At 46.1% G+C, this 63,408-nt stretch overlaps 1 protein-coding gene across 2 annotated transcripts; it reads left to right on the top strand.

Moving 5' to 3' along the window:
* The first annotated feature begins 3,909 nt into the window (after positions 1–3,909).
* IL11RA (interleukin 11 receptor subunit alpha) lies at positions 3,910–43,713 on the top strand. 2 transcript variants are annotated; one of them, XM_053448729.1, is made up of 12 exons: positions 3,910–3,989; positions 27,715–27,805; positions 29,265–29,325; positions 30,831–30,997; positions 31,808–31,922; positions 37,578–37,741; positions 39,912–40,075; positions 40,277–40,433; positions 40,751–40,819; positions 41,068–41,167; positions 41,602–41,678; positions 42,951–43,713. In XM_053448729.1, exons 2-12 carry the CDS (start codon positions 27,715–27,717, stop codon positions 42,965–42,967), a joined length of 1,182 nt encoding a protein of 393 aa, XP_053304704.1. In that variant the 5' UTR covers positions 3,910–3,989; the 3' UTR covers positions 42,968–43,713. The 2 variants fall into 2 exon arrangements, with proteins under 2 accessions (XP_053304704.1, XP_053304713.1); XM_053448738.1 differs by lacking the exon at positions 3,910–3,989 and adding an exon at positions 25,843–25,948.
* Positions 43,714–63,408: the final 19,695 nt, after the last annotated feature.

Below are 63,408 nucleotides of genomic sequence, written 5' to 3'. Positions count from 1 at the left end.
TCACGGCGCGTTTGGACGCAGGGTTCAGGTGTTTGTCTTGCGCCGCGCTGCTCCCCGCAGGAAGCGAGAGAGGGGCTCCCGCCGGGAACAACGGAGGGTCTGTGTACCGGCGGCGAAAACAGAGCCCAACGCGGAGCGGCTCGAGGGGGTCTGCGGCCAAAAACCCTTCGCCCTCTCAAAGGGGCTTTTGTGAGGCCGCGGGAGATTAAGACGGAGCTGACGGCAGACGGTCCGTACGACATGTTTCACCAACACCTTCAGCATGCCTCCGGCACAGATGGGGTTAAAAACTGCACTAACCTCCCCCCCGGCGGGGCGAAAGGGATTTCTATGATTTTAATGAATGCTGAAACCTCTTGGGTTCTTAAAGAGGAAGCTCCATAGACTTTCATTAGTCAGAGAGTCCGACTGGGTGATTAAGACTGAGCCATTCTATTGTTCCCACAGGCAGTATGATAAGGAGTCAGGGTGTTTAGTAGATCGGGGGTCAGATAACAGAGCGAGAATCATACAAACAGCTGATATGCAGCCGCCTGAAAACAGAATATTATGGGGCAAAAACTATAACTGGGATTAAAAAGGAAACTGAGGAATATTTATTGAAAAATCAAAGCTAAACTCACGCATTTATTACTGATTTCCCGTAACAGCTCATAACTCACGTTAACACTCAGACACACTCTCACACTCACACACACACTCAGACACACCCTCACACTCACTCACACACTCACACTCTGCACTTTGGGGGTAGTTTGTATCCGTTCGCCGGGGGCCGTCGGTTACCCAGCAGCTTTACTCACCGAACCTCTAGCTTCAGATTGTAAGCTCCTCACCCCTTGTTTCTGTAAGTCGAATTATTATGTTATATACTGCTGTCAGGGCCTGTTTGCCGTTGTACAGCGCTACGGCATACGATGGCGCTACACAAAACAATAAATAATAATAGTTGGAGAGACTTGTTTTGCTCCACATCTTTTTTTTATTGCCCCCATGGCTGCCCCGTGTGTTTATTTGCACCTGGCTTACCAAGAGAGTCCATGTATATTCTCCTAGAGTTTGGAGTTACCTATTAACTGCCGGCAGATCGGCCCCATCCGGCCCCCGTCTAGTCGCCCGTTTCTCCTGCTGTAAAGACTCAAACCTTAATCAGTCGTTGGTCTCGTCTTAGATTCAGGAGCCGGATGTCTATCCCATGCATGTTTAATCCCCTCACTGTATTACCCTCTACCACCTCTGCTGGGAGGCTGCTCCACTTATCTACCACCCCCTCAGTAAAGTAAAACTCCCTCCCATTCCATCTCAGTCTCTGACGCTGTAGTGTTAGATTCCGCTCTGGTTTTCTAGTAACATTGTGTGCAGTTTGGCCCTTAATATTCTGCTGAGATCCGTTGATTCTTTTAATTAGATTTATATAATTATTAATTACACAGATTTTGGGGAGGAATCATTAAAAGGGAAGACTTTGAAGTCACCAAAATATGTTGTTCTACATAGAAGTGAGACCCTTTAGCGGACGTCACGTAGTTACCCGGGTCGGGGGGGTCACGACCTCAATGCGTAACGAAAGGGATGCAGATTCCCGGGACCCCCAATGGTTCCCAATATATGGGTAGAGTTATGACATCATGGAGCACTCAGTCACACAAAGCCCCCCAATCTCCTAATCACTGACATACCTGCCGTGGCTGCTGGGATACGTGCCGGGGGCCGGGGATTGGGGTAATATCAGGGGCCGGGGGTAATATTAGGAGCCGGGGACATGCGGTTATATCAGGGGCCGGGGGTAATCTCAGGGGCCGTGGATTGGGGTTATATCAGGGGCCGGGGGTAATATCAGGGGCCGAGGATTGGGGTTATATCAGGGGCCGGGGGTAATATCAGGGGCCGGGGATTGGGGTAATATCAGGGGCCTGGGGTAATATCAGGGGCCGAGGGTAATCTCAGGGGCCGGGGATTGCACCCTGTATAATGTAATATATATATATATAATATAAGGCGTTGGGGGGCCGCGGATCGTTCTGACCGTTATATTACGTTTCGTTTCCTCTCCATTCACATTCCTGTCTCTCTTTATCGCGATCCTCTGCTCTGAAATGACTATAATTTGGGGAGGAAAAAGCCCTTAAGGTGCTTCCCTGTCAGACCGTCTCTGGAATTATCTGGCGCCTCCAGCATCGGAGACCGGCAGGGATCTCACAGCCGACTTACCGGCCCCCAAAATACTAAACTCTCATCAACAAGACTTTCGCTCTCTTTATTCCTTCTTTGTCCCAAACGATGATGAATTCCACCCAACCATTTCTATAAACATTCAGATTCCTGTAATACAGCTGCACGCGTCACGCGGAAACGACTGTCAGCTCTTCTACCAAGGGCCTAGATTTGTGGTCACATAATACTGCGCGGTCCCAGTGTCTGTGTATTAGGAGGGGTGAGAGTCCCGGTGTCTGTGTATTAGGAGGGGGTCCCAGTGTCTGTGTATTAGGAGGGGGTGCGTGTCCCGGTGTCTGTGTATTAGGAGAGGGTGCGTGTCCCGGTGTCTTTGTATTAGGAGGGGGTCCCAGTGTCTGTGTATTAGGAGGGGTGCGTGTCCCGGTGTCTGTGTATTAGGAGGGATGAGGGTCCCGGTGTCTGTGTATTAGGGGGGGCGCGTGTCCCGGTGTCTGTGTATTAGGAGGGGGTGTGTGTCCCGGTGTCTGTGTATTAGGAGGGGTGCGTGTCCCGATGTCTGTGTATTAGGAGGGGGTGCAGGTCCCTGTGTCTGTGTATTGGGAGGGGTGAGGATCCCGGTGTCTGTGTATTAGGAGGGGTGCGTGTCCCGATGTCTGTGTATTAGGAGGGGTGCGTGTCCCGGTGTCTGTGTATTAGGAGGGGTGAGTGTCCCAGTGTCTGTGTATTAGGAGGGGTGCGTGTTCCGGTGTCTGTGTATTAGGAGGGGTGCGTGTCCCAGTGTCTGTGTATTAGGAGGGGTGCGTGTTCCGGTGTCTGTGTATTAGGAGGGGGCAGGGTGTCCCGGTGTCTGTGTATTAGGAGGGGGTGTGTGTCCCGCTGTCTGTGTATTAGGAGGGGGTCACGGTGTCTGTGTATTAGGAGGGTTGAGAGGCGTCTGTGTATTAGGAGGGGGTCCCGGTGTCTGTGTATTAGGAGGGATGAGAGGCGCATGTCCCGGTGTCTGTATTAGAAGGGGGTCCATGCCCCGGTGTCTGTGTATTAGGAGGGGTGCGTGTCCCGGTGTCTGTGTATTAGGAGGGGTGCGTGTCCCGGTGTCTGTGTATTAGGAGGGGTGAGGGTCCCGATGTCTGTGTATTGGGGGGGGGCGCGTGTCCCGGTGTCTGTGTATTAGGAGGGGTGCGTGTCCCGATGTCTGTGTATTAGGAGGGGGTGCAGGTCCCTGTGTCTGTGTATTGGGAGGGGCGCGTGTCCCGGTGTCTGTGTATTAGGAGGGGTGCGTGTCCCGGTGTCTGTGTATTAGGAGGGGTGCGTGTCCCGGTGTATTCTGCACGCGTGTTCCGTGTTGTGTGTGAGGAATGCGGGTCGGTGACTCAGCTCGGAGGGTAGGGGTCACTTAGTACAAAGTGTTTGCTGCCCCCCTGCCCCCCCCCCCTCACTCACAGGAAGATCTGCCCCGGCCCCGCAGACAGGCAGTCAGACTCTCCAATGGGACGGGGCGCCGGCCTCCACCCCCTCCCCACTCAGCACGGGGGTCTACGCGAGGGGGCTGCCTGGACAGAGAGGGAGAGAGAGGAGGGGAGAGAGAGAGGAGGGGAGAAGAAGGAAGAGAAGGAGAAGAGGAGGGGAGAGAGAAAGAGAGGAAAAGAGAAGGAGAGAGAAGTCAGGAGGAGTTCAGACAGAGAGACAAACAGCTGGGGGAGAAAAGGAAGACAGGGGGAGAGAGACAGAGGGGAGAGAGACAGTCTGCTGAGAGAGGAGGACAGAGCGAGACCGACTCACAGCATGGAGTCCATTGCTGGATAACAGCCTGTAAGGTAAGACTGATAGCATTTATCACAGGAGCGGGAGTAGTACTTACCCAGCTCTGCTTGCCTGGGTTGGAAGCTTAACCCATGAGCTGTCAGATGTCTCTGTGATGCCCCATAACGTGTAGCGGATGGCGTGTTATGTGAGGAGTTGTGTGCGCGACGCAGTATGTTATGTGAGTAGTTGTGTGTGTGCGGCGCAGTGTGTTATGTGAGTAGTTGTGTGCGCGGCGCAGTATGTTATGGGAGTAGTAGTGTGTGTGCGCGCTGCAGTATGTTATGTGAGTAGTTGTGTGCGCGGCGCAGTATGTTATGGGAGTAGTAGTGTGTGCGCTGCACAGTATGTTTTGTGAGTAGTAGTGTGTGTGCTGCGCAGTGTGTTATGTGAGTAGTAGTGTGTGTGCGCGGCGCAGTATGTTATGTGAGTAGTAGTGTGTGTGTGTGGTGCAGTATGTTATGTGAGTAGTTGTGTATGCGCGGCGCAGGATGTTATGTGAGTAGTTGTGTGTGTGTGGCGCAGTATGTTATGTGAGTAGTTGTGTGTGCGCGGCTCAGTATGTTATGTGAGTAGTAGTGTGTGTGCTGCGCAGTGTGTTATGTGAGTAGTAGAGTGTGTGTGTGGCGCAGTATGTTATGTGAGTAGTTGTGTGTGCGCGGCTCAGTATGTTATGTGAGTAGTAGTGTGTGTGCTGCGCAGTGTGTTATGTGAGTAGTAGAGTGTGTGTGTGGTGCAGTATGTTATGTGAGTAGTTGTGTGTGCGTGACGCAGTGTGTTATGTGAGTAGTAGTGTGTGTGCTGCGCAGTGTGTTATGTGAGTAGTAGAGTGTGTGTGTGGCGCAGTATGTTATGTGAGTAGTTGTGTGTGCGCGGCTCAGTATGTTATGTGAGTAGTAGTGTGTGTGCTGCGCAGTATGTTATGTGAGTAGTAGTGTGTGCGCGGCTCAGTATGTTATGTGAGTAGTTGTGTGTGCGTGACGCAGTGTGTTATGTGAGTAGTAGAGTGTGTGTGTGGTGCAGTATGTTATGTGAGTAGTTGTGTGTGCGTGACGCAGTGTGTTATGTGAGTAGTAGTGTGTGTGCTGCGCAGTATGTTATGTGAGTAGTAGTGTGTGTGTGGTGCAGTATATTATGTGAGTAGTAGTGTGTGCGCGGCTCAGTATGTTATGTGAGTAGTTGTGTGTGCGTGACGCAGTGTGTTATGTGAGTAGTAGAGTGTGTGTGTGGTGCAGTATGTTATGTGAGTAGTTGTGTGTGCGTGACGCAGTGTGTTATGTGAGTAGTAGTGTGTGTGCTGCGCAGTATGTTATGTGAGTAGTAGTGTGTGTGCGGTGCAGTGCATTATGTGAGTAGTAGTGTGTGTGTGGTGCAGTATGTTATGTGAGTAGTTGTGTGCGCGGTGCAGTATATGGGTGAGAAATTTGTGCAAAGCCTCCAAGTAAAAAATGGGGGTTTTATACGAAAGGGAAAATGTTGAAACAGAAGAAAATTACCCAAAAATGTTGTTGATTTGTTGCGTGAAGGTATTTTCAGATTGTTTGTGAATTTTGTAATTCTGAGGAAAAATAAAATGTGTAGAAAAACGTGAAATATAACAGCGCCTCTAATATATGAGAGCGGCCCCAAAATCTACGAGCTTCATGTATACGTTCTAACAAAAAAAACAACAAAAAGTGATTAAAAAAATGATAATTTATAATAATAATAAATAATAATTCATAATAAAAATAATAATTTATAATAATAATAATTTATAATTTATAATAATAAATAATAATTAATAATAAAATAATTTATAATAATTTATAAAAATAATAAATTATAATAAAAGTATTCTAATAATTTATAATAATTTATAAAAATAATAAATTATAATAAAAGTATTCTAATAATTTATAATAATATACTGTTTTTTCTCAGATATCCAACATATAACGACAAAAACATAAAAAAGAAAATACATGTTTTTTTGTGTGTAATATTGCTAAAATATCGAACACTCCAGCACACTCTTATCACGTTTGATCCCAGATCTGTCCAGCACGTTGAGGGTTAAAAAAGATTCTGCGACTTAAAACCAGTAGTTTTTGTCGATAATAAATCTTAGGTTTGCACGGGATGAAAAATTACAGAAATAACCAAATAACAACAAAATAAAATAATAAAAAATCACAACTTCCTTAACGCGCCGCGTTTCGCTCTTTGATACGACTTCCGCCAGGCGCAGTTTTTATGCAAATGCATTAAATAATTGTTTAAAAATATACGTTTTTGTCATTTTGCGTGTAGAAGATTTTTGGGTTGATGCCCCGTTTGCAGACCCCGGGGGGGGGGCAGGTAGGGCTTTAGTTACCACCAGATGTTTCTGTATCTCACTGCCCGTTGGGGAGCGCTGCCACCGGCCACGAGATTTACCCCAATGCCCTGCTGTACGCGCTGCATGCGCTCAGACGTTTAAACTGCCTGGGTTATTCTGGATCGGTTCGGACAGCCCGGGTTATTCTGGATCGGTTTGGACAGCGGGGGTTATTCTGGATCGGATTTGGGTGGATTCGGATGTATTCGGTCGGATCTGGGTGGATTCGGTCGGATTTGGGTGGATTCGGTCGGATCTGGGTGGATTCGGTCGGATTTGGGTGGATTCGGGCGGATTTGGGTGGATTCTGGCGGATTCGGTCGGAGTTGTCAGTGAGATCCGGTTTTGGGGGATCGGAGGAAACACGCAAACATCCCCCGCAACAAACCCAACAATTTAAGGTGTAAAGAGGTGCAGTCGCCATAACAACAGAACCTCATTAACCGGTTCCGGGTTTTTATTCTTTCAGAGGCTTTGCTGAAGTTTATTAGAGGGGCGATTAATGTCTTCTGCGGGTGGAACGACGTGTCATTGGCATTACCCAGAATCCTTTACTCCTTCATTGTCTCTCTTATGAGATGCTCTGTGTTCAGTATCAGTATTAGATTGTAAGCTCACAAGCCCGGTCCTCCCTACCTAATGGATCGGTTTGTCCTAGTCTGTGAATGTCTTTTTGCACCTGGAAAAGAGAAGACAGACGGGGGGGGGGCATTTAAATACATAAAGGGGTTAATAAAGTACAGGAGGGAAATTTATTTCAAAGGAGGAGAAAAGTTACAACAAGAGACCGGAATCCAACACTAGAGAGTCAGAGACTGAGATGGAAGGAAGTTTTACTTTACTGAGAGGGTAGTAGATAAGTGGAACAGCCTCCCAGCAGAGGTGGTAGAGGGTAATACAGTGGATGGAATTGGGGGAGGGAGCTGCACAGGGGCACGGAATGGATTTGTTTGCTTGTTTGGGTGCCGGGATTTAAACGAATTGGAGAGCGAGTTGAGACTGGCAGGAATCCCGCTGGAGGGGATCGGGTGGAAATGAAAATCCCCGAGACTTTGATGTAAAGAGCCGGCTCCCCGCAGCCACGGTATTCTCGGTATTCTCGGTATTCTCGCGCGGCTTTTGAAGCTTTGGAATCATTACTGTGATCCCCCTAGCGCTGCAGCTTCTACTTCAGCTAAGTGACTTTTATTTGTTTCCTGCAGGTCCTTTAATGATCATTTTTCATGCTGAGGCTGTAGGGAACGCGCTGTTATTATCATTTATTTATATAGCGCATACAATTTACCCAGGATTCCGCTGGCTGGCGTGCTGGTGGCCAGATCCCGGGAGGGTTAAATCCTGAGGATCCACTGGGATCCTGTGCATGCGCAGGGAGCAGATCCAACACCTTCTAACGGAAACACCTGCCTTAAAGAATGATAAATCCGCCGTTATTTTGCCGATAAATGATAAATATATAGAGGGCTCCGGGGGGGCTACTAGCCGGCTGCCCGCCGCTCTCTGCCCGGTAACCGGTTACTGGATCGGGTTGTAAATGAGATTTTTTGTTTAATGGAAACTGGAGCTTCTGGCCGCCATCTGGAGTTATTCCTCAGATTCCATCATCCTTCCCATCCTTCTGCTTTAAGCTTTAGCCCAATCCCGGTCTTTTTTAAGGACCGTGCTCAGCCAATCACAAATCGGTTCATGTACAATGTGACACAGAACGGCCAATCCCACGGAATCCTGATTTACCTTTAAATCGCATAAATTCATCTGTTCACCAAAAATCTCTTTATTTATATTAATTATTCCATTTTTCTCTTTGCTACGAAATATAATCCAGAAACGCCTTTGACGTCTCGATCCCGACAGCCGGCGGATTCCGCATCTTTACCGCCCTTACTGTAGAAATCGTTTTTTGGTTTTTTTATGTACCGTCGCCCCATCTGGTGTCGCGGCTGCAGGAAAGGGGTTGTTGGTTTAAAAAAATAAATCAAATCCCGGGCGTTTCAGGCGCGACTGTCCCTTTAAAAGGAAATTGTTGCCCGGAGGAAGTGACATCATGATCCCAAAGCGGTAACGAGGATGCTTCACGCCTCCTAATTGACTGTAATAGCCGCAATTTGCCAATAATTGGTTCCCTGCGGCAGCAGAAGGAGCACAGATGTGCCGAGGATGGGGTCATCGAGGTATGCGGCACATTTTCATACATGAAGAACCGCCGGCAGCCAGGACTTATAAATCACAGCCCCAACTGCCGGAACCTGTATATGTAATAAGGTGCCCGTTGGGCTTGTGTTACATGGTGACACTGCTTGCTTTGTTCCCGTTGATGCCGGGCGCACGGTGCCATTGAGGAACCGGAGTTGCAGACCAAACACCGGAGCTCTTCAGACCAGAATTGCTCCGGTTCACCAACCCTGCTGACCGGGTTACCTGCCGGCAGCCGTGGTTAGAGTCGAGGAGGTGATAGCCTCAGCAGTCCCTGGGTCAGCCGGGTTGCAGACGGGTACCTGGGTGCTCCCAATAACCTGAGAAAATGCGGGTAGCTATGGCCACAACATCCGGGTACCACTCATCACCCGGCGAGGTACAGAGGCGCTTGCTAGTCAGGGCTATTCCACTGCCGCCTGCCCTGACCATCGTGCCGCTTGTGCGTCATGCTGCCCCGTTTGGATTCTCTTCTGGGCTCCATCGTAAATGTGGCGAATCCTCTCTGTTGTCGCACAGTTTTACGCCCTCACACCCTACACAGATCCTCAGTGTGAGACCAGCCGAAAGAAAGGTGGAACCGACAAAGAGAGCGAGATATTGAGAAGGAATGTGACCAATCAAAACCTTCCGCCACCATGAGCGGCGCCTCATCGGTTATTCAAGGGTCGAGTAGCCCCCCTAGCGCTCCGTTGAGTTTCCGTTAAGTTCTCGATTGCTGTTGAGTTGGCAGCAGGAAAGATCCCGCGGGACGGCGGTCAGGTCGCCGGTGACTCGGTCGTCAAGATTTCTCTTGTTGAAGTTAACGGCGTTCTCCTAATGTCCAGGTTGGCTTTGGAACGTCTTCGCCGTTTTAAGTCAAATTACTTTTGATGAAGTTGATCCGTGGTCATTCTGACCTTGGTGATCACTTCAGGGGAGTGTTATGGCAACTAAGGTGAGTTGGCCTGAGGAACTCAACTCATCTATGAACTCGAACCTTTGTGAATAGCCCCCAGAGGGAGCCGGTAGAAGAGGAGGCATTTAGGTAACGCTTGGGTGAAAGCATGCGAGGGCCGTCGCACACGCTTACTCCGGGCCAGGCTTCACTCGCAGCTACAAACAAATCTAACATTTCCCGATAACCTAAACGCCTTCCTGAGACGACGAGCCTCCAATGGAAGTAAGGAAACGTCACTCACCCCCCCCCGTCTCCTGCTCGCCCCCCCCTCGCCCCCCCTCGCCGGGTGAAATTATGAAATGAATGGTTTCCCAGTTCAATCTCCTTATTTGAATTTAATTTTTTTGCGTCTAATAATTATAACCCCCTGGTAGGTGTTTGTTTTTTTTTTTCTAATCCAAATAACCCCGGATTGGCCGGACGCCCCTCCTAACCGAGCGCTTTCATTTCCGTTATTTATTTTGTTGTCCGACGTTGAACTCTTTCTGGCTCAATAACGCCTTTGATGAAATCCTGCCGTGTTGTCCCACGTGCAAAAGGTGCGCATGGAGGCCAGCGCGGGCCTTCTTCCAGGACACAGCCGGGGCTTCCAGGAGCAGCCTGGCATTGGGCACACGATCAGCACGGATGAAAGGCTTTACTCCAGCTTCCTGATACTGAGCACATCGAGTCCTTTATCGCAGCTCTTTGGCACTGTGCACGCCGTATGCTTTACTTCCTCTGTCAGCGATTGGCTGCTTCAGGCAGCCAATGTTTGTGTGAAAGTAGCCCAAAGGAGGAGGCAGCGTGCTGCAGCTCTGAAGCTGCAGCTTCTTCTGATAAATCTGTTTAAGGAAAGCCCAGTAAGGAAGGCATTGCTATATTCTGCTAAATATAATCATTTTTATTGCTTATTTATTTTTATGTTTGTGCCAAAGATCGTTTTCTGTGGAAATTCCCCTTTAAGAATATCCGTATAACAGTCTATTGTACAGCGCTGTGGACTATGATGGCGCCATATAAACCAATGAATAATATTAATCATGCACGGGGCGGTGGATTCTCTCTCTCCGGCCTCATAGTAGGAAGAGGATATTTGGGTCACAGCTTGAAACGCTTCCCAGATCCCCGGGGGGCAGTTAGCCGGGTGATTAATAGCCCCCGGGGGTAAGAGCAGCAGTCAGTCCATGTGGCGGGGGCCCTGCCGAGTTATTTCCAGGGACCCTCCTACATTTTTCAGAACTTTCAGCTGAAGCAGAGAGACGGACGGAAAAAGCTGTCAGCCGCCGTCTGCTTTTACCTTTTAATAGTTCCCGGGAATGCGAAGGAACAGAACACGGCGTTCCCGAGCTGCCCCGCCGCGCAGGACCAACACCGCTGGGTCACAGAGCTCAGCTGCCAAACACCATACCCATGAGAGGGCTGCCCCGCCGCCCAGGACCAACACCGCTGGGTCACAGCGCTCAGCTGGCAACCACCATACCCATGAGAGGGCTGCCCCGCCGCCCAGGACCAACACCGCTGGGTCACGGCGCTCAGCTGGCAAACACCATGAGAGGTCTCTTTAGATAGGGGAACCTGAGAATTGGTGCGCCCCCCCCCATTATGTATTCTGTAACCTTTTGCCCAGTGGGTGACAGCAAGAAAAAATGATGTCATATGAATGGGCTTTATTCACTAAACCATGAACAGCATACGGGTCGCCCTTACAAAAAAATTACTGCAGTTTTTCTGAAGTAATACTGCTATTTTTTGGACATGAAAAAACTGCAATACTGCACTTTTACCGCAGTTTTACTGCATTTGTACTTCACTGTACTGCAGTTTTACTGCAGTTATTTTTGTACGGAAGTACAAATGCAATAAAGCTGCAGGACATTGAATTACAACTGTAGGTTTGCAATATAAAAAAAAAGTGCGGCAGTTTTTTCATGTCCAAAAAATAGCAGTATTACTTCAGAAAAACTGCAGTAATTTTTCTTAGGCGCACCTTCAGATAAATAATTCCCTCTCTCCGACTTTATTCATTATGATGGCCAACCCGGGCTTCTCCCGCAGGAAGGGCAGAGCGGGCCCTGTATAATGTATAGATAAATCAGTGGCCGGCCCCCTGTATAATGTATAGAGAAATCAGTGACCGGCCCCTGTATAATGTATAGATAAATCAGCGAGCCGGCCCCCTGTATAATGTATATATAAATCAGTGAGCCAGCCCCTGTATAATGTATAGATAAATCAGTGAGCCAGCCCCCTGTATAATGTTTAGATTAAATTCATGTTTTAGTAATTTTTGAATATATATATATAAGGCAAATGACTTTAGCCAGATCTCTCTGCAGCGCGGTGACCTCATCTAACGGCAGAATTGTGACTTCGCTCTTACATTCCACATATCAGAAAAGTAAATAAACGCGGCCTCTTTTTCCATAAGATCTGGACAAATTTCCACGATTCACAGGGATCAACATCCAACCCAGGTGTTTTATAAGCTGTTTGGGGGGGGGGGCTGCAGAATAATATGCGGTCCGGGGTTATATTACTGTATACAGCGCTGGGGGTTATATTACTGTATACAGCGCCGGGGGGTTATATTACTGTATACAGCGCTGGGGGTTATATTACCGTATACAGCGCCGGGGGGTTATATTACTGTATACAGCGCCGGGGGGTTATATTACTGTATACAGCGCCGGGGGGTTATATTACTGTATACAGCGCTGGGGGTTATATTACTGTATACAGCGCCGGGGGGTTATATTACTGTATACAGCGCTGGGGGTTATATTACTGTATACAGCGCCGGGGGGTTATATTACTGTATACAGCGCTGGGGGTTATATTACTGTATACAGCGCCGGGGGGTTATATTACTGTATACAGCGCTGGGGGTTATATTACTGTATACAGCGCCGGGGGGTTATATTACTGTATACAGCGCTGGGGGTTATATTACTGTATACAGCGCCGGGGGGTTATATTACTGTATACAGCGCTGGGGGTTATATTACTGTATACAGCGCCGGGGGGTTATATTACTGTATACAGCGCTGGGGGTTATATTACTGTATACAGCGCCGGGGGGTTATATTACTGTATACAGCGCTGGGGGTTATATTACTGTATACAGCGCCGGGGGGTTATATTACTGTATACAGCGCTGGGGGTTATATTACTGTATACAGCGCCGGGGGGTTATATTACTGTATACAGCGCTGGGGGTTATATTACTGTATACAGCGCCGGGGGGTTATATTACTGTATACAGCGCTGGGGGTTATATTACTGTATACAGCGCCGGGGGGTTATATTACTGTATACAGCGCTGGGGGTTATATTACTGTATACAGCGCCGGGGGGTTATATTACTGTATACAGCGCTGGGGGTTATATTACTGTATACAGCGCCGGGGGGTTATATTACTGTATACAGCGCTGGGGTTATATTACTGTATACAGCGCTGGGGGTTATATTACTGTATACAGCGCTGGGGGTTATATTACTGCATACAGCGCTGGGGGTTATATTACTGTATACAGCGCTGGGGGTTATATTACTGCATACAGCGCTGGGGGTTATATTACTATACATCGCTGGGGGTTATATTACTGTATACAGCGCTGGGGGTTATATTACTGTATACAGCGCTGGGGGTTATATTACTGTATACAGCGCTGGGTGTTATATTACTGTATACAGCGCTGGGGGTTATATTACTGTATACAGCGCTGGGGGTTATATTACTGTATACAGCGCTGGGGGTTATATTACTGTATACAGCGCTGGGGGTTATATTACTGTATACAGCTCTGGGGGTTATATTACTGTATACAGCGCTGGGGGTTATATTACTGTATACAGTGCTGGGGGGTTATATTACTGTATACAGCGCTGGGGGTTATATTACTGTATACAGCGCTGGGGGGTATATTACTGTATACAGCGCTGGGGGGTTATATTACTGTATACAGCGCTGGGGGTTATATTACTGTATACAGCGCTGGGGGTTATATTACTGTATACAGTGCTGGGGGGTTATATTACTGTATACAGCGCTGGGGGTTATATTACTGTATACAGCGCTGGGGGTTATATTACTGTATACAGTGCTGGGGAGTTATATTACTGTATACAGTGCTGGGGGGGTTATATTACTGTATACAGCGCTGGGGGGGTTATATTACTGTATACAGCGCTGGGGGGTTATATTACTGTATACAGCGCTAGGGGTTATATTACTGTATACAGCGCTGGGGGTTATATTACTGTATACAGTGCTGGGGTTATATTACTGTATACAGTGCTGGGGGTTATATTACTGTATACAGTGCGGGGGGGTATATTACTGTATACAGTGCTGGGGGGGTTATATTACTGTATACAGTGCTGGGGGGGTTATATTACTGTATACAGCGCTGGGGGGTTATATTACTGTATACAGCGCTGGGGGTTATATTACTGTATACAGTGCGGGGGGGTATATTACTGTATACAGCGCTGGGGGGTTATATTACTGTATACAGCGCTGGGGGTATATTACTGTATACAGCACTGGGGGGTTATATTACTGTATACAGCGCTGGGGGTTATATTACTGTATACAACGCTGGGGGGTTATATTACTGTATACAGTGCTGGGGAGTTATATTACTGTATACAGCGCTGGGGGTTATATTACTGTATACAGTGCTGGGGTTATATTACTGTATACAGTGCGGGGGGTATATTACTGTATACAGCGCTGGGGGTTATATTACTGTATACAGCACTGGGGGTTATATTACTGTATACAGCACTGGGGGTTATATTACTGTATACAGTGCTGGGGGTTATATTACTGTATACCGTGCTGGGGGTTATATTACTGTATACAGCGCTGGGGGGTTATATTACTGTATACAGTGCTGGGGGTTATATTACTGTATACAGTGCTGGGGGTTATATTACTGTATACAGCGCTGGGGGGTTATATTACTGAATACAGCACTGGGGTTATATTACTGTATACAGCGCTGGGGGTTATATTACTGTATACAGCGCTGGGGGGTTATATTACTGTATACAGCGCTGGGGGGGTTATATTACTGTATACAGCGCTGGGGGGGTTATATTACTGTATACAGCGCTGGGGGTTATATTACTGTATACAGTGCTGGGGGTTATATTACTGTATATAGCGCTGGGGGGTTATATTACTGTATACAGCGCTGGGGGTTATATTACTGTATACAGCGCTGGGGGTTATATTACTGTATACAGCGCTGGGGGTTATATTACTGTATACAGCGCTGGGGGTTATATTACTGTATACAGCGCTGGGGGTTATATTACTGTATACAGCGCTGGGGGGTTATATTACTGTATACAGCGCTGGGGGTTATATTACTGTATACAGCGCTGGGGGTTATATTACTGTATACAGCGCTGGGGGTTATATTACTGTATACAGCGCTGGGGGTTATATTACTGTATACAGTGCTGGGGGTTATATTACTGTATACAGTGCTGGGGGGTTATATTACTGTATACAGTGCTGGGGGTTATATTACTGTATACAGCGCTGGGGGTTATATTACTGTATACAGCGCTGGGGGTTATATTACTGTATACAGTGCTGGAGGTTATATTACTGTATACAGTGCTGGGGGTTATATTACTGTATACAGCGCTGGGGGTTATGCTGTATACAGCGCTGGGGGTTATATTACTGTATACAGCGCTGGGGGGGTATATTACTGTATACAGTGCTGGGGGTTATATTACTGTATACAGCGCTGGGGGGTTATATTACTGTATACATCTCTGGGGGTTATATTACTGTATACAGCGCTGGGGGTTATATTACTGTATACAGCGCTGGGGGGTTATATTACTGTATACAGTGCTGGGGGGTTATATTACTGTATACAGTGCGGGGGGGTATATTACTGTATACAGCACTGGGGGTTATATTACTGTATACAGCGCTGGGGGGTTATATTACTGTATACAGCGCTGGGGGTTATGCTGTATACAGTGCTGGGGGTTATATTACTGTATACAGTGCTGGGGGGTTATATTACTGTATACAGTGCTGGGGGGTTATATTACTGTATACAGTGCGGGGGGGTATATTACTGTATACAGCGCTGGGGGTTATATTACTGTATACAGTGCTGGGGGGTTATATTACTGTATACAGTGCGGGGGGGTATATTACTGTATACAGCGCTGGGGGTTATATTACTGTATACAGCGCTGGGGGTTATATTACTGTGTACAGCGCTGGGGGTTGTTTATTCTTAAATATAAAGTCACAGAGTATTTGGGGATTGAATAAATTAACCCATTGGTGACCCGAAGGCTTTGCAGTGAGTCACCTGATCGCATGTATACCCGCTTTGTCCGCAGTGAAAGGCGCACATAATGGGACCTTTGATGTATGCGGCTGGTGACTGATCGGGGGGGTGCGGGGGGTGTCATTGAACAGCCTGCGATCCGTCACAAGCAGCGGGAGTGGGAATGACTGAGCGGCGGGGTGGAGGACGGCGACCTCTGGGCTGAGAGGAAAGCGACATCGAGCGAGCGGATGATTGTCCTGTTAGGGTCGTGAATCAGCCCTAATCCTAAGGGGATTTCTGATGACTTTGTGACGCGTGGCGGATAAATTCCGTGCCACTTAAACCATTTCACGTAAAATTCTCCAGACTCCCTGACTCCGTAGCGTGCTGCATGCGTTAAGCAATGGAACGGCTCGGTTTTACTCACCCAGCCGGACTCTATGATTAATGAAAGTTGATGGAGGAACGGACTTCGGTTGCTTTCTAATAGAATTTACCTTTAGTTTTCGGAGGGATATTTCTGGGAACAGGAACCTCAAGGAAGGGACTGTCCTCTAACATCAGGGACATCTTATCCTCCTGACTTAATACGTTGGCCACCGAAGCAGAGTGTGAGCTCCGAGCGGAGTGTGAGCGATGATTTATGGTGATCAAAGAGTTTATTTATTAACAGTTGGGCTGCTTGGAATAAAATTATTTCTAGAAGTACATACTGTTAGAATCGGATCCTTGTTACCCACATAAAAAAACAACACAGAAACTTTTAAGAAGCTTTTTTTCTGTTTCTTTGGCATCTGAGTCACATGACAATTACGTGTTCCCGGAATAATTATGGAAGGGACCCCATTTTGCGTGGTTCGGTGCGACACGGTGCATTTAAATGCGGTGTCGCTTCTGATGATAGTGGCGTTCGGGCGGCTGTAACGTACCCCTCCGCCTTGGTAACCGAAACACACATCCCATAATAACACCCCCCGCCCCGCCCCTTCCTGCCGCGGCCCTGTCCTTATGCGGAGTGCGGAACGGGCTGACATTTTTGCCTTTAAAAGGAACTGGAGTCCTTCCCGTACACGGGATTTATCATTATAAACAGCGGAGCGATCCCTCTCTGGGGGGAGGTGGTATTTGTAATATTTCCACTGTGCTACCTGCTGCAGTTTATATATACACCCGGCCAACGCGGGGTTATTAATGGCTTAACCCCTGCTGTGCCATGCAGCGCCCAGCTGAGAGGGTTAAAGCGAGGCATTGACTGCCCACACAGAGGATAGAATTATTCATCGGGTTTTATAGCGCCTCCATATTCTTTAGCGCCGTACAACAGGTAAACAGACATAACTAGTAGCGCCTGGCGAGGGGGGCCGGCGCACAGGAGCTGACAATCTATTCGAGGCAGGTTATGGAGTAGTACGGATGTATACATTTATGTTCTCAGTGCTTTACGAAGTGCGTTCGGATATTAAGTGATCTGAATAAGGGACCGCCGAGGTTTCTGTGACCGGGAAATTGTATGAAATAACATCACAGAATATCCAGAATGTGTTAAACTTATTACCCCCCCCCCCGGCGGTATTTCCTCCCCATTCCCTCCACGCACGTTGAGCATGGATTCTAGGAACCCGCGGGCAGCAGCTGTCAGACTGACCCGCAGAGCTTACAGTTCAGACTGGCTGGGGGGGATACTTTCTTAATGAGTTGCCCCCGAGACACTTGAAGTATTAACCCTTTAATAGCCCATCAGAAAGAATCTATGCAGTGACTGCCCAAACGTGTTCCCCAAATGGCTGTAATACCGGCCCTCGTGGACACCTTGATTTGTCATTATTTAAAGATACACTTAATGGAGCCACCTGCATTCAAGCAGGGAGATCAACCATAACATACTGGGAGCAAAAGTACCAACTGGGAGTCTTATATATGATCCCAGCGGGGAGGAATAAGAAGGAGTCAGACTGCGTGACCCCCCAGAATCTGCCCCAAGACCCTGAGACTCCGGGGGGAACCATGACAGTTCCCAGATATGTTTATAGAGGGGCTTTTTTGTGTTTGTTTAGTTTTTTTTACAAAAGGTGCAAAGATTAGAAAGTTCTCTCGTCACCATAACAACCGGTGGAATGTTTCTGATGATTGGACCGTTTTATTTGGTTACTATGGTGATAGAAGTTTGGAATTTTGTAAGCTGAATAATTTTTACGCTTTATGTAAAAGATAATTGTTCAGCATTTAATAATAATAATAATAATAATAATAATACCGGTAATAATAATAATAATACCGGTAATAATAATAATAATAATAATACCGGTAATAATAATAATAATAATAATAATAATAATACCGGTAATAATAATAATAATAATACCGGTAATAATAATAATGTGAGAAATAATAATACCAGTAATAATAATAATAATAATAATACCGGTAATAATAATAATAATAATAATGTGAATAATAATAATAATGTGAGAAATAATAATAATAATACCGGTAATAATAATAATACCGGTAATAATAATAGTAATAATAATAATAATACCGGTAATAATAATAATAATAATAGTAATAATAATAATGTGAATAATAATAATTCAGATACCGTGACTATCTCTGCACATGTGGCTGTCCCCTATGGTCGTGGCCCTGCCCCCCCCCCCCCCCCCGTGGCCCCCGTGGCCCCCGTGGCCCCCGTGGCCCTCTCCGTGGTCGGATGAAGCCGTTTTTATGAAGCTATAAATCTGTCGTTGCTGGAATTCTCCGGATCTCCTTCCTCCTCGCAGGGAATCTCCATGGCACGCATTCCATACATTCAGTGACCGTGGAAACATGGTGCCCGCACACGGGAAGAGGGACACGTCAAGGACACGGATGTCTTTCCTGCTTCAAGGGCATTGACACTACTATGAGTGTGCTGGCTGAGAGTTGTGAGAGTTGTGTTAATGATGTGTGTTACTTGCATCCCTTAAGTAAATTAATAGAAGCAGGCAGGGTTAGCCTGTGAAGTCCTATCATTCTCAGCCATCATACTTATGATACGGATCACCGTATGATATCAGCCGGCGGCCTCTGTCCCCGGACCCCGCGCAGGTACGGTGCCCCCCCCAGGAGGCAATGGAATAATAAATGTATCACAGGGACGTTTTAAGGAGAGCATCGCAGGCTCCTTAACGCTGACAGCAGAGACGTGACTTTAGGACTTTAGGACTTCAGGACTTTAAGACTTCGAGACCTTCCCAGCCTTAACATTTGAAGCAGGAGATTCTCAATGTGCTGCCACGGGGTGCAAAAACTTCCCTGGGGAGACCCCAACTCCCATCTTCACCAAACAACATGTCCCACAGTACCAGCTTTACCCCCAAACAGCTTGTGAGCGCCATCTTAGCCCCCAAACGGCTCATCAGTGCCATCTTAGCCCCCAAACAGCTCATCAGTGCCATCTTAGCCCCCAAACAGCTCATCAGTGCCATCTTAGCCCCCAAACGGCTTATCAGTGCCATCTTAGCCCCCCAAACAGCTCATCAGTGCCATCTTAGCCCCCCAAACAGCTCATCAGTGCCATCTTAGCCCCCCAAACAGCTCATCAGTGCCATCTTAGCCCCATGCTGGATGTAACACTTTTGTAAATGTATCATTAGAAGCAATATTTCTAGTTTTACGTTATCATTCCCGTGTCTGTCGGGGATGCTTAGATGTCACATGACTTCTCTCCGTTGTTTTTTTTATGTAATTAATCAGCGGAGGTTTATTTGTAATTAATGTTTGGTTCGCGTGGCCGCCATTATTAAGGGGTGACAGGACTGCCGCGCAGTAACCGCGGTGCGGGGTGCTCTCTCTCTCTGGGGACCCCGATCCGGCACCTAAGGAGGCCGGCGATAGCAGGACCAGGGTTATGAATTATAGGTGATTCATTCTAACAAGCCGATGGGATGTTCCCTGTAATGACTACTCCGTTCAGCAGCTGGAGGCTCTAGAGGTTATTTTTGGAATTGGCAAATATTCCGGTTTACGGATTTCTCACATTTGGAGTTTCTTAGAGGCTTTTTTTTTAAGGAATTCCCAGACTTTCCACAATAAAGGTCCAAGTCCCGGGTGAGGGGGGCTCTCGGCCCCCCCGGCCCCATATATCATACCGCCAGGCCGACAGCTCATTGTTCCCCAGTCCTGATACGGTATCTCCTAGAGAAGGCTTTACACGCGTGTGATTAGTGCTGCGTTGGCAGGAAATCTGGTGCCGGGCTGCCGGCGCTCGTTACCAGCACGTTGGGCGCGTTTCGTTCTTTTTTATTTTAGTTTTCCGATGCTTTTTATAAACTTTGCGCTCCGCCTTATAAAGCTGCTTATGTAAGAGGCTGTTGCATAGCTGCCAACACTCCTGGATTCGCTGGTACAGTCCTGATGACCTGATTTATATCTCAGCGGTTCATTGCGACGGAATGGGAGCTTCGTGATACAAATGTCACAACGGCGCTCATACTGTGACCAGACCTGCGCATGACCAACAGGACTCCATGTAAACAGAAGATGCTGCCTGATTGGCTGGGGCGCTACTGCTGGTTTTTTTTAATCCCAGTCGATGTTTCTCAATAATAATCCTGTATGGTCCTTTTCACTGCACCGGCCCTTTAAATAGTTAAACAGACACACAGATTATTAACATCATACTAAAAACATACAGTTTAAGGGGTTAAACAAAAAAAAAAAAAATTCAGACCAACTTCAAAAATAATTTATTCTCCATCTGAACAAAAATAAAAATTGCATTCAAAAAAACACTCTTTTTTTTATTCAGATATTTAAAATAATACTAATAATAAAAATAATAATAATATTTTTTTTTTCCTTCAGGACAAGCGGGGCTTTCTTTGATCGCATCAATTAATTTCCCATTAAAAAAAAAAAAAAATCTGGTGAAAAAAAATAAAAATACTTTTTTTCTGAGTTTTATATGAAAAGATAAATCTTTTACTCGTCTACAAAAGCTAACGGAAAAACCTGCTTCACGGATTCTAATATCTGTCCCAATGTTTGTATGGTTTTATGTCTTTTTATGTCTTTTTACTTTTTTTGTACGTTATAGTAGCGTATTACTATTTCAAAAAAGAAATGTTTCATTTTTTTTTCCAAATTCGCAATTCCGCACACATTATTTGTCTGTGACATCATTGGTTGTTAAGGGGTTAAAATAAGCAATTTTTATGTATTAACCCCCCACCCCCCCATGTGTATCCCATGGTAGCCGCCATCTTCACTTCCTGTTCCCGGGATCTCTAACCTGTTGTTAAGTTGCTGGTTGTTGCTGATTGGTTCAGGCAGCCTTTTTGAGTGCGGGTCGAGAGGAAGGGAGGGGACGTCAGGACAGGAAATCGCTCGGATAATGCTGGCTCTGCCACAGGCTGCCACTCGTCACTCGGATAAATATGTTGATGCCGTAGTGAGTGAATGTGTCTCGGATTAACTCGGTGAAGGAGACGGATCGCCTTTACTTCCCGGCGAGAGGCAGCTGGTCGGTGTCCGTGACGCCTGTGAACGGGGCGATATTTCGGGGAAACGTTCGTCAAACTGATCCGGGCAAATACAGATAAGGATTTGGCTTCAGATCATTCACTTTTTCCACCCCGTCTGGGCGGCGAGGCTTTGTCTGGAACACAATTAGCTGCGATAAACACCTGTCGCCTTCTCACAGGGTAATCGGGACGCGGAGCGGCTTATTATTTTTCATTTATTATTGTTTGCCATATGGATGCCCTCATTCAGCTCAACAGATTAAAGGCAAATTATACCCCAGACAGAGGCTTAGATGGAAGATAGGTGGAACAGCCTCCCAGCAGAGGTGTTAGAGGGTAATACAGTGAGGGGATTAAACATGCATGGGATAGACATACGGCTCCTGAATCTAAGACGAGACCAACGACTGATTAAGGTTTGAGTCTTTACAGGTAGATGGGCCGGAGGGGCCGGTCTGTCGTGCTCATCAGATCAGTGCGTTTAGTTGGATGTTTTGTTAAATGGTTTCTCAGCATGTGTATAACACCGTTTCACGCGGCGGACCCGACTCGCCCGCTCCCACCGGCGGCTCCCTGCGATCAGCCGCCCAGCAGCCGCGTCTCCTGGTCCCAGCGAGGCGGGGAGGACGCTCTGCGAGAACCTCGTGGACGTTCCTTCCACGTTGGCTTCCATTTGGGTTCTTCTAAGGTTACTTTTTGTGGATGAATCCAAACGTCGCGCTCAGGGATTTCGGTGGAATAAGGACTGATCTGAAATCTCAATTTCCCCAGATTTCTGCAAAATAAAAATGAAATTCATAAAAATAATAATAATGATAAAAATAATAATAATGATAATAATAATAATGATAATAATGATTTATTTCTTTGCCGGGTGCAGAGCTGGTATCCAGAATAATGCGATGAACAATCCTTTCTTGACTTTTTCCTCCTCTTGAGCCATGAGAATGACCCCCTTTACTCCTCTTGAGCCCCCTTTTCCTCTGCTGATATCCACCTTGCCTCCACTATGCCCCCTTTTCTCCCTTGTTGCCCCTTTTCCTACCCTGATACCCCTCTTTCCTCCCTCAATGTCCCCTTTTTTATTACCCCTATCGCCGGGTGGGTGGCATCCCCGTCATCTTATTGCACCAAACAAACCTCGGTCCCCTGAGTGGAGGAGGCCGACACCGCGCCGTCTGTCACCCGTCCAAAAAGAAGCACATTTATAAGATCTCCGGCCAGGGCGGGAAACGGGTGAATAAATATACAATGTGACAAACACGAGAGAAGCCGCCGGGCAGCGGTCACTGGGCACGGCGTCCCTAACTGGCACAGGGGCAAACCACAGCAATACGGGGGGTAAAACTAATCCCCTCCTTATAACCCGTTATATCCTGTATATTCCTCATATTATATATTATATACTCTCTGGCCGTATAATAATCCCGTCCTTATAACCCGTTATATCCTGTATATTCCTCATATGATATATTATATACTCTCCCCCCGTATAACTAATCCCGTCCTTATAACCCGTTATATCCTGTATATTCCTCATATTATATATTATATACTCTCCGGCCGTATAACTAATCCCGTCCTTATAACCCGTTATATCCTGTATATTCCTCATATTATATATTATATACTCTCCGGCCGTATAACTAACCCCGTCCTTATAACCCGTTATATCCTGTATATTCCTCATATTATATATTATATACTCTCCCCCGTATAACTAATCCCGTCCTTATAACCCGTTATATCCTGTATATTCCTCATATTATATATTATATACTCTCCCCCCGTATAACTAATCCCGTCCTTATAACCCGTTATATCCCTGTATATTCCTCATATTATATATTATATACTCTCCCCCGTATAACTAATCCCGTCCTTATAACCCGTTATATCCTGTATATTCCTCATATTATATATTATATACTCTCCGGCCGTATAACTAATCCCGTCCTTATAACCCGTTATATCCTGTATATTCCTCATATTATATATTATATACTCTCCGGCCGTATAACTAATCCCGTCCTTATAACCCGTTATATCCTGTATATTCCTCATATTATATATTATATACTCTCCGGCCGTATAACTAATCCTGTCCTTATAACCCGTTATATCCTGTATATTCCTCATATTATATATTATATACTCTCCGGCCGTATAACTAATCCCGTCCTTATAACCCGTTATATCCTGTATATATATCTCATATTATATATTATATACTCTACCCCCGTATAACTAATCCCGTCCTTATAACCCGTTATATCCCTGTATATTCCTCATATTATATATTATATACTCTCCTCCCGTATAACTAATCCCGTCCTTATAACCCGTTATATCCCTGTATATTCCTCATATTATATATTATATACTCTCCCCCCGTATAACTAATCCCGTCCTTATAACCCGTTATATCCTGTATATTCCTCATATTATATATTATATACTCTCCGGCTGTATAACTAATCCCGTCCTTATAACCCGTTATATCCCTGTATATTCCTCATATTATATATTATATACTCTCCCCCCGTATAACTAATCCCGTCCTTATAACCCGTTATATCCCTGTATATTCCTCATATTATATATTATATACTCTCCCCCCGTATAACTAATCCCATCCTTATAACCCGTTATATCCTGTATATTCCTCATATTATATATTATATACTCTCCAGCCGTATAACTAATCCCGTCCTTATAACCCGTTATATCCTGTATATTCCTCATATTATATATTATATACTCTCCCCCGTATAACTAATCCCGTCCTTATAACCCGTTATATCCTGTCTATTCCCCTTTTTCACCTGTATTAAAGCATGCACCTGCCCCTTTCAAACTTCACAGAAATAATTATTTAATCTTTTTCAGGGACTGCCCTTAAAGCTTCTCCAAGTAGGACGGCAGCTTTAATAATGGTCATTCTATAATACATTAATTCTGATTAAAATATTCAGGTTCCTCCGGTGTCCCCGACGTGGCGCCCGGCGCCCAGTATTATTAATAATCCTCTTTAATCCAGGAACGTTCCGGATCTGTCATTTTTAAGGGAACAGAAAGTGAAAGTGTCCATTTTTTTCATTGATTGAAAAGCGTGTAGCCGGCGAGCGGGTCGGGGCCGTCGGGGGCCGTCAGGTGAGAGACATAGAGGGAAGATGACTCATTTACAAAGGGCCGGGACCCTCCAGTATGACGGCGGCGATCTTAACTCTTTCAGCTCCGGATTCTGGAGTAACTGGCCGTTCCGTCTGGAACCCTGGCTACAGAACTCAATAATCCCTCGTTATATGGAAACGCAGAGATCACTGGGGTGGATCCAGTACCGGAGGTAAATGTATAACGGGTAATGTCAATCCGTACATAGATTATAGTGGAAAAATGAGATAAAAAACTGGGATTTTCATTACCCGAGGGACAAAGTGTCACGGATTTCTCTCGTTATTCCCTCGCAGCGTACGGGAGGGAGAATACTCAATAACTTGTGATCATTCTATCAGGGGGCTCAGCCAGTACCGCAGAACGGGGCCCCTTATTGGTTTTTGTGGCCCCTTTCCAGAGATTGGGGACTGGTGCCCCCTTTTCTAGACCCCTTTTTTGACTTTGATACCTGGTGGGCTAATTGCGGTAGGAGGACCATGGGGGGCCTGCGGGGGCCGCAGTATATTCCGAAATCCATTTGAATTTTTAACCCTTGTGTTTCGCTTTATTTGGCGCTCCCGGCACACAAATGGTTAGGACTCCTTTTTTTGGCGTTCCCAGTCTTTCCAGGACGGTCGGCAGCTCATTCCTTTGTTTTATTCCGGGAACCGGTTTATGGAAATTTGGATTTTTGGCCCAATCTGCAAATATTTTGAAATGATCGGTTCGAGTGTCTGGGAGAGCCGGCCAAACCTCTGAGTGATAGGAGTGGTGCTGGCAGCTTCAGCCTATAATGATACTGAGTGCCTCTCTAATACGTTCCAGACTCCACCAACACTCAACTCAGCTGAAAAGAAGCTTACGCTAAACCCCCACGTTCCAAGAGACCCTCGTGCTCTCCCTGTGAAGATTTTATTTAACAGAGAGGCTGGTAGATAAGTGGAACAGCCTCCCAGCAGAAGTGGTAGAGGGTAATACACTGAGGGTATTAAACATGCGCAGGATAGACATACGGCTCCTGAATCTAAGACGAGACCAACGACTGATTAAGGTTTGAGTCGTTACAGCGGGAGAAACGGGCGACTAGACGGGGGCCGGATGGGGCCGATCTGCTGGCAGGTTCCGTGTTAGAGTGATGCGTTATGTTGTTGTTGTGTTATATTCTGAGTTTTGTTACTCTGTTGTTGTTGTTGTTGTGTTACATTGTTGCTGTGTTTGACACCGTTGTGTTGTTTCAGTTGTTCTGTTCTCCCGGTCCTGGCGGGGTTACAGATATCGCCGTGTGGCTGTAGCCGCGTTGCCCCCATGTGTTGCCCCCGTGTGGATGTGTAGGGGGCGGGGCGGCTCTTGGCACTGGCCCCCCGGCTCCGGTTACAGAGCTCTCGTGGGGGGGTTGGGTCTGAGCTGCACCGGCTCATGTTACCGGCCGCAGGGCTCGCGAGCGGTTAGGAAGGCGCAGGATGTTGCCCTGAATCTTCGCCCCGTTACAATGCGCAGGAACCGGGGGCCAGCGGGGAGCTGAAGGTGAGATCTGCGGGGGGTGTAACGCTGGGGGCCACAGATCCGGTATCAGCACTCGCTGTCCTTCCAGTTACTAGGAGAACAAAGAGACCGGAATCTAACACTAGAGGGTGAGAGGCTGAGATGGGATAGAAGGAGGTTTTACTTTACTGAGAGGGTAGTAGATAAGTGGAACAGCCTCCCAGCAGAGGTGTTAGAGGGTAATTCAGTGAGGGTATTAAACCTGCATGGGATAGACATACGGCTCCTGAATCTAAGACGAGACCAACGACTGATTAAGGTTTGAGTCGTTACAGCAGGAGAAACGACGACTAGACGGGGGCCGGATGGGGCCGATCTGCCGGCAGGTTCTCGTTTCTCTCCCAAATCACTGAATTTGCAGATTTCCCTTTTTTTATTTATTTATAAGAGACCGTCTTGCGCTTTTCGATGCCGACCCTGTAAGAGTTTCATTTATCGGCCGTCAGGCTGTTCTGTATTTTTCCCCCAGGATTTTCTGGGATTTTATTACTTTTACTTTTTTCCCCCGCTATAATAGATCTATTTATTAAACACAGGAGTCGTGAGAGCCGTCGGATTCTGGAGCGCTTCAGGTTTCAGATATCAGCAGACGTTATTATTTCTTTTTATATTTATATATCGCCGTCATACTCCGCAGCGCTGTACAATGTGTGTTATTATTATTATTTATATATCGCCGTCATACTCCGCAGCGCTGTACAATGTGTGTTATTATTATTTATATATCGCTGTCATACTCCGCAGCGCTGTACAATGTGTTATTATTTATATATCGCCGTCATACTCCGCAGCGCTGTACAATGTGTGTTATTATTATTTATATATCACTGTCATACTCCGCAGCGCTGTACAATGTGTTATTATTATTATTTATATATCGCCGTCATACTCCGCAGCGCTGTACAATGTGTGGTATTATTATTTATATATCGCCGTCATACTCCGCAGCGCTGTACAATGTGTTATTATTATTTATATATCGCCGTCATACTCCGCAGCGCTGTACAATGTGTAGATACATCAGGTCACCTCCTTTTTTCTTAATTGATCATTAATAGTAATATTCACATTTATCAGATCTGCACAAATAACATTATTTAATATATGATTTATAGAAAGAGTTCTAAGCTGTCAGGAGCCTTGGTGGTCTCTTCTTTACCTGGAATGCTGTTGGTGGGGGGGGGGTAAAAGGGACCCAATAGATCTTTTATATGGATAAGTTCCTGCATCACGTTCTCAGCTCTTGAGCCTCAGGTAGGGGCCCCTACAATTGGTTCGGGCCCTAAATAACTGCCGGTATGGCGGAGGCTCCTGTGCCCAGGGGGGAGGGGCGGTGTTCAGCTCTCCCCATGTTGATGTTTGAGGACGTCCCACCGATATTTCCTCCCCATTATACCTCATCACCTCTCCTTCTCCTATATGTTGTCCTTTTTGAGCTTCCTCCACTTTCTCCCTCTGTGATACCGCCCACCTTCTACACCGGCAAATCTGCATGCTTGGGAGGCGGAGCTTGGCAGGTAGAGTGTCACTCAAACTTTGTGTGCAGTATACGTTCTCCAGGGCCCCACACACCGGACGTGGGAATGAGGTAGAGCTCAGCGGGGCAGAGTGGAGAAATCCAGACTGTCCCCTGTAAAGCAGGACAGTTGGCAGGCATGCTAGGGCACTCTCAGTAGTGTTCCTTTACCCTCTTTTTTTCATTGGGGAGGAAAAACGTCACATCTGACGCTCTGTATGTCTTTTCTCAGATGCGCAGCTTGGCGTCATGTCTTAGCCGGGTGATGGTGACTCTCGCGCTCATCGCTGTGACGTCCACGTCAACTAAATGGGTAGAAGACGGTAAGAAAAACAGTAAAGCGCCTGCATGAGAGAGAGACGGGGGAGAGAGGGAGAGACGGGGGAGAGAGAGAGAGACGGGGGAGAGAGAGAGACGGGGAGAGAGAGAGGGAGAGACGGGGAGAGAGAGAGGGAGAGACGGGGGGAGAGAGAGAGGGAGAGACGGGGGGAGAGAGAGAGGGAGAGACGGGGGGAGAGAGAGAGGGAGAGACGGGAGGAGAGAGAGAGAGAGACGGGGGGAGAGAGAGAGAGAGACGGGGGGAGAGAGAGAGAGAGACGGGGGGAGAGGGAGAGAGAGACGGGGGAGGAGAGAGAAGGAGGAGGAGAGAGAAGGAGAGACGGGGGAGGAGAGAGAAGGAGAGACGGGGGGAGAGAGAAGGAGAGACGGGGAGAGAGAGAAGGAGAGACGGGGAGAGAGAGAAGGAGAGACGGGGGAGGAGAGAGAAGGAGAGACGGGGGAGGAGAGAGAAGGAGAGACGGGGGAGAGAGAGAAGGAGAGACGGGGAGAGAGAGAGGGAGAGACGGGGAGGAGAGAGAAGGAGAGACGGGGGAGAGAGAGAAGGAGAGACGGGGAGAGAGAGAGGGAGAGACGGGGAGAGACGGGGAGAGAGAGGGAGAGACGGGGGAGAGAGAGAGGGAGAGACGGGGAGAGAGAGAGAGACGGGGGAGAGAGAGAGGGGGAGAGAGAGAGAGGGAGAGACGGGGAGAGGGAGAGAGAGACGGGGAGAGAGAGGGAGAGACGGGGAGAGAGAGGGAGAGACGGGGGAGAGAGAGAGGGAGAGAGAGAAAGATGGGGAGAGAGAAAGATGGGGGGAGAGAGAGAAAGACGGGGGTGAGAGAGAGAAAGACGGGGGGAGAGAGAGAGACGGGGGGAGAGAAAGACACGGGGAGAGAGAGAGAGAGAGAGACGGGGGAGAGAGACGGGGGAGAGAGAGAGACGGGGGAGAGAGAGAGAGATGGGGAGAGAGAGGGAGAAACGGGGGAGAGAGAGACGTTCGGGGGAGAAGGGGGGGAAGGAGGGAGAGACATGGAAGGGTTTAACAAAGGACAGAAGGGGACGTTTATTGAAGAGGCCAGAATCTAACACTAGAGGGTCAGAGGTGGAGAAGGAATGGAATTGAATGTAAGGAAGTTTTACATTACTGAGAGAGTGTTAGATAAGTGGAACAGCCTCCCAGCAGAAGTGGTAGAGGGTAATACAGTGAGGAGATTAAACATGCGCAGGATAGACATACGGCTCCTGAATCTAAGACGAGACCAGCGACTGATTAAGGTTTGAGTCGTTACAGCAGGAGAAACGGGCGACTAGACGGGGGCCAGATGGGGCCGATCTGCAGTTGCAGCGAGTGTAATAGCCGGTCACATGCTCTGCTATGTTCAGATATAAGGGACGGTAATACTCGGCACCCTGTAATGTGCTTTCTGCTGATGGAGATAAAAATTATAAATAATTCTGTTCTAGGAGTCGAATACGGAAGGATAGGAGGCAGCATCACCTTACTGTGCGGCCACAAACATGACAGGTAACGGGGCGGAAATACTACATTATCTGTTACATTAATACCCCCAGCGCTGTATACAGTAATATAACCCCCAGCGCTGTATACAGTAATATAACCCCCAGCGCTGTATACAGTAATATAACCCCCAGTGCTGTATACAGTAATATAACCCCCCAGCGCTGGATACAGTAATATAACCCCCAGCGCTGTATACAGTAATATAACCCCCCAGCGCTGTATATAGTAATATAACCACCCCAGCGCTGTATACAGTAATATAACCCCCAGCGCTGTATACAGTAATAACCCCCAGCGCTATATACAGTAATATAACCCCAGCGCTATATACAGTAATATAACCCCCAGCACTGTATACAGTAATATAACCCCCCAGCGCTGTATACAGTAATATAACCCCAGCGCTATATACAGTAATATAACCCCAGCACTGTATACAGTAATATAACCCCCAGCGCTGTATACAGTAATATAACCCCCCAGTGCTGTATACAGTAATATAACCCCCCAGCACTGTATACAGTAATATAACCCCAGCGCTGTATACAGTAATATAACCCCCAGCGCTGTATACAGTAATATAACCCCCAGCACTGTATACAGTAATATAACCCCCAGCGCTGTATACAGTAATATAACCCCCAGCACTGTATACAGTAATATAACCCCCAGCGCTGTATACAGTAATATAACCCCCCAGCGCTGTATACAGTAATATAACCCCCAGCGCTGTATACAGTAATATAACCCCCAGCGCTGTATACAGTAATATACCCCCCCAGCGCTGTATACAGTAATATAACCCCCAGCGCTGTATACAGTAATATAACCCCCCAGCACTGTATACAGTAATATAACCCCAGCACTGTATACAGTAATATAACCCCCAGCACTGTATACAGTAATATAACCCCCAGCGCTGTATACAGTAATATAACCCCCCAGCGCTGTATACAGTAATATAACCCCCAGCGCTGTATACAGTAATATAACCCCCAGCGCTGTATACAGTAATATACCCCCCCAGCGCTGTATACAGTAATATAACCCCCAGCGCTGTATACAGTAATATAACCCCCCAGCACTGTATACAGTAATATAACCCCAGCGCTGTATACAGTAATATAACCCCCAGCGCTGTATACAGTAATATAACCCCCAGCGCTGTATACAGTAATATAACCCCAGCACTGTATACAGTAATAACCCCCAGCGCTGTATACAGTAATATAACCCCCAGCACTGTATACAGTAATATAACCCCCCAGCGCTGTATACAGTAATATAACCCCAGCACTGTATACAGTAATATAACCCCCCAGCACTGTATACAGTAATATAACCCCCAGCACTGTATACAGTAATATAACCCCCCAGCGCTGTATACAGTAATATAACCCCCAGCGCTGTATACAGTAATATAAACCCCAGCACTTGTTGTGTCACCTGCGGCCCCCTAATATTTATTTGCCCCCCTCTTGTAACATGCGCTGTGTTTGTTTCGTTAGCCCGGTGGCTGAGTGGAGGTTTAACGGGGCTCGGGATATCCCCTGGGGCTTCTTCACTGACCAAGGACACCTAGACCTTCCCAACCTTCAGCCGTCAGCCGCGGGTAACTACAGCTGCCACAGCCAGTCCGGTGGAGTCCTGGCGGCCCTGCGGCTTAGAGTGGGATGTGAGTGTTCTACACGAGTAGCCAATCCGTGCCGGGGTAAAACGGGGTGGGGTAACTTCAAGGACCTTCTGACTAGAGTTGCCCCAAATTACCCCAAAAGGCAAATCCTTTTATCGGCGTGTTTGTCCTGCCGGGTATGTAAATATTTGCTAAATCCACACCTTGTAACCGGGAGACTCGCGTGACCTCGTCCATGGCATCCGCAGATAACAAAAGGAAAGTTTTACGGGTCGGCCCCTGCCAGGCACGGGACCAAGCAGTGAAAATTCCCGGCGTGTTTATAGCGTGTACCAAGCGTGAGACCGCGGCGCTGGCTCAGGATAATGGGAATTGGAGTCTAGGAACCGGTTGTCTGGGACCTTCTGTTCCCGGGGGAATCGTTTCCGGTCCCTACATGTTTTTGGCCCGGGATTATGGGAATTATAGTCCAGGAACACTGTGACCTTCTGTTATCATCTTCAGTCCCGCATGAACTTAACCCCTTCACGACAAAGCGCGTACAAACGGCTCGCAACGCATCGTCATTAATGGGGTTTCTTTGAAAAATCAACCCTAAATTTAATTATCATTTTTTTTAGCTAAATTTAAAAAAAAAACATTTAATTAAAAATTTTTTTAATTGGGACATATTCATAAATACCGTCATTTTTAATAATGCCCCCCCCACACACCCCGCTTTTTTCCCCCATGCTCAGAAAAGGAAGCGAGCATTGTTGTGGCGCGCTGAGGGTTAACCGTCATTTAACCCGTTACACCCCGCAGCACAGCCAGCGCTAACATTTTATTATTATTATTATTCTGTGATTTCAGCCCCCCCGCGGCCCCCGGCCGTCTCCTGCCGGGCGTCGGATTACTACAACTTCTCCTGCTACTGGAGGCCGGGCGGCGAGACGTTCCTGCCGAGCCGATACATCGCGTCGTACCGGTGAGTCCCCCGCCGAGCGGCCCGCGCCGAGCAGCAGTTACCCCCCCCATATCATTGGTTGCCCCCCCTGTTACTGGACACCCCCCCTTATATCGCTAGTTACCCCTCTCATATCGGCCATGTTTTAACCCCTTAGAAGAGTTCGCTTTAACATTATATTCTCATACAAGTGAAAAGTTTAACCCCTTAATGCTCTGACGGTGAGGAGGGGTATAAATTAACCACTTACTCACCAGCCGGTTATAGTTATAAACGTTATGCTGGTGCAGAGGAGGATATGGTTTAACCCCTTAATCTCCTGTGGGTGAGAGAGCACTTGGGGGTTTAACCCCTCGCTCTGCTGGTGGACGGTGTGTTTTATCCGGGGCAGACAACAAGCCTGTTTTAATCCTTTAACCCTTCGGGGTGCGGGGCGTAGCTGGGGGTACTTAAGGTTTCCGAAGGTCTGCCGGGCTGCGCAGGATTAACATTTAAAATGCTGGTTCCCCCTGAAGCCTCCGGCGTGGGGGTATCCGGTCTCCAGGGGCCCGGCTCCGCACACAGAGGCTCCATTGAGCGGGTCCTGGCACGGCTCGCCTTATCGCTGGTGGGGGCAGGAAGGCGGCCGGGAGGGGCCCCGCTATGTGCATTTCTCATGTTCTTGGGGCTGAGAGGGGCCATTGATACGAGAGAACAAGCCGCAGCTCGCAGGGTTTACTCAGGGGCCAACGCGGGACACCCCATCAGTGCCCAGATCCGGGGCCCCGTCTGCCCTGGGGGCCTCGTACCCAAGACAATAGAACGAGGGGCATTTGATGAATACCAGACAGCTATGAAAGGGTTAAACAACTCTGCAAATATCTATTGAAACGTATATATTTTAACAGACTGCCTCTCACCGCTGGGGGCCGCGGGGGGCCGCCTGAACCTCTAAACGCAATAAACAAATTAACTTATTGAAAGCTTACGCAACACAATAAATGCAATTACCGTATATCAAAAAAAGTCCCAGCACAGAACCCGCCGACAGATCGGCCCCATCCGGCCCCCGTCTAGTCTCCCCGTTTCTCTAACCTTAACCGTCTTAGATTCAGGAGCCGTATGTCTATCTCATGCATGTTTAATACCCTCACTGTATTACCATCTACCACCTCTGCTGGGAGGCTGTTCCATGTATCTACCACCCTCTCGAGGCCAATGGAGGTCTGAAGAATGGATGAATCTGGAGCCTTTCCCTTTATTCCCTTTTTTTTTTTTTTTTTGTGGATTCAGCAGAAAATCAAGTTAAAAAATCTAATTTAATAAACAGAAGCAGCTGTCCCTGTGTTTGGTTTTAACCCGTTGTGTGCCGGAGGTCGGTGCAGAGCAGCTCAACGCAGCCCCTTATACAGCTATCCGGCACGCAGAGGGTTAAAGCTGCCGCAGCATGGCGGACGGCGCGTTATTCACTATTGGTTTGGGGCCGGGCGCCTCGGCACAGAGGCGGATCTGTGTTTGAAGGGCTGCGGCTGATCTCTGCCAGCTTCAGGTCAGCAAACAGGGAGATGCCAAAAAAACAGGAGCGCGGGATTGTGGGTAATAAACACACACGGAACATGTGTTACCCTGCTGGCCCCGCCGCCCGGCAGACGCTGTCCCCCTGCCAGGGGCGAGAGGCGACCGACAGGGGGACATCGCTAACGCCAAAAATTTTTTTGCACAATTTATCCCCCAAAAAAGTGATTATTTTTTATTTCTTCCCCGGGGTCGGGTAGGAAACGATCACCTCTAGGACTGTACAGTGGGGTAAATCCATTAAAGATACCCTCTGTAGGATTATTCCTCCCCATTAACATATAGCCATACCTGAGAACTCTCATGGTTCCCCCCGGAGTCCCAGGTTTTTGCCCCAGTCTCGGGGCAGATTCTGGGGGTCACTCTGTACTGACTCCTTCCTATTCCTCCCCGCTGGGATCATATAAAAGACTCCCAGTTGGTGCTTTTGCCCCCAGTATGTTACGGCTGATATCCCTGCTTGAATGCAGGTGGCTCTGTCTGTCTGTCTGTCTCTCTGTCTCGAGCGCTGATGTCGGTTCCGTACCCCCAGAAGATTTCTGCGTGATCCCCGGATACCCTTTGGGGTATTTTTAGGACCCGGAGACCTGCAGGGAATACTCTCCAGACGGTCATTAGACAGCCTAGAACTCTCGTGAGAGCCAGTGCCTTTACTGAGAAGGTGGTAGATAAGTGGAACAGCCCCCCCAGCAGAGGTGGTAGAGGGTAATACAGTGAGGGTATTAAACATGCATGGGATAGACATACGGCTCCTGAATCTAAGACGAGAACGACTGACTAAGGTTTGAGTCGTTACAGCAGGAGAAACGGGCAGACTAGACGGGGGCCGGATGGGGCCCGAGATCTTTCATGTGTCTCAGTTATCTGCGGCAGTCCAGGGGTTAAGTGTTTGGGATAATGATGGGATAATAGTGATAATTGCCCAGAGCTCGGGGGGGCTCTTTCTTGGCTGATCCGTTTGATCTGCCCCCCTGTGTGCGTGTGATGGGGCAGTGAGGGGGGGTTCAGAGACGTCTGGCTCCCATGTTCATGCGCAACATCATTTCCCAATTAGCGGTATGTGAGTGGTGGCCGCCGGCCAGCGGGGGAGGCTGCCTCCTGGCAAGCTTGCTGTCTACCGCCCCTGCCTGGTGTCGCAGCCATGATTTAAGCCTGATAGCCGCGCAGGTCCTCCGCGAAATATCTCAGGGCGAGGGGGCGATTTAAAGGGTGCGGCAAGCGGCCAATCAGTGTCTGAATCTAAACTCATTCACAACGGGGGCAAGTGTGAGGCGTGTTAACCCCTCGGACGCCATCTGTGAGGCTGCAGCTCGGCACTGATTTGTTTTAAATCCACGGCGGGGTGAAAAAAGCCACCGTTACTTTCACACCAATAAACAGATATATATAACCCATGCGCGGGGCTCCCGGGCCTGTAATAGGTGAGAGGGGGCAATTTTGTTAAGGGGATGTGGCCAGGGCCGGCCCAAGACTTAATGCCGCCTGGGGCAAAGTTTAAAATGCCCCAGTCGGCTCCATTGTAGGGCCGGCCCTGGATGTGGCGGGCTTTCAGGACATGCTGCGGGGTATTTGTGTAACTGGGTGGGGCATTTAAGAAAAATAATGGGTTTAATTTACCCCGTTTAGTTCATAAATAACTGTTTCCTGCTGTTTCTATACACATTATCGGGGCTTTTAGGGCTGTAGAACCCTGCGATACCCTCATACCCAGCAAACATTCTCACCTCCTAGAAAAGAGGGGCATCAGGGGAGGAAAGAGGGGCATTGGGGCAGGAGAGAGGGGGCATCAGGGGAGGAGAGAGGGGCATTTTCTTTGGGGGGGCATCAGGGGAGGGAAGATGGACCGGCCAACCTAAACTGGGATTGGCAGGTATAACAAGTTGTTTGGCCTCTAAAAAATCCTCCTGCTACCTTTTTCAGACATAAAATCCCTGATTATTTATCATATAGCGCTGTCATATTCCGCGGCGCTGTACAATGGGTGGATACATTCATGCGCAGAGTCTCTCCGCTCCCGGCTCAGTCCTAGCGGTATTTTTGGTTGTCGCAGGGTCGCTGCGCCGGTCGCTGACTCAGTCAGATCGGCAAGAAACATGTTATTTTTTTAAACAGTTTCCTAAAACTAGAAGAAAATGAAAAAGAATGAAAATTTGGCTTTAACCATTTCATTGCCAGAGGGCCTCGCAGGGTCTTTGGTCGGCGGACCCCCGTAATATCTGAGGGGGTTTGGTTTGTGGTTCTCCGGTATCTCTTCCTTGCGGCTGCCCGCGCTCCGCCCGCGCTCCGCCGGACCCCCGGAGTCTCTGTGAAGCTGCGGTCACAGAATCCGGCTCTGGTGGTTAGAAAGTTTGTATCCCAAAAACCACAACAATGGCCGACCTCGGCGTGAATCATACAGACGTCTCTATCTACACCGTATACCGTATATCATATATACCATATATCACATATCATATACCATACACCATATATCACATATCATATACCATACACCATATATCACATATTATCTACCATACACCATATATCACATATTATCTACCATACACCATATATCACATATTATCTACCATACACCATATATCACATATCATATACCATACACCATATATCACATATCATATACCATACACCATATATCACATATCATATACCATACACCATATATCACATATCATATACCATACACCATATATCACATATCATATACCATACACCATATATCACATATTATCTACCATACACCATATATCACATATTATCTACCATACACCATATATCACATATTATATACCATACACCATATATCACATATTATATACCATACACCATATATCACATATTATATACCATACACCATATATCACATATTATCTACCATACACCATATACCATACACCATATATCACATATCATATACCATACACCAGATATCACATATCATATACCATACACCATATATCACATATGATATACCATATACCATACACCATATATCATATACCACATATCACATACCATATATGATATATATCATATACATCATACACCATATACCATATATCATATACCATACACCATATATCACATATCATATACCATATATCATATACCACATATCACATACCAAATATGATATATATCATATACATCATACACCATATATCATATACCATACACCAAATATCACATATCATATACCATACACCAGATATCACATATCATATACCATACACCATATATCACATATCATATACCATACACCAGATATCACATATCATATACCATACACCATATATCACATATGATATACCATATACTATACACCATATATCATATACCACATATCACATACCATACATGATATATCATATACATCATACACCATATATCATATACCATACACCAAATATCACATATCATGTAACATATATCATATACCATATATCACATATCGTATAATATATATCATATACCATATATCATATACCGGACACCATATACCATATATCACAAATCATATACCATATATACCATATAACATAAAACATATATCGCGTATCACATACCATATACAGAAAAAACCCGGCGAACGGGGCATTAAAGAGATCTCTGTGCCTCCTTATCCTCTCCTGTGCCCCTGTTTCTCCTCCGACAATGTGTATAGAAACAGCAGGATTTATAAATTAAACGGGGTAAATAAACTCCATATTCTTCTTCTAAATGCCCCCCTCAGTAACACAGATACCCCGCAATAGGGCAGAAAGTTAGAATACTGCTACCAGTGGAGTCACACTCAGATCTTTTGTCTGCGGTGATGCCACAAGTTGCCCCGCGATGGATAGATTGACAAAAGCACAGGGGCAGGAAACTCTCAGATAGCGGATGTTACCCGGGGTAAAAACCACTGATTGCCACCCATCCCCCATCCTCGCTGAGCCCCCTGAGATCTTCACACAACCTAAAAACCCGCTCGGCTTGTGCTTTCTCTTTGGCGGCCCCCGTGGAATCCCCTGTCATTTCCCCCCCTTGTAGATCCGTTACAGGTTTCTTCGCCACCTGCGTGCGTCGGGTTTCTTGTGGTCTGATCTCTGTTAACGCGTTAAATGACTTCCCTTTCAGGAGTAACAATCACGTCAGCGGGATCTGCCTCCAGGAAGCCGCCCGGCCCAACGCCTGCTCGGTGAGGGAGTCCCAGCCCTGGAGCACCTACCAGATAAACATCACGGAGGAGAACCCCCTGGGGGCCGCCGTCCGCATCCTAGTGTTCACCGTGCAGTCTATCGGTGAGTGTCCGTGCCCCCAGCGCGGGGGGGGTAATAACCTGCGCTGTTACCCCATCATTGGGGTCACCTTATACCTCTTGTCTCTCCTTGCCCCCCCTCTTTACCCTCCATGTGAATTCATTATACCCCCCCTGCGTGGATCGGCGGCTGGTGGGTCTGGACTGGCAGAGACAGTTACCCCCGGAGGTAACAGCCAGACTCGGGGGTAAAAGATGCTCAGACAGGAGCAGAGGAGGGCCGGCGGAGGACGGATGAGTCAGTATCGGTCAGCCGGTTCAGTGTCCCCGGAGGGCCGGAGTCAGATGTGGTCTGACAATGATTGTATTGTTAAAGCATCCGCCGCCCAGAGGGGGCTGCCGTCCCTCATACAGCTGGAGCAGCTCCTTCCCATTGTGTTACTGGAAACCTCCTCGGTCTCCAATTCGCAGCTCCAGCCAAGGCGAAACCAATCACAAACTTTATAACCGGGCCATAATACCCCGTTACCGCAGCAACCGTCGGTAAAGAGGACTTTAATGAGTACAGAAATGCCAGTTTTATACAAACAGAGGTTTGTTTAACTAAAGTTTCACGAGTCCAAAAATAAAGTTCCGCCAAAATAACCCAAGAGAAAAATAAATCAACAACTTCATGAAATACGATCAACTTTTTTATTTTTTTGTGAGAAACGCAGGATTTCGATGGATGCGCCGGAGGGGCTTCAACTAAACTAATACTCAGATTTAATGATTAATAACCACATTTTATTTTTTTTTAAAAAACTAGTTTTTAAAATATTATAAAAGTATAATTATTAAGGCAAAATTTATAGGAATTTAAATAAATTTAAATAAATAAATTATAAAAAAAAAATAGTTTGTTATAAAATATATATTTTTTTTTATTTAAATTTTACAAAAAAATATTTAATATTAATGTTTTATATAGTAAAAAAAATATTGCCAACAAAATACGTAATGTTTATTGCCATGATATATATTTAGAAATGATTAAAAATAATTAAAATAATGCTTTTATTGATGTTTTACACAGAGGCCCGGCATGGAGGAAGAGCTCATAAAATATATATAAAAAAATAGTTTTTTCTGAAATATTGATAATGGATGAATCTGAGAGCAGGATTGGGGTGTCTGGGACACTGCCGGTGATCCCGGGACCGGTGGCGCAGTCCCGCCGTCACACACGATGCTTTTTGGGGGGGGGGGGGCGTCTGGTGTTTTTCTCTGTTTATTGGATGTGACTGGGAACAGACCGGGGGCCGCTCGTGTTTCTTATTTTTTTCTGGGGGGAGAGAGAGTGAAAATGATCCCAAACTCGGAGCGGCTTTTGGACCGTTAACCCTTTCTGTGCCTGATGGGTGAAACGATTCTGCCGTTATCTCTTTCATCGCCTATGTCAGGTTTTTTTTCCTGTTAAATCTCATATTATTGGTAATTTCACGTTCCCACCCTGCATCCCACGCCCCGCCAATCTGAAACGCCAAGAGGGTCAGAGGCTTCGAAGAAAGTTTTACTTTAGTGAGAGGGCAGTAGATAAGAGGAACAGTGCCCCAGCAGAAGTGGCAGAGGCTAATACAGCATGGGATAAGCGTATGGCCCCTGGTACAGGGCAGGTAAAATCCTGACTTTACCCCTCCTCTCTCCTATTCATTATCCCTCCTATCTCTCCATAAAGCCCCCCCTTCACTCCTCCTGCGCGCTTCTCCTCCCAATCTCATTACCCTCATCCATCCCCCGTTATCCTCCATGTTATTATCTCTCCGATCCCGGGTAATCGCCCCCCCAGGTCCTGTTCTGCTGCGCAGCTCTCCTGTCTGGTGTTCACGGGGTTAAATAACACGAATATCTTCCCGGAAGCCCCGCTTTGCTGCGGATTAGGGTGTTTTGGGTGGATTTCCGTGAGCTCCGCTGGCCCCCGGTAACAAAATCTCCCAGCAGACGGGGGCCCCGCGGCCTCGCTAGTCCTGCGATCATTTATCTTATTCTTCGTTAAAACCTTTTTGCTTTATTCTCAAAAAATTCACACCAACGTCTAGAAAACGCTATTTTCTTAATTCAGGAAAAAACGGGCCAAATTGCTGTGAATTGGAGGAAATACGGCGCTCGCTAGTGATGTATAAAGCGGGGGCCGCCGTCCCGCATATCGCTGACCTCGGTCATTTGTCTTGCAGTGAAGCCGGACCCCCCGGAGAAGGTGACGGCAGAACCCGTCCCCTACGCTCCCCGGCGGCTCCGCGTCAGCTGGCTCTATCCGTCCACGTGGCCCCAGGAGCCGCAGTTCCAGCTGAGGTTCCGGCTGCAGTACCGGCCCGTTCTCTACCAGTACTGGTCGGTGGTAAGTTCCCGGCGCTCCGATTTCTGGAGTTAGAATTTGCGCAGCGCTCAGTGAGCAAGGAGGTCCGCGTCCAGACTCCTAGGGGTCTTCAACAAAATATATTTAAAAAGCCAGAAAACACACAAAAAAAAGCTTAAATAGCGTGCGTTCCGGAGAGTTCTGTGAGATCCACTTGCCGTATCTTCGTTATCCGATGCGCAGGTGGAGACGGCTAACCTGACCGATGTGATCACCGACGCGTTTGCCGGCGTGGAGCACGTGATCCAGGTCAGCGCCAGGGACTTCCTCGATGCAGGGAACTGGAGTGAGTGGAGTCCGGAAGTGAGGGCCACTCCGTGGGCCGCCAAGGAAGCTTCAGGTGCGGTTACTTTGTAACAGATTAACGTTCTGGGCAAAAAGCCATAAAATCCGGCCGGTGCCGGGCTGGCGATGTCCGGCGACCGCCTGATGACGGAGGTGCCGCCGGCGGCGGCTGTGAGTTATGCTGATCTAGAACGCGGCCGGGCATTTCCAATGTGTCAATGTGTGGTGCTGTTGGGCCCCCCCCCCGCCATTTGTCCCATCTACCAGATAGCCAGTCCGCGCCTGGGGGCAGCGGATCACTTTCATCTTACCTGTAACTCAGACGCATCTGCGTTAATTAACCCGATCTTGTTTGGCGTGTTTATTACGCAGGTCTACCTACCGCGGCCAGCGATGGAACCACTACGGAAGACTTTGGGTCCGAACCAGAGGAACCAACCGGTGAGTCTGACTATAAAGGGTTAGAGTAACATTCTCATTGTACAGATCACTCCTCAGTAAGGGTCTGGCTGGAGGTAAACAACAGGTTAATAAGTTGTGAAAGTGGCACGGGCTGTTAGAACAATAAGTCACGCGGGGCAAGCTGAGCCACCCATGTCTCTGTGTCTCTGTGTCCCACGTGTGTGTAACCGTTTGTGTGCCAGAGTAAAGCGCTTCCCAAACCCCTGACTGACTTCATCCTCCTTTAGATCAAAACGATCCCCTGGAGAAGGAGGCCGTGATGATCTCACTCGGGATTTTTGCTTTTGTGGTTCTCGTCCTTTTTCTGGTTATCGGCGTTCTCATCTGGTAAGCAGTGGGTCGTCTGCAAATATGTTCCCCTTTGGTGCTATGCAGGGGAGGATAAGGGGGCAGCACAAGGCTCTGCAGGGGAGGGGAAAGAGGCAGCACAAGGCTCTGCAGGGGAGGAGGCAGCACGAGGCTCTGCAGGGGAGGGGAGGAGGCAACACGAGGCTCTGCAGGGGAGGAGGAAGGTGGCAGCACAAGGCTCTTTAATGAAGGGGAGGCAAGGCTCTGCAGGGGAGGGGGGAAGGTCTAGGCTCTGCGGGCGAGGGGGCAACACAAGGCTCTGCAGGGGAGGGGGAAGGAGGGAAACACAAGGCTCTGCAGGGGAGGGGAGAAGGTGGCAGCACAAGGCTCTGCAGGGGAGGGGAGAAGGTGGCAGCACACTGGTATTCCCACAGATTGAGCTTCCCGAGATACTCATATTAACTCTTTTAAAGGGTCCGTGTTGGGAGGAGTAAAGAGAGTGGAAAGAAGGCCGGCTTCCTGTCAACCATACACATGAAGGCGTTACCAAGTAAGAGAGCGGCGGGCTTTCGTCACATTTTGGGAGAAAATACATTTCATAAACTCCTTACCCCCAGCATTATCACGCTAACATGTATTTGCTCCAAAAACATCATGTTTTGGTGTTAACACCTAAAATCCCAGTCCAGGAGCAAATATTATGACTGTATGGATATTTTTTTAACAGATGTACTCAGCACTTTAATAATAATAATAATAATAATATAATATTAATAATAATATACAAAGCATAGATTACACTAAAATAAAAATCTAAGCAAACTATTATTATTTTTAGTATTATTATCTATTATTTATACAGAGTAAATTATACCTGGGACCCCTCGGGATTTGCACCCAGTGTTATGGGTCCTGAGAGAGGGGATTTAACCCATGAATTACCATCTGCATTCTTACGGCCATAACAATAATAATAAAATCAGACTCTGCCGCCCCAAATTCTCCCTTCGGATCAGTCCCCTGGGGTCCGGTGCGTGGTGACTACGGGGTATGGGTGGGATTAATAACTTTTATTAATAACTAGAGATGAATAACTTTTGGTGGTTGGCTCCGTTTGCTCTGTATAGATAATATCCTGTAATATCCGACGCGTAAAAACGATTGTGTTCTAAATGTAATATTCTGAATATGTGTGATATTTAAACGCCAGATGCCTCGCCGGCCCACGCTGGGCAGTATCTTTCCCGGACACGTGTACGTTCCGCGTGTGACTGAGGAGATCTTATCTGCCGGCAAATTCTGTGTCCCTCTTTAATGGAAAATGCTGCCCCCTGCTGGGATTATAAAGAAGGGAATCAGCCCGCCTAGTCGCCCGATTCTCCTGCTATACAGACTCAAACCATTGTACAGCGCTACGGAATATGATGGTGCTATATAAAACAATTAATAATAATAATAATAATCAGTCATTGGTCTTGTCTTAGATTAAGGAGCCGTATGCATTAATCCTCTCACTGTGTTAGCCTCTGCCACTTCTGCTGGGAGCCTGTTCCACTTATCTACCACCCTCTCAGTAAAGTAAAACATCTCAGCCTCTGATCCTCTAGTGTTAGATTCCGGTCTCTTGTTGTAACTTTTCTCCTTCTTTATTTATTTAAGTGCCCCCCCCCTTCTCTCCTACCTTTAAATCCTTTAAAAACAATATTTTATGATTTATTTTTAAGGTGATTAATTTTACTCTCTTAGTTTAACCCCTCGCATTCTGTGACTGTGTCGGTGCCTTCCGTCGGATTAATTAACCCTTCTTCTTCCTCCTTTCCAGAATCGCAGATATTGTAGGCGGAATGGTGCTGGACGCAGATCCCGCGATGCGCAGCCAGATTCCGGCGGGAGTTCTCCCTTTTCATTGGGATAACGACAGATACATCCATAAGCACATAGAGCGACGCCGCACGATGCGGCAGCGGAGGACAGGTGGACCAGAAAGCCGTCCTCGGGAACACGACTTCTTCCAATGACAAGCCATCGCAACTCTTCTGTACGGCAACCACCCGGCTACCGCGCTGTAAGGCTGTCGGAGCCGGCGGCTGAAAGGACGGGGAGCGGAGATTGTATTTGCTGGCTCCGCGTCGGTGAAAGAGCCGGCGCTGCTGGTGGATACGGCCGGGAGGAGCTTTAACGCGGTCTTTGAGCTCTCAGCCTCTCAAACACAAGAGATTTTATATGAAGCTAAAGCAAGAAAACATCAGGACCAGCCGGCCGCGCATGGATAAAAATGCAAGAAACACTGAGAACGGACCCAAAAATCGACAGAATCTTTTATGCTTCCTAAGGCTGGTTTGGCTCATCTTGATGCTATGAACGTTCTAAAAGAGAATTAACAGTTTATGTCCAGCATTTCACTGCCACGATAACGACCACACGCAGCCACAGGGCAAATCCGGCCCTTCCGGGGGACAGAGACGTTACAAACATCAAACTCTTTGTAAATGTCGCGTAATCCGGAATCAGCTGGTTTGTGCTACGTTCTCAGACAGAGGTGTAAATGTTCCTAGACTCAAAAAACTAAGATACAGGAAAAAGAAGTACTATTTTTTATCAGCAGGCTTTGGGGGAAGCGGTTATCCGTCTCACCTGGAACTTCCTGCGGTTTGATGCTGCAGCCTGTGCCCTAAACAGGAAGTTGGCGTCGCCATAAACCTCTTCCCCCGGCGTGCAGTCCACGTTTATAGAGTTCTGTGAAAATTATGAAAATGTGTACATAGGTTATGATGTCAGAATATCAGTCGTCTTTCATATCAGAGAATCTTGTAATTTGTTTTAAATGTTTTTTTATTTCGTTGCCGAGGGTTTTTTTTATTTCGTTGCCGAGGGTTTTTTTTATTTGTTTCAGAAAACAGCACAAAAAGCTCCTTAAAGGAACAGTAAAGAAGCAACGCTACACGAAAGGCTTTATTTCGTAATAAAGCAAATAAGCATTGGTGGTGTCAGAGGGGAAAGAGATTATTGAAGAGACCGCTCTGTGGCTACGTGATGAAGAGACCGCTCTGTGGCTACGCGACGGTCTCCCGCCGTCTCCTCTGACGCTCTAGACGCCATCTTGTCATCGCCAGGCGTTTTCAAGCTCTGGAAGTCATCGGCAAAGAATATATTTGACCAGCAGGAGCACCAGCTCCACACGGATAATAAGCTTATACGTCGCTTACGGTGATGCGATGGTCCCTTTAATACCCCGGCTGCCCTGCAAGATGCATTCTTAATAAGCCTTTTCATAAGGCCGTGATCACCCTAGTATGACCACATGTATGCTATGCCATGCTCTCCATTTGGGAGAGGAGGGGGGCGGGGGTCAGGGCTGGCAGGACTTGATTTTAATGACACGGGAAGGTCGGTAGGTATTGGACAGAACCAGGCCAGGGGTCGTTGCATTTCACTGATTTGGCCTCAAGGCAGCAAGGTATTGCATTTCTGACGGCCTAAATCCAGGCAGATCATCCTGCCCCTCGGGGGCAAAAAGAAGAAGGAGGGGAAAAAACTATAAATGCTGCTAATATTAAACTCCATCTTCATTTAAAGGAAAAATGTTTTAGAAGGATTTCTGTTACTTAATCGCGCTCGTTTTAGCCGATGCTTTAGAGGCGATTGTCAGCTTTTTGGCTGTGTTTTGAAACGGCCTCCGTTATCCTCAGCCTCCTGCTAGAGTGTAAGCTCATGGGCTCAGGGCTCTCCTCCGCTTATTATGTTTATTCATATTGTGGGTAGGTTGTATTTCCCCCTTCCTTGTAACGGCGCTATATAGCGGGATCGTAATATAAAGCTTGAAGATACCGATCCCCGACGCGAAGGGGCAGCATGTTATAGGAATCCCTGCGCATGTACAGCGTGCGGGTTATACGAGTGCAGAAAGGGGGGGTTTAAGCTTCATTGATTTCTTAGTTCTTGCACCAATCTACCAAGGACTATACATTAGAACGAGTCAAGACAACGCGTTTCGCGACTTACTGCCAAATCAACCTATATTCCCCGGTCCGGGCATTAGCCGTCGTATATTCATGTATTGCTGATCTTGGGCAGGAGTGGAAATTTAAACCCAAATTACTTTGGAATGAGCTACCTATTAAAATGTATATTAAGTGGTGTTACTTCTTCATGTTATTGGTGTATAATACTATAATATAAAAATATATAATAATGCTACGTTCAGGAGGCGTTTGGCTTTTCTAATGAGACAAAGGGACATGCGATGGAAGAAAGAATAATAATAATAATAAATAAAGCAGCTATTTTTGTATTACTTATCACATTGTAAATTATTGTATATCATGATATGACCTCATACGAGGCCTGCTTAGCAAACAATATGGCTGCCGCCTGTAGCTTTTATATTATATGTTAATAACAGTCCGTTAATCTTTAAAAAAAAAGCACAAATTATCGTTAAATAAAAATGCTATATTTTCTTGTGTTCCGACATGATGATGACACAGCCTACTGTACTGCCATGTGTTGTTTTTTTTTATATAAAATAATACAAACTCTTTAATTCTCCTGATTTTGTGATTTATTTTTTTTCTCGCACCATCCAACCCCAAAAATATTATTAAAAAAACTCCCCAAAAACTATTATAATATTATTTTTAAAAATCCTGTAAGCAAAGGGACGTTGCCATTAACTTCACCTAGAAAATGTTGGCAATGTTGTAGAACTTGGTGATTTTACGATTCTTTATGCATTTTTGTAACGTTTTTAAATTTTTATTTTTTTTTTACGAATATCAGAGATTTTAGAAACTATTTTAGTAAAGTTTTTTTTTTTTTTTGGAATTTTAAAGCAAAATCAGGATTTTAATTCAACATGTAGACCCGGCGCCAGAATCCTGGATATTTACAATATATGAGGGTTATTTGTCGCGATATACATTTATTAATATTAAAATTCGTGTAAATAATGGCTATTACCGTTACATTGTATTCTTTTCATATCTCCTTATTAAAAAAAGCTAAAGCGCAGAAATATATTGTAATTTAGAACCTTAATGACTGAAGTAGAAGCTGATTCGCTGGGGAGTTCGTTATCAGCGCCCCCTACTGTTGTCTAATATACCGGCAGCTCCTGATAGCGAAGGGTGACGTGGGATAGATTGTATCACAAAGTTATGAAGTCCATTTTATAACCTGGTAATACGCAGGGTCCCCGAGAAGCCGGTAAAGTGCGGACCCCAAGGTTTGGCGAGGAGGCAGAAAGTAAATAGCGCGTATGGAAGGGGTCTGAGCTCGTGGGGGGGCTCTGCATTGGATTGTGTCTCATGCCAATGAGGCTAATGGCTTGATGGATAATGGGAGTAGCCATCGACTATAACTCCCCTCGGCCCCCCGGACCGCAGGGCCTGGACGATGTCTCTGCATCGTGATCGCAGCCCCTTTTCCATGTTCTGACTCTATTAACTGGTTTATATTGTATATAATGCAGGATCAGCTGGGGTTCTCGTCCTCTGATCGATTTTACTGTTAAAGATTTCACATTTTTAAATAAAGTTTTAAGTATTTTTGTTGAAATTGTGTTTTTATTTCACCGGATTGAGTAGCGGCCGGGGTAGCAGAATATTTTGACCTAAATTATTATAAGACACAAGTATTTGCCCCCTGTCGCCCCCCTTTGAGGACGCCATTTTCGCTGCAATAAAAGGAACGCCGCACCTTTAAAACATACGGGAAATGTGACATTAGCACTTCACGTCTCGTTGGTCTGGGGGGATCCTTCTTGCTTTGGGGGAGAAAATTCTGGTTTCAAACCCTAGACAGGACAATCTAAACCTAGAGAGTCTGCTGGAACGGCCGGTCGGGGGAGCGTGTCCAACAGCGGCCCACCAGGGCATTCCTACGGGAAGCCCACTCCGGTTCTGTCCAAGAATATCCAAAAATATCGAATAACAATACTTTTGAAAGTGAAATTTCCCACCAGGAATCAGGGCTGGTCTTAGTCATCGTAGCCCCTGGGCTGCTTTCCTAGGGCAGGGGCCAGGGCCGGACTGGTGGGCCGGCAGATCCGTGGGCCGGATGGCCGGCAAACTAACATCGAAAACCGGCTTGCCATATTAAACTTTGTAAAAAAATATATTAAAGTAGCGCCAGGCGGATGCATCAGCACCCAGCGGCCGTGTGCGATGGGCGCCATAGTGATGGGAGCAGCGTGAGGGGTGGAAGCTCCGCCCCCTCGCACTCAGACTGCTGGAGCACCGGATGTCGGGTCAGTGACTTCCTGTCAGCACAGAAAATGGCGGCCTGCAGCTACCAGAGGACGGAGGCCAAGATGAAAAAGACCCAAAGTGGGAGAAGTAGAAGGTCAGGAAACTCATTTATTTTTTGTACAAACCGTATAATAATTTTATGTAAAAGCCGTATAACCCCCTATATACCACTCTGCCTCCAGAAATGCCTTATACCCCCCTATATACCACTCTGCCTCCAGAAATGCCTTATACCCCCCTATATACCACTCTGCCTCCAGAAATGCCTTATACCCCCCTATATACCACTCTGCCTCCAGAAATGCCTTATACCCCCCTATATACCACTCTGCCTCCAGAAATGCCTTATACCCCCCTACATGCCACTCTGTCCCATGATATGCCTTTTAACCCCCTAAATGCCAGAGTGGCATTTAGGGGTATAAGGCATTTCTGGAGGCAGAGTGGCAAGCCTGGGGGCAGATGTGCATAACTGGGGGGGCAGGTTGGCATATAAAAGGAAATAAAACCAAAAACCAAAAATGTCTCAATCATAGCTTTTATTAAATATGAATGAATTAATAAAGAAATAAAAGTTTCTTACAGGAACATGGTGAAGAATAATGCGATCGCTGTTTTGTTCCACTGAATAAAATGGAACTTTTTCATCTAAACTCGTTTTCAGTAGAAAATGTGTAATGTATTTCGGGCCGGCTACGGGGCCGCTAACTGGGCCTTTTAGCAAATGAATATTGCAGGTCGCGTTACCGTAATCCGTATTCCACATGGACGCTGTGACAAAGTACCCGTGAGCGGCCGCTTAGTCTGGGTTTGTGGATCCATGCGATGTATACGGCAGCGCAGACACGTTCCTGGGTACGGGCTGGAGATGAGATATACTTTGTATTCCATCCAGGTATCTTTCGCTGTAATTGGATACAGTTTCCAGTTCAGGTTCTTCTCAGAGGATTATATCCTGGCCACTCGCGGGTTAACTAAAAGTAATCCCGTAAAGCCACTCGCCTATAGCGGGTTCATTGCTTTTAACTGTACGAACCAACGCCAGTATCAATCTTATTGTCTATTTTAATGTAATCGATCATTTTTTTCCCCCACCAGCACTACGGAATCTGCCGGCGCCATATAAATAAATGTAATGTAACATCGCTACGGAATCTGCCGGCGCTATATAAATAAATGTAATGTAACATTGCTACGGAATCTGCCGGCGCTATATAAATAAATGTAATGTAACAGCGCTACGGAATATGCCGGCGCTATATAAATAGATGTAATGTAACAGCGCTACGGAATCTGCCGGCGCTATATAAATAAATGTAATGTAACAGCGCTACGGAATATGCCGGCGCTATATAAATAAATGTAATGTAACATCGCTACGGAATCTGCCGGCGCTATATAAATAAATGTAATGTAACAGCGCTACGGAATCTGCCGGCGCTATATAAATAAATGTAATGTAACAGCGCTACGGAATATGCCGGCGCTATATAAATAAATGTAATGTAACAGCGCTACGGAATCTGCCGGCGCTATATAAATAAATGTAATGTAACGGCGCTACGGAATCTGCCGGCGCTATATAAATAAATGTAATGTAACGGCGCTACGGCATCTGCCGGCGCTATATAAATAAATGTAATGTAACGGCGCTACGGAATCTGCCGGCGCTATATAAATAAATGTAATGTAACAGCGCTACGGAATCTGCCGGCGCTATATAAATAAATGTAATGTAACATCGCTACGGAATCTGCCGGCGCTATATAAATAAATGTAATGTAACAGCGCTACGGAATCTGCCGGCGCTATATAAATAAATGTAATGTAACAGCGCTACGGAATCTGCCGGCGCTATATAAATAAATGTAATGTAACAGCGCTACGGAATCTGCCGGCGCTATATAAATAAATGTAATGTAACAGCGCTACGGAATCTGCCGGCGCTATATAAATAAATGTAATGTAACATCGCTACGGCATCTGCCGGCGCTATATAAATAAATGTAATGTAACGGCGCTCCGGTATCTGCCGGCGCTATATAAATAAATGTGATGTAACAGCGCTACGGAATCTGCCGGCGCTATATAAATAAATGTAATGTAACAGCGCTACGGAATCTGCCGGCGCTATATAAATAAATGTAATGTAACAGCGCTACGGAATCTGCCGGCGCTATATAAATAAATGTAATGTAACAGCGCTACGCAATCTGCCGGCGCTATATAAATAAATGTAATGTAACAGCGCTACGGAATATGCCGGCGCTATATAAACAAATGTAATGTAACAGCGCTACGGAATCTGCCGGCGCTATATAAATAAATGTAATGTAACCACGCTACGGAATCTGCCGGCGCTATATAAATAAATGTAATGTAACATCGCTACGGAATCTGCCGGCGCTATATAAATAAATGTAATGTAACATCGCTACGGAAGCTGCTGGCGCTATATAAATAAATGTAATGTAAGAGCGCTACGGAATCTGCCGGCGCTATATAAATAAATGTAATGTAACAGCGCTACGGAATCTGCCGGCGCTATATAAATAAATGTAATGTAACGGCGCTACGGAATCTGCCGGCGCTATATAAATAAATGTAATGTAACAGCGCTACGGAATCTGCCGGCACTATATAAATAAATGTAATGTAACAGCGCTACGGAATCTGCCGGCGCTATATAAATAAATGTAATGTAACATCGCTACGGAATCTGCCGGCGCTATATAAATAAATGTAATGTAACAGCGCTACGGAATCTGCCGGCGCTATATAAATAAATGTAATGTAACAGCGCTACGGAATCTGCCGGCGCTATATAAATAAATGTAATGTAACAGCGCTACGGAATCTGCCGGCGCTATATAAATAAATGTAATGTAACAGCGCTACGGAATCTGCCGGCGCTATATAAATAAATGTAATGTAACAGCGCTACGGAATCTGCCGGCGCTATATAAATAAATGTAATGTAACAGCGCTACGGAATCTGCCGGCGCTATATAAATAAATGTAATGTAACATCGCTACGGCATCTGCCGGCGCTATATAAATAAATGTAATGTAACGGCGCTCCGGTATCTGCCGGCGCTATATAAATAAATGTAATGTAACATCGCTACGGAATCTGCCGGCGCTATATAAATAAATGTAATGTAACGGCGCTACGGAATCTGCCGGCGCTATATAAATAAATGTAATGTAACGGCGCTACGGAATCTGCCGGCGCTATATAAATAAATGTAATGTAACGGCGCTACGGAATCTGCCGGCGCTATATAAATAAATGTAATGTAACATCGCTACGGAATCTGCCGGCGCTATATAAATAAATGTAATGTAACCACGCTACGGAATCTGCCGGCGCTATATAAATAAATGTAATGTAACAGCGCTACGGAATCTGCCGGCGCTATATAAATAAATGTAATGTAACAGCGCTACGCAATCTGCCGGCGCTATATAAATAAATGTAATGTAACAGCGCTACGGAATATGCCGGCGCTATATAAACAAATGTAATGTAACAGCGCTACGGAATCTGCCGGCGCTATATAAATAAATGTAATGTAACGGCGCTACGGAATCTGCCGGCGCTATATAAATAAATGTAATGTAACGGCGCTACGGAATCTGCCGGCGCTATATAAATAAATGTAATGTAACATCGCTACGGAATCTGCCGGCGCTATATAAATAAATGTAATGTAACATCGCTACGGAAGCTGCTGGCGCTATATAAATAAATGTAATGTAAGAGCGCTACGGAATCTGCCGGCGCTATATAAATAAATGTAATGTAACAGCGCTACGGAATCTGCCGGTGCTATATAAATAAATGTAATGTAACGGCGCTACGGAATCTGCCGGCGCTATATAAATAAATGTAATGTAACGGCGCTACGGAATCTGCCGGCGCTATATAAATAAATGTAATGTAACAGCGCTAAGGAATCTGCCGGCGCTATATAAATAAATGTAATGTAACGGCGCTACGGAATCTGCCGGCGCTATATAAATAAATGTAATGTAACATCGCTACGGAATCTGCCGGCGCTATATAAATAAATGTAATGTAAGAGCGCTACGGAATCTGCCGGCGCTATATAAATAAATGTAATGTAACATCGCTACGGAATCTGCCGGCGCTATATAAATAAATGTAACAGCGCTACGGAATCTGCCGGCGCTATATAAATAAATGTAATGTAACAGCGCTAAGGAATCTGCCGGCGCTATATAAATAAATGTAATGTAACAGCGCTACGGAATCTGCCGGTGCTATATAAATAAATGTAATGTAACGGCGCTCCGGTATCTGCCGGCGCTATATAAATAAATGTAATGTAACAGCGCTACGGAATCTGCCGGTGCTATATAAATAAATGTAATGTAACGGCGCTCCGGTATCTGCCGGCGCTATATAAATAAATGTAATGTAACGGCGCTACGGAATCTGCCGGCGCTATATAAATAAATGTAATGTAACGGCGCTACGGAATCTGCCGGCGCTATATAAATAAATGTAATGTAACAGCGCTACGGAATCTGCCGGCGCTATATAAATAAATGTAATGTAACAGCGCTACGGCATCTGCCGGCGCTATATAAATAAATGTAATGTAACAGCGCTACGGAATCTGCCGGCGCTATATAAATAAATGTAATGTAACAGCGCTACGCAATCTGCCGGCGCTATATAAATAAATGTAATGTAACAGCGCTACGGAATATGCCGGCGCTATATAAACAAATGTAATGTAACAGCGCTACGGAATCTGCCGGCGCTATATAAATAAATGTAATGTAACAGCGCTACGGAATCTGCCGGCGCTATATAAATAAATGTAATGTAACATCGCTACGGAATCTGCCGGCGCTATATAAATAAATGTAATGTAACAGCGCTACGCAATCTGCCGGCGCTATATAAATAAATGTAATGTAACGGCGCTACGGAATCTGCCGGCGCTATATAAATAAATGTAATGTAACAGCGCTACGGAATCTGCCGGCGCTATATAAATAAATGTAATGTAACAGCGCTACGGAATCTGCCGGCACTATATAAATAAATGTAATGTAACAGCGCTACAGAATCTGCCGGCGCTATATAAATAAATGTAATGTAACAGCGCTACGGAATCTGCCGGCGCTATATAAATAAATGTAATGTAACGGCGCTACGGAATCTGCCGGCGCTATATAAATAAATGTAATGTAACAGCGCTACGGAATCTGCCGGCGCTATATAAATAAATGTAATGTAACAGCGCTACGGAATCTGCCGGCGCTATATAAATAAATGTAATGTGACAGCGCTACGGAATCTGCCGGCGCTATATAAATAAATTTAATGTAACAGCGCTACGGAATCTGCCGGCGCTATATAAATAAATGTAATGTAACATCGCTACGGAATCTGCCGGCACTATATAAATAAATGTAATGTAACGGCGCTACGGAATCTGCCGGCGCTATATAAATAAATGTAATGTAACAGCGCTACGGAATCTGCCGGCGCTATATAAATAAATGTAATGTAACAGCGCTACGGAATCTGCCGGCGCTATATAAATAAATGTAATGTAACAGCGCTACGCAATCTGCCGGCGCCATATAAATAAATGTAATGTAACAGTGCTACGGAATCTGCCGGCGCCATATAAATAAATGTAATGTAACAGCGCTACGGAATATGCCGGCGCTATATAAACAAATGTAATGTAACAGCGCTACGGAATCTGCCGGCGCTATATAAATAAATGTAATGTAACAGCGCTACGGAATATGCCGGCGCTATATAAACAAATGTAATGTAACAGCGCTACGGAATCTGCCGGCGCTATATAAATAAATGTAATGTAACGGCGCTACGGAATCTGCCGGCGCTATATAAATAAATGTAATGTAACGGCGCTACGGAATCTGCCGGCGCTATATAAATAAATGTAATGTAACAGCGCTACGGAATCTGCCGGCGCTATATAAATAAATGTAATGTAACAGCGCTACGGAATCTGCCGGTGCTATATAAATAAATGTAATGTAACAGCGCTACGGAATCTGCCGGCGCTATATAAATAAATGTAATGTAACATCGCTACGGAAGCTGCTGGCGCTATATAAATAAATGTAATGTAAGAGCGCTACGGAATCTGCCGGCGCTATATAAATAAATGTAATGTAACAGCGCTACGGAATCTGCCGGCGCTATATAAATAAATGTAATGTAAGAGCGCTACGGAATCTGCCGGCGCTATATAAATAAATGTAATGTAACAGCGCTACGGAATCTGCCGGCGCTATATAAATAAATGTAATGTAACATCGCTACGGAATCTGCCGGCGCTATATAAATAAATGTAATGTAACAGCGCTACAGAATCTGCCGGCGCTATATAAATAAATGTAATGTAACCACGCTACGGAATCTGCCGGCGCTATATAAATAAATGTAATGTAACAGCGCTACGCAATCTGCCGGCGCTATATAAATAAATGTAACAGCGCTACGGAATCTGCCGGCGCTATATAAATAAATGTAATGTAACAGCGCTAAGGAATCTGCCGGCGCTATATAAATAAATGTAATGTAACATCGCTACGGCATCTGCCGGCGCTATATAAATAAATGTAATGTAACATCGCTACGGAATTTGCCGGCGCTATATAAATAAATGTAATGTAACAGCGCTACGGAATCTGCTGGCGCTATATAAATAAATGTAATGTAAGAGCGCTACGGAATCTGCTGGCGCTATATAAATAAATGTAATGTAACGGCGCTACGGAATCTGCCGGCGCTATATAAATAAATGTAATGTAACATCGCTACGGAATCTGCCGGCGCTATATAAATAAATGTAATGTAACAGCGCTACGCAATCTGCCGGCGCCATATAAATAAATGTAATGTAACATCGCTACGGCATCTGCCGGCGCTATATAAATAAATGTAATGTAACATCGCTACGGCATCTGCCGGCGCTATATAAATAAATGTAATGTAACATCGCTACGGAATTTGCCGGCGCTATATAAATAAATGTAATGTAACAGCGCTACGGAATCTGCTGGCGCTATATAAATAAATGTAATGTAACGGCGCTACGGAATCTGCTGGCGCTATATAAATAAATGTAATGTAACGGCGCTACGGAATCTGCCGGCGCTATATAAATAAATGTAATGTAACAGTGCTAAGGAATCTGCCGGCGCTATATAAATAAATGTAATGTAACAGTGCTACGGACTCTGCCGGCGCTATATAAATAAATGTAATGTAACAGCGCTAAGGAATCTGCCGGCGCTATATAAATACCGTATTGGCTCGGATATAGGCCGCACCCTAAAAGTTTGGTGCTTTTTTAAAGAAAAAGTTTTTTTCTTTAAAAAAAGCACCAAAAAAACATGCTGCCACTCTGTCCTCCCCCCCCCGAGATATGCTGCCACTCTGTCCTCCCCCCCCGAGATATGCTGCCACTGCCCCCCCCCGAGATATGCTGCCACTGCCCCCCCCGAGATATGCTGCCACTCTGTCCCCCCCCCGAGATATGCTGCCACTCTGTCCTCCCCCCCGAGATACGCTGCCACTCTGCCCCCCCCCCCCGAGATACGCTGCCACTCTGTCCCCCACCCCCCGACTTACCAGAGCAGACTCCCGGGTGTCTTGCGGGGCCGGAGGGGGACATCTATGCAAATCGCGTATACAACTCCCGGTGCCGGCACTCAGCGGAAGTGCCGGCACCGGAAGTTGTATACGCGTATTGCGTAGATGTCTTCCGCCAGTCCCGCAAGACACCCGGGAGTCTGCTCTGGTAAGTCGGGGGGGGGACGTTCGGACGATGCGCTTAGACAACCTCCCGTGCCGGTACTCCCCCCGTGGGAAGTGCTGGCAGGGGAGGCTGTCTGAGCGTATCGGGGAGTAGGATACAGGTCCCCTGCACCGCTGCGGGGGATCTGTATCCTAACCCCGCTGCCTGCCTGGCGCCCGGGACTGCATGTCCCGGGTGTCGGGCGCTAGACCCCGAATATAGGCCGCACCCCCACTTTAAAGACTTAAAGTGGGGGAAAAAAGTGCGGCCTATATTCGGGCCAATACGGTAAATGTAATGTAACGGCGCTATGGAATATGCCGGCGCCATATAAATAAACGTAATGTAACAGCGCTGTGTGTTTGGATAGAATGGATTTGTTAAAAAATAAAAGAAATGTAAATTTTACTGCAATGTTTAGGACAGACTGGTAAAATACTTTGGGATGTAAAATTTCAAAAAAAATATGCTTTTAATTAGTATTTTTTTTCTGGCCACTATTGGGGGGCATCTCCCAGCCAATCACATTTTAAAAGAATCTTGTTTAGAAGCATTGATGCGCGTCATTCATCTTTAACCCTTTATGTGCCAAAATAAATGAAAATATTTATGTATATATATTTAATATATGAGGTGTTTCCAAAAATGTGACAAATACCTAAACACACTTTTGGAGTTTTTTTTCCATTTGCACTGGTTATATTTAGTTTTTATAGGTGAAACCGTGACGCTTTTTTGTTTTTTTCCCTTAATTCTCTCCACGTTTTTAGATATTTTTCATCCAAAAAAATGGTTTATAAATGTATAATATTATTTTAAAAACCCTACTTGTGCTGAAAAAAAACATTATATAATGTGGGGGGGCACTGAATGAGTTAATGGGCAATCAGAGTGGAATAAAGTCATAGCAAAAGCACAAAAACTGCTCTGGTCATTTAGAGCAAAGATGGTAAAATAAAACAAGACACAAGGGGTTAACATGCATTGGCGAGAGGTTGTGATGTCATACGGTTGATACATTGTAGTACGTTGTTACCGGCTTGCAGGGATGGAATTGATGACTGTTATGGATTTGTAAATATTGAAATCTTGTTAAATATATACATATAGGAGGGATGTGGCCCCCAAAATGCGTCACTCGAGGTCCAATCATACCGGGCTCCGCCCTGGAAATAGGAGGAGCTAACGAGGAAGGGTGTGGCGGATTAGTACCCAAAAGTTATTAAAGACGAGCTAAGGAATCGGAGACTGAACAGCGTTGAGTAGTGGAAGTTATTTCAGAATCCATAATTTGCTAATTATGGGAAAATAGAAACCTTTAGAAATGAAGAATTATAGGGTCCGATATCACTGGAATTAAGTGATGTTTGGGTTACACAAAGTGGATTCCTGAAAATTGGCTTTTATTTGGGACATTCCTCCATAAATCATAAATTCCTCCATAAATCATAAATTCCTCCATAAATCCTCCTGCAATCCCCACCTTCATGTTCCCCAAAATCATCTGAAGCCCAAGAAAACCTGCATACTTTGCTACAAGGTATTCAGAGTGGACCGAGAGATCTCCTTTATTATCTGTTATTGTTTTCTGTATTGTTATTATCATTTTCCTGTTTCTGGGCCTGAATTGTCTATTACCCTTTTTCTGTCTATCTGTGCTTTATGGCCTAGGATGCCCTTACTGGGAGTTGCAGCATTTTTTCCACTGATTGTTTTTATTTGGTAAAATGTATGTCATGCCGGTCACTACTTCAGTGTTATATTTTACTTTCTATCTTTCTGCTCCACTGACCCCTTATCTCCTATATCTGCCCTCTTACTGCCCCCGTCCACTTTAACACTATTTAACACTCTCTATTACAGCCCTCACAGCCTGCAATACCCACCTTCATGTTCCCCCCCCAGTACCTCTACACTAACCTTTATATGTGAAACCTACCTATATTTGCTCTACTACTCCTGCCCCCCACATAGTCTTCCCTATTCCTATCACTCTAAACCAGCAAACGCAATCAACATGCGCAACCTAACCAATCTTATTCCTATCATCTCCAACCATAAACTCCCTCCCGTCTTTACCTGTGCCCTATGGAGTGCCCGCTCGGTATGCAACAAACTCGCTGGTATACATGACCTTTTTCTATCCCATGCTTTTAACCTCCTAGCTCTTACTGAAACCTGGATCCCCTCCCAAGACATTACCGCCTCTGCTGCACTCTCCTTCGGAGGACTACACTTCAGCCGCACTCCTAGGCCCGATGGCAGAAAGGGTGGTGGTGTAGCCTCCTTCTCTCACCTCACTGCACCTTCCAGAATATACCAAGCCCTCCCTCCCTCTCATTCGGTTCCTTTGAAGCTCACACAATCCGTCTTTTCTCTCCACTCTCTCTTTATATATCGCCCTCCAGGTCCTACCTCGCAGTTCTTTGACCACCTTTCTGCCTGGCTCCCTTTCTTCCTCTCTCCTAATATCCCCTGTCTCATTCTGGGTGACTTTAACGTTCCTCTAGATATATCTAACAACTCTGCTAGCTCCAAACTCCTCTCCCTGACATCCTCCTCTGGTCTCTCTCAATGGACGAATTCCCCTACGCACACCGAGGGACACTCACTTGATGTGGTTTTCTCCAGATCATGCTCCCTTTCAGACTTCTCCATCTACCCCTTCCCTCTGTCTGACCACCACCTTCTATCCTTCTCTCCAGTGCTAACCCCTTACAAGACAAACTTACAGCGCTCACCTCATACTTGTAGGCCATTACCAGAAAATACCATTACCCAACTGTCAGCCTCACTAACCTCTCTTACCTTCCATGTTAACCCTTTCCTGCCCAGACACAGCAGCCTCTTTTTATAACAACACACTTGCTTCATCCCTCGACACCATAGCTCCAATTACTACAAGCTACCCCCGACAATTTAAACGCCAACCGTGGCATACCAAAACCACACGGTATCTTCAGAAGTGCTGCCGCACAGCTGAGCGCTACTTCAGAAAATCCAAATCCAGCGAAGACTTTACTCACTATAAATTCATGCTTCACACCTACAACTCTGCCCTCTCTCTCACCAAACAGCTCTACTTCTCCACTCTCATATCCTCTCTTTCTTCCAACCCACGAAGCCTTTTTTCTACTTTCAACTCCCTTCTCTGTCCCTCCACACCCCACACCCCAAACCTCTCACTGCCCAAGATCTTGCTACCCACTTCAAAGAGAAGATCGAGACTGTTAGAAAAGACCTCTCTTCCTTACAACCCCTTTCTACACCACTCACCACCACTCCCTCCACTCCTCCTATACTCCTACACCACTCAACACCACCCTCTCTACTCCTACTATACTAACTGCCTTTTCCCCTACAACCGAAGAAGAGATAGCCACTCTTCTTTCTTCCTCTCACCCAACAACCTGTCCCCTTGACCCCATCCCTTCACACCTCACAAAGTCTCTATGTCCATCCCTTGGTCCATCACTTACCCACCTATTTAATCTTTCTCTATCATCTGGATCGGTACCATCTGCCTTCAAGCATGCGCTAATCACACCAATTCTAAAGAATCCTTCCTCAGACCCCGTCTGTTTGACTAACTACCGCCCTATCTCTCTGCTTCCTTTTACCTCTAAGCTGCTTGAACAGATTGTTTACAATCGCCTCACTAACTTCCTCTCCTCTAATTCCCTCCTTGACCCTCTACAGTCTGGTTTCAAACCCCTTCACTCTACTGAAACAGCTCTAACAAAAGTCTCCAATGCCTCGCTCTCTGCCAAAGCTAAAGGTCACTACTCTATTCTAATTCTACTGGATCTCTCTGCTGCTTTCGATACTGTTGATCACCACCTTCTTCTTGACTCACTTGCTTCTATGGGCATTCGAGATACAGCTCTCTCCTGGATCTCCTCATATCTGTCTAATCGTTCCTTCTCTGTCGGCTTCTCTGGCGAGACATCATCGCCCCTTCCACTTTCGGTTGGTGTCCCCCAAGGTTCAGTCCTTGGCCCTCTGCTGTTCTCTCTTTATACTTCCTCTCTTGGCAAACTAATCAACTCATTTGGCCTCCAGTATCATCTATATGCAGATGATACCCAAATCTACCTGTCTTCTCCTGATCTCTCTCCATCTCTCATGCCCCGGATCACCAGCTGCTTGTCTGCTATTTCTTCATGGAAGTCACAACACTACCTGAAACTTAATCTTTCTAAAACGGAACTCATTATCTTCCCTCCATCTCCACTCCACTCCACTACCTGAATTCTCTATCACCATTAACAACACAACTATCTCTCCTACTAACCAGGCCCGATGCCTTGGGGTCATCCTTGACTCAAACCTCTCTTTTTGGGAAATATTGTATAGCTGCAAATACAGGATTTGTATGTCTGATTCTGATTCAGTGTGGAGGGTCTGGTGCAGGAAAAAGGGAGTGATTGCATGCAAGGGAGCGGGGAGCAGGACCCAATTGTATAGGTATAAAATGAAACAGCAACAGGGTCTAATATTTATATATATATCGTCAGCATGGTCTAATATTTATATATATATCGTGAGCACGGTCTAATATTTATATTTATATATATTGGCAGCAGGGTCTAATAGGTATATATATATTGGCAGCAGGGTCTAATATTTATATTTATATATATTGGCAGCAGGGGCTAATATTAATACAGTAGATCCACACTAAAACATTTTTCAAGCCGACAGACGGCATCAGATACATAGATTTCACCAGTTCAATGTTCATTTTAATTCTAATTTCACTTTTTTGACACAATATAATGACAAAGCGTTCCAAATAAAAAAAAAGCAATTAACAAGTGTTGGCCAATACTACAACAAGATAGCGTATTAAAATACCATCTCCCAGACAAACCTAGGAGTATTTATAAAAAACGAAGGATTTAAAGTGAAATCTAGCCCCCGGCGCATTACCAATATTACATAAAACAGAAAAACATTTTCTATCAGGAAAAACTCCCGGCTTTCACCGATGTGGAAGGTGTAAAATCTGCAAAAAAAGAAAATTCCCACTTGTAAATGTACAATTACAGGAGAAGAATCTGATATCAAACGCTTTATTCACTGTCAATCAAAAAATTTAATTTATCTTTTACAGCGTATATGTGGCATACAATATATCGGCCGCACAGCAAGAGAGTTAAAAGTCAGAGGTTTGGAACATCCTGGAAATATTCGCAACAAAAGGTTAAAGCGCAACATTCCAAAATTTGTAACAATTGTACCAAGTTCTCCCGCTCAGATTTTCTAATTATTGGCAGAGATCTCGTATCGCCGCACTGGAGGGGAGGAAAAATGAAATCTGAACTTTCAAGAAGGGAGACCGAGGGGATATTTCCATTCCAGACCTACAAAAAGGGGGGGTCTGAATACTGACTTAGATATCTGGGTATATATGAATGATTCATTTCTAAAATACATTATTAAGTTAAATGCTTTTAGAGAAGATCTTACAATAAATTATTCATATATTACTTTATTTGTATAAAAATTATAAAACATATATAAAATATTTCATTTATCAAACACTAAGATCAAATTTTAAATATAACGGAATTATTATATTTTTGTGTATACTTTTCCTTAGATATTCTTATAAAGTTATAATTTTAGGGGAAATTTGAATTATATAATGATTAATTTTTAAAATAATTTATAATATATTACATCTAAGAAAGATCTTATTTATAGAATCATGTATTTTAGTATTAATTATTTAATATTTATGCGGATGATCAGCTTATACACTATACAAGGACGCCCAGCGGATATTTAAACCGGACGCACCGGACTCCACAACGCGCGGTTTTCTGGCGATTGATTTTATTTGATACGGACCGATTCTCCTGAGGAAGCCGGCACAGCACCGGCGAAACGCGTCGAGGATTATAGGACCACCAAGTCACTTGTTTGCCGTATTTATTTATCCTGAGCCTATTAGCAGAACACTTCGGTTTTCCCACCACATTCTTTTAAGTGGATCCGGATTTTTACCTCGCGGATAACAGAAGATTTTGCACTCTTGTGGTTTCTTTTATTTTTAGATCGCTAGAACAATTCAAAGAACGTTCTGCTGCTGGTGTTTGAAGAGTCTGAATTTCATCTTGGTTTGTGAGTGGAATATTCACATTTATAAACCCCGATTCTCAGCACATATCGCACTATTATTGTTTTATTCTATTTCTGCCAAAAAAAAAAAAAACTAAAATGTTATACCACTGATTGAAACTGATTTTAGCGACTGTTTGTGATTCTTTAACTAAAAATAAAGAAATAAAAAAGAAAAGTTTCCAGGTTTAACAAATTTATTGTTCTTGCTGTTAATCCAAAAGAAGGCAAAAAAAACCCAGTTGTGACTCTTTCCAATTTTGCACAAACTAGGAAAAAAAATGCCTTCTTTACCCCAGAATGACCTCAGATCTCTGCTTGGGTCAATTATATCGCTGATGGTGTTTATACATTGCTGTGAGTATGATGCCGCTCTACATCTCCTCCACGCAATCATACCACTCCTCTTCCCCCTCTTCCTCCTCTCCCCCCTTTTCCTCCGTTTCCTCCTCTTCCTCTTTTATCGTCTCCAGCGGCTTCTTGCTCCATTTTTCTGTCTTTTTTAAGTCTGTGGGTCTCAAAGCCGCCTTCATAGATAAAACGAGAGGGGAGAGCCTGATCCCCGGCCATTTATACAGCAGCAGGTTTTGGGTGCGACGTGCTGCGTCCTTGACCGAGGGAATGGGGTGCTGTGACAGCCCCGTCATGTCCCTCCAGAGCTGCTCCAGGTTCACGTCCTTATTCAGTTTATAGAGGTCCCGAAGGTCCATGAACTCCAGGAGGTCACCGATCAGCGTGATGATCTCGCCGAGCGTCCCCAGGTGAAGCAGCAGCGTAACGGATTGGGCCACCAGGTCCCTGGCTACCTCCGCGTGCCGCTCTGCCATGGTTTTGAGGATGGTCTTCAGCTCCATGTTCTGCCCGTGTACGAGGCTCTGCATGTCCCTGCAGCCCACGACGGGCAAACAGTGATAGAGAGCGAACCGGGCCGACGAGGCGATTTCAATGTCTTTATGGGGAAGCTTCACGAGCAGAGATGGTAGGCAGCTCCGGAAATGATTGGCGGCTGACCCCGTGCTGACCTTTTTACATTTTTGGCCCAGCTCCCCGAGCAGCAGCATCGCATTCATCTGCACCCCTCCATTGGTGTTATTGAGGAGCTTTTGGCTGCACAGCGCCATTTCCACAAACTGCTTCCCGATCTCCTTCCTCGTCAGAAGTCTCACGATCTTAGCTGCAGCCTTCAGTGATTCCTCCATGACTTTGGGCTCTCGTTGCTCCTCTCTTAAAGCAGCCAGTAGCGTTCCCAGGATGGAGTCCTTGTACTTCTTGATCAGTTTGTTGGCTCCATTTGCTGCGTTTCCTAGAGCCTGGATGGAGAGGCAGCGGATGGCGGAATCGCAGCTGGCCGAGTTCCTGATCAGCGATTTAAGGACGGATTTGGCTATTTTTTTGTCCATAACTCCTGGGTGATAGAGGAGCTCTACAAAGAAGGCGGTCACGGTGATGAGATGTGCCGGGCGAGATGTCTCCAGCACCGGCAGCAGTCCGCTAACAACTTCTCCGATAGATTCTCTTCCACACGTCACTAAGAATCTTGCGAGAGAAAACAGTCCTTCGGGGTGAGTCTCCTCAAACTCGCACAGCAGCTCCAACCCCTCCATGATGTCGGCCTCGTCACAGATGTTCTGTCTCACCAGTACGTCCTTCAGCGTCTCCACCGCCAATCCGCGTGGATGAAATGCTTGGCGGCCGGTTGTGTCTCTTGCTCGGGTGCGGATAATCTCGGTAATCAGCGCACGCAGAAGCTTTGGGAACAGGTTGTTGATGACGGATCCGTCTTCCACAGCATTTACTATTTCATAAACCGCTGATACGGCTCCGACAGACCTGATATCCCGCTGGCTGCGAAGCACGGTGGAGACGTCACGACGTTCCTCCTCTTCCTCCTTCTTCATGCGCTCGAGGAGCATCCGCAGAACTCTTTCAGCTGTTGCAGAGTTCTTTGCGAGGGACGCCCATAACCCGCGTGTAAACGGCTTACATGACAGCAGGGTTGCCAGTAGCTCTGCGGTGATGTTGTCAGGGTGTTGGATGAACAGGGAGGACACAATCAGACATAGAGAGCGCAGGTCCTCCTCCT

The sequence above is a fragment of the Spea bombifrons genome, chromosome 1, assembly GCF_027358695.1.
Source record: "Spea bombifrons isolate aSpeBom1 chromosome 1, aSpeBom1.2.pri, whole genome shotgun sequence".
Lineage (NCBI taxonomy): Eukaryota > Metazoa > Chordata > Amphibia > Anura > Pelobatidae > Spea > Spea bombifrons.
The sequence above is the reverse complement of the archived record's forward strand: the minus strand, read 5'-3'. Positions and strand labels throughout refer to the sequence as shown.

Coding starts and splice junctions, on each gene's coding strand:
- IL11RA (XM_053448729.1), top strand. CDS start 27,715: ATGCGCAGCTTGGCGTCATGTCTTAGCCGGGTGATGGTGACTCTCGCG. Junction 27,806..29,264: donor AACTAAATGGGTAGAAGACG/GTAAGAAAAACA, acceptor ATTCTGTTCTAG/GAGTCGAATACGGAAGGATA. Junction 37,742..39,911: donor GTTCACCGTGCAGTCTATCG/GTGAGTGTCCGT, acceptor TTTGTCTTGCAG/TGAAGCCGGACCCCCCGGAG.